The following is a 72,089-nucleotide window of genomic DNA, read 5'->3' as shown; positions in this document are numbered from 1 at the left end:
AGTGTATGGTGTGGTGTGGGCGGCGGCAAAGCCCGTGTCCTTGATAGAGGGAAAGGTGTCCCGATGTTTCGATGACATGGTGGCTATCGTTTTCTGTGGGAGTGGACCTTGACAATCGGACTATGAACGTGCGAGACATCGCGCCTTAGAAATCGCTAAACCAACTTCCGAGGGGTTATTGACCACGCCGGAGCACGATCAACCTGACCACGAGGGTCTCTTTCCTGCGAGTAAACGAAGAACAAGCAAGAAACTGATATTGCAATCTGGATATTGCGAATATAAGATGAAGGCTTTATTGATCAAGGTGGGGTTCTGTGACGTCTTGGTCTGGTCATTGAACACAAACAAAGTACGCGAAGTTGCAGCTATGGCGAACTTTTAATCTAAACAAAACCCAAAGTCTAAACGATGCCCTTAGGACTGTATATATGGAGGATGGAGGGGGGAATTTCGTGGCCCTTGGAGGAGGGGTCCAAAACCAACCCTAACTTTTGTTTCCCCACACATGCGAACTCTAAAAACTGCCTATAATCAAGTATTTCGAAATTACATGGGCCTGGCCCAAAAATAAGGTGACGCAACACCTAGAATAGCCTCTGGACGAAATTTATGAAGTGGCCAATGCTTCATGCACTCATTATGGTGGCTCAAAGTCCTGGAATCATCACTTGTAACTCCATTCTTGTTCCCCTTGCGCATGCCATCATCTCCATGCTTGAACTTGCTCCAAGGTTCATCGTTCTTGTCCAAGCTAGGTCCTTCATTTGTAAGCAAAACAAATGTATCCAATTTAGGCAGCATCATATTCTCATGAACATTAGAATCGTTACCAAGAAACGGAAGTACCTGATAATTCAATTGGCATGAAGGGGCCAATGCTTCATGCACTCATTATGGTGGCTTCAAAGTCCTGGAATCATCACTTGTAACTCCATTCTTGTTCCCCTTGCGCATGCCATCATCTCCATGCTTGAACTTGCTCCAAGGTTCATCGTTCTTGTCCAAGCTAGGCCCTTCACTTATAAGCAAAACAAATGTATCCAATTTAGTCAGTATCATATTCTCATGAACATTAGAATCGTTTCCAAGAAACGGAAGTACCTGATAATTCAATTGGCGTGCGCGAGCTCTAGTAAATTGTCCAGTATGTATAGCAGTAGGGATTGTGGGTGTAACAATGGTATTGATGTCCTCATCATCCTCCCCTTCTTGAAATGAAGTCGTCCTTGACAAAATATCATCTTCCTCACCCAAATAAGGCTTCAAATCTGCAATGTTAAAAGTTGGACCAACCCCAAAATCTGCAGGCAGCCCAAGTTTATATGCATTATCATTCATTTTCTCTAACTCCTTAAAAGGACCATCAGCACGTGGCATTCGCTTTGATTTGCGCAAATTAGGAAATCTATCCTTACGCAAATGTAACCAAACAAGATCTCCAGGTGCAAACACAACATGTTTTCTACCCTTATCTCCAGCAAGTTTATATTTAGCATCCATACGCTCAATATTTCCCTTAGTTAACTCATGCATTTTTAAAATCAATTTAGCACGTTCTTTAGCATCAAAATTAACGTTCTCCGTAGAAGGAAGAGGCAACAAATCAATAGGTGCACGTGGTAGGAAACCATACACAATTTCAAAAGGGCACATCTTAGTAGTAGAATGCAATGAACGATTATAAGCAAATTCAATATGAGGCAAGCATTTTTCCCACATTTTCTTATTATTCTTCAAAATAGCCCTAAGCATAGTAGACAATGTTCTATTGACTACTTCAGTTTGTCCATCAGTTTGGGGTGACAAGTAGTACTAAAAAGCAGTTTAGTCCCCAACTTAGCCCATAAACATCTCCAAAAGTGGCTAAGAAATTTAGTATCACGATCTAAAACAATAGTATTTGGCACACCATGCAAGCAAATAATTTCACGAAAGAACAAATCATCACTTTTATGACATCGTATAAAGTGTGTCATTTTCGAGGACCTATCCACGACAACAAATATGCTATCCCTCCCCTTCTTTGTTCGAGGTAAACCTAAAACAAAGTCCATAGATATATCCTCCCAAGGAACACTAGGTACAGGCAAAGGCATATATAAACCATGAGGATTGAGTCGTGACTTAGCTTTTTGACATGTAGTGTAGCGAGCAACAAAACGCTCAACATCCCGTCTCATCTTTGGCCAAAAGAAATGTGTAGTAAGTACGTCCTCCATCGTCTTCACGCCAAAGTGTCCCATTAGTCCCCCTCCAAGTGCCTCCCGCAACAACAAAAGATGAACGGAGCTAGCTGGAATGCATAGCTTGTTAGCATGGAATACAAATCCATCATTAACGACAAACTTGTTCCACATTCTTCCTTCTCTACAATTCTGCATTACATCTTTAAAATCAGCATCATGCACATATTGATCTTTGATGGTCTCCAAACCAAATATTTTGAAGTCAAGTTGTGAAAGCATGGTATAGCAACGAGACAATGCATCAGCAATAACATTTTATTTACCCTTCTAGTGTTTAATAACATAAGGGCAGTCTCAATGAATTCAACCCATTTAGCATGTCTACGATTCAGTTTAGCTTGACTTTTAATATGTTTCAAAGATTCATGATCAAAATGTATAACAAATTATTTGGGCAATAAATAATGTTGCCATGTCTCTAAAGTACGAACAAGAGCATATAATTCTTTATCATAAATAGAATAATTTAGACTAGGCCCACTCAATGTTTTAGAAAAGTATGCAACAGGTTTGCCGTCTTGTAATAACACACCTCCTAATCCAATTCCACTAGCATCACATTCAAGCTCAAAAGTCTTATTAAAATTAGGAAGTTGGAGTAAAGGAGCATGTGTCAACTTATCTTTCAAAACCATGAAGGCTTGTTCATGTGTGGTACCCCAAACAAAAGGCACATCCTTCTTTGTAAGCTCATTGAGAGGTGCAGCAATGGTGCTGAAATCTCTCATAAAATGCCTATCGAATCCAGCGAGGCCAAGAAAACTCCTCACTTGTGTGACCATTTTGGGCTGCGGCCAACTCTCAATAGCTTCAATCTTGGCTTTATCAACTTCAATTCCCTATGGAGTAACAACTTCAATTCCCTATGTAGTAACAACATAGCCGCAAAAGGTTCACTTCCCAAGGTTACCAAACAAACATACATCCCGTAGAGCAATAAAAACAGCATGTAAATGTTCCAAATGTTCTTCCAAAGATTTGCTATAAATCAGTATATCATCAAAATAGACTACCACAAATCGTCCAATGAAAGCACGTAAAACTACGTTCATTAGTCTCATGAAAGTACTAGGTGAATTAGTTAACCCAAAAGGCATGACTAACCACACATATAATCCAAACTTAGTTTTAAATGTTGTTTTCCATTCATCTCCCAAATTCATACGAATTTGATGGTATCCAGTACTCAAATCAACTTTGGAGAATATTGTAGAGCCACTCAATTCATCAAGCATATCATCTAGCCTAGGAATAGGATGACGATAACGAATAGTAATATTATTAATGCCTCTACAATCAACACACATACGCGACGTACCATCCTTTTTAGTTACTAGTATAATAGGAACAGAATAAGGACTAAGAGATTCGTGTATATAACCTTTGTCGAGCAGCTCCTGTACTTGACGCATAATATCCTTCGTCTCCTTTGGATTGGTATAGTATGGTGCATGGTTGGGTAGCGATGCACTGGGAATTAAGTCAATTTGATGCTCAATCCCTCGAATAGGTGGTAATCCCGGTGGCACGTCTTATCGAAAGACGTCAGCGAACTCCTGCAAAATGTGAGTGACAGCAGGGGGCAAAGAGGAAGGCAAATCCTCGAATGAAAATAATGCATCTTTGCACACAAAAGCATAGCAAACAGATTTGCTGAAATCTAGCTCATCAATATCAAATTTTGTGGCAAGTAAACATGCACTTTTCATTTTAATTTCAGAAGCAACACTAGATGGTTTCTTATTAGGTTTCGTTTGTTGCTCAAATTCTTTTGCCACAATCTGATTTTCACTCTTATTTTTCTCCTATTTTGCTTTATTAGCTCTATTAATATCATCTTTCAAAATGGAATCAGGAGTCATAGGAAGCAAAGTAATATGGCTATCCTTATGAACAAGAGTATACTGATTATTTCTACCATGGTGTACAGAATTTTTATCAAATTGCCATAGTCTACCAAGTAATAAGGAACATGCTTGCATGGGTACCACATCACAGTCAACATAATCAGCATATGTAGAGATACTAAAATGCACATGAACAGTACGTGTTACCTTAACCTTGTCGCTGTTGTTGAACCATTAAATATAGTAAGGATGTGGATGTGGTCTTGTAGTGAGGGATAGCTTCTCCACCATCTCCATGCTAGCCAAGTTGTTGCAGCTCCCTCTATCTATGATGACGCGAACAGAACGTTCCTTCACAAATCCCTTTGTATGGAACAAATTATGCCTCTAATTTTGCTCAGCTTGTGTGACATGCACACTCAAAACACGTTGAGCAACTAAACATTCATATATGTCAGCATCTTTAGGAGCCATGTATTGCGTCTCATGATCAGAATCATCTCCACCGTGTTCTTCACGTGTAATAAGAGCCAAAGTCTCCTCATCATAGTCACTAGGGGACTCATACCGACCATCCTCAGTAGCAATCATCACACACTGAGATTTGCATTCTCTCGCCAAATGTCCTCTTCCCTTACAACGACGACAAATAATATGACTTGTGTGCCCTGTTGATGCCATGGAAGAAGAAGAACTCTATGAAGGCCCAATAGGTGAGCTCTTGGCAGATAATGGTGGTTGTGACTGCTTCCTTGTATCACGGCTAGAGGTAACATCTGATGGAGGTGTCGGTGCAGTAGAATGTGTGGAAGTAGAAGATGCACGTGGTGTCCATGATGAAGGTCGACCTGCAGAAAAGTTAGTCCACGCCAATGCATGTCGATCCTGCACTTCAAGTTCAACTTTACAAGCAAGATGGAATAAATGAGTGATATTATTATACTCCTTGTACACTAGAATGGTCTGAATCTCTCTATTTAATTCACCCATAAAACGTGCAAGCATAGCCTCATTCTCCTCAACAATACCACATTTAATCAAGCCAGTTTGTAATTCCTGATAATATTCTTGTACAGAATTTTTTCCTTGTCTTAAGCGCTGCAATTTTTGAAGTAATTCACATTGATAATATGGTGGAACCCAACGAGTATGCATAGCAGTTTCCAAAGCAGCCCAAGTAGCTGGAATAGGACATAATCTACAATGTTCAGACCACCAAACACATGCAAAACTAGTGAAAGCACAAACAGCAGCAGGAACACGTCTCTCATCGGGATATTGTAAACATGTAAAACGTTGTTTAGTTTCTACCCTCAAATGCTGGAATATTCAATTTCAGTTTAGGAAAAAGGTCATGATCTCGTACCTCAGGTGGTGGTGCAGCCCTACCATTGCGATGATATACCTGAGGATGACCTGGTGGTGGTGGTGCTGGTGGTTGCACGTAGTTCTAATTTTGATCAAGCTCATCCTCGTAATGGTCCTCCACCTGTGCAGTAGCAGCAGGAGCTATAGAAGCATCAACAACGGCACCAGAATTTTGCCCAGGGTCAATGGGAACGCTCAGTGCTCGTCCCACTTGATTTGGAAGGCGACGTTGTTGTTGTTGTTGTTGTTGTTGTAGAGGTGCAACAGGTGCAGCCAGCGGTGGTGGTGGAAAACGCGAAAGCAATTCAATAAACTTGTTATAGAGCTTTGTTTCGAACGTCTTCTCCATGCCATCTATCTTATCCATGGCCTCTTCAAATCTGTTTAGCTCATCTTGCACCTGTCCACTCATCATTTGCTGAAACTTATCATGAAGCTCCTTGTTCGTCAAGTTCTCACAGTCAATCTCGTCGGCTTGTGATCCTGCCATGGTTAGCAGCAATAGAAACACACAAGAATATGATCCTACCGACTACTAACAAGTGATGGTGGTGGGTGTCACAAATCCGTCAAGCAAATCTCAAATTCTTACCAGTTGTTACCCAGCAGCATGCGGTGATCGGCAACCGATGCAGTTAGAAATCTCAAAGCTTAGATAGAGCGATTACCAGGGAGAGTCAAAAGTACGACGTAGATTTATGTGGACCTAGGAAGGCTTGTAATATGGTATCAAAAAGATTAGCAATAATCAATTCAGAGATGCAAAGTTGAATAAACGCTCAACTACGGTATTGTGCTGGTCCTAGGCTAGACCGTGCTAGAGACGCGAGCCTAGAACACTAAAAAAATCACGGCGCTGCACGTAAACAAGGGAAAAGCACACTCCGGAATTTTTTCCCTCTATTTTTTTTGCGCTCCTCTTTTTTTTGCGCACCTCTTTTGTTTTTGTGAAAAATCACTATAATGGCGAGTGTCTGAAAATTCTTCCCAGGTCAAACTGACAGGATGGGCATGAATTTTTTTACTTAGATGGCACATGGCTCAAAAGACTCAGAAAAGCCTAAAAATAAGATAGCGAAAAAATATTTTTGCCTGCGGAAATTTTGGCCTAAAAACTGCCGGGGGTCTCCAGACACTTTTTTTGAAACCTACTCAGCCAAGGAAACAGGAATAGGAAATTAGAGGATCTTGAAAACAAACGTAATATGAAAAGAACTAGGATAAGTGGTGGATATATGATGGTAAGATACGGCAGTACAGTGATATATGGATACAGATTGGTGGTGGTATATGGATACGGATTGGTGGTGGTATATGGATACGGATTGGTGATGGTATATAGAGACAGATCGGTGGCAGATAAGCGGTGGTGGTAGATGGCAGGGGCATTGATGATGGTGCGGCGGCAGCATGACAACTTATGACCAGAACTCGAAACTCTAAAAGGCTAGACTCTAAGACCAACAACACGATGCAACCGCAAATTCAACAAAGCAAAATACTAAAAAGACTATGCAAAGGCTCAGGCTGGTTCGGATATGATGAACTAACCCTAATTTTTTTAGCTTTTTCATGCACTATAGGTATGAAGAACAGACTCGGTCTAAACTATGAAAAACTGTAAAATCTTACCGAGCAACCTAGAAATCTGATACCATTTGATAGAGGCAAATTTTTGGCGATGTTTCGCTGAGATGGTGGCTATCATTTTCTGTGGGAGTCGACCTTGATGATCCGACTATGAACGTGTGAGACGTCGCGCCTTAGCAATCGCTAAACCAACTTCCGAGGGGTTATTGACCACGGCGGAGCACGATCAACCTGACCACGAGGGCCTCTTTCCTGTGAGCAAACGAAGAATAAGCAAGAAACTGAGATTGCAATCTGGATATTGCGAATATAAGATGAAAGCTTTATTGATCAAGGTGGGGTTTTGTGACATCTTGGTCTGGTCCTTGAACACAAAAGAAGTACGTGAAGTTGCAGCTATGGCAAACTTTTAATCTAAACAAAACCCGAAGTCTAAACGATGCACTAAGGACTGTATATATGGAGGAGAGAGGGGGGAATTTCGTGGCCCTTGGAGGAGGGGTCCGAAACCAACCCTAACTCTTGTTTCCCCACACGTACGGACTCTAAAAACTATCTATAATCAAGTATTTCGAAATTTCATGGGCCTGGTCCAAAAATAAGGTGACGCAACACCTAAAATAGCCTCTGGATGAAATTTATGAAGTGGCATCTTGTATATTTCGTCCAAGGCTTCATGCACTCATTATGGTGGCTTCAAAGTCCTGGAATCATCACTTGTAACTCCGTTCTTGTTCCCCTTGCGCATGCCATCATCTCCATGATTGAACTTGCTCCAAGGTTCATCGTTCTTGTCCAAGCTAGGCGCTTCATCTGTAAGCAAAACAAATGTATGCAATTTAGGCAGCATCATATTCTCATGAACATTAGAATCGTTACCAAGAAACGGAAGTACCTTATATATCAATTGGCATGCGCGAGCTCTAAGAATTGGTTCAGTATGTATAGCAGTAGGGGCTGGTATTGATGTCCTCATCAGTCCTCGTCGGTACACGTGCCGCTCAAAACATGGCTTCGTGCTTGCCACGTTCGCCCTTGCCATTGCGCCTCGTCGGTCTTGACAGCGTTGATGTAGTTGGTGTTGGAATAGCATGGGTCCTGCTAGGCTTGAACTTCTTGATGATGTAGTAGCTTCGTCGGGGTGTGCAAGGGGTTGCCTCGAGGGAGTATTCTTTCATAGAGATCGTTGTCGGTGTAAAACCAACGCACGCTTGCATCGGCATGGCCAGTGTGATTGGCGTCTCATCTCGGCTAGACGCCGAGGTTACGATAGTCTGCGAAGACAACGACTCCGCCTCACAAGGCCGTGAGAGGTAACGTTTTAGAGGGCGTGGTGGATGGCTCATCTTGGCTAGATGCCGTATTCGGTGCTCTTCCAAAACAAGGATCACACCGCGAAGCCGAAGAAAGGTAACATCATGGAGGGGCGTGGTTGATGCCTCATCTCATCTAGACGCCGTATTCGGTGGTTTGTAAAGACTAGGAGCACGCCACCCGTACGACGATGAAACCTGCGTGAAACGAAGGGTGCACCTTGTCTCAGCTGGACACCATATTCGGCGGTCCATCAAGACAAGGGCAAAACATTGTGGTGCTGAAGAAAGGTGGCGTCCTGGAGAGGCGTAGTTGATGCCTCGTCTCAGCTAGACGCCGTATTCGGTGGTCTGCTAAGACAACGAGCACGCTACCCGTACGACGATGAAACCTGTGTGAAACGAAGGGTGCACCTCGTCTCGGCTGGGTGCCATATTCGGTGGTCCATCAAGACAAGGGCAAAACATTGTGGTGCCGAAGAAAGGTGGCGTCCTGGAGGGGCGTGGTTGATACCTTGTCTCAGCTGACACCGTATTCGGTGGTCTACCAAGACTAGGATCATGCCGCCTGTACACCAAAAACCTTTATGCCATGAAGGGTGCACCTCGTCTTGGTCAGACGCTGTATTCGGTGGTCCGCCGAGACAAAGGCACTGCCTCACGGGGCCAAGGAAGGTGACTTTGTAGAAGGACATGGTTGGGCTCCATCGTTGGCGAGCTCCGTCCGCACCCAATAAAGGGCTTGGTGTGGAGAAACTCCGGTGATGTTGGTGTGGTCACCTTGTTCGATGAAGTCCTCTTTGTGTCGGCGGCGAGCGCTGTCTTCGGCGATGAGCACGTACTCTCCATGTAGTGCATGCATGTTGGATGTAAGGGGGAAACAAAAGAAAAGAATTTGACATTAGTCTCACCTTCCGGAAACATGACCTTTACGTCCATCGCCATTGAAGTTCTTTTTGTGGATGAGGGTACGCCGAGTCACCGATCTACTACAAATGTGCGCCTTGCTGAATGTGGTTTTGCGTGGTCCTACTGCTACTTGATGAATGCTGGATGTGTGCCTCCGTCTCCGTTCGTGAGATGTTGTGATATTTCTCTCATGGATTTGCTGCATGTCGCCCCCTCAATGTTGAGACTTTGTGTAACGCCCTCGATGCGGCTATAGCTCCCACGTGTCGAGGCACGACTTAGAGGCATAACCGCATTGAAAGCAATGTCGCAAGTTAGGCAATCTTCACAACATCCCATGTAATATAGATAATAAAAGGGGAGATACATAGTTGGCTTACACTCGCCACGTCAAACAAAGTGCATAAATAGCATTACAACATTCAAACACTCATTGCCCGACTACGCGCCAAAATAAAAGAACAACCCAACATGCGACACGGTCCCGATCACCCCAACTGGGCACCACTACTGATCATCAGGGAAAGACACGTAGTAACGGCGTGAGTCCTCGTCGAACTCCCACTTGAGCTCAAGCGTGTCATCTGGAACGGAATCATCAGGCCCTGCATCTGGTTGGGAAGTAATCTGTGAGCCACAGGGACTCAGCAATCTCGCACCCTCGCGATCAAGACTATTTAAGCTTAATAGGTAAGGCAAGGTAATATATGTGGAGCTGCAGCAAGCGACTAGCATATATGGTGGTTATCCTATTCACAAAAGAGAGCGAGAAGAGGAGGCAAAGCGCGAACGAGTAACTAGGGGGCATCCTGCGGCAAGCATTACTCCAACACCGTGTTCACTTCCTGGACTCCGCCGAGAAGAGACCATCACGGTAACTCACACAGTTGATTCATTTTAATAAGTTAAGGTTCAAGTTATCTACAACCATACATTAACAAATTCCCATCTGCCCATAACCGCGGGCACGGCTTTCGAAAGTTCAAATCCCTACAGGGGAGTCCCAACTTAGCCCATGACAAGCTCTCACGGTCAACAAAGGAATAGACCTCCTCCCGAGACATTCGGATCAGACTCGGTATCCCGGTTCTTCAAGACACTTCGACAAGTTAAAACCAATCCAGCAACACCGCCCGAATGTGCCGACAAATCCCGATAGGAGCTGCACATATCTCTTTCTCAGGGCACACTCAGATTGTCCTAGGTACGGGTAGGCCAGCCTAGAGTTGCCCCTGGTGGCCACCGGCAGCTGACAGGTGGACCAACACTCAGAGGAGCACTGGCCCGGGGGGGGGGGTTTAAAATAAGATGACCCTCGGGCTCCGGAAACCCAAGGGAAAAAAGGCTAGGTGGCAAATGGTAAAACCAAGGTTGGGCATTGCTGGAAAAGATTTAATCAAGGCGAACTATCAAGGGGTTCCCAATATAACCCAACCGCGTAAGGAACGCAACAATCCGGGAACATAACACCGATATGACGGAAAACTAGGGCGGCAAGAGTGGAACAAAACACTAGGCGAGAGGCCGAGCCTTCCACCCTTTACCAAGTATATAGATGCATTAAGATAACATGGCAATATAATGATGTCCCAACAAGTAAGAAATGTTCCAACAAGGAACGGTCTCCAATCTTCACCTGCAACTAACAACGCTATAAGAGGGGCTGAGCAAAGCGGTAACATAGGCAATCAACGGTTTGCTAGGACATGGTGGGTTAGAGGTTTGACATGGCAATTTGGGAGGCATGATAAGCAAGTGGTAGGCATCGTAGCATAGGCATAGCAAAAGAGCGAGCATCTAGCAAAGCAAAGATAGTAGTGATTTCGAGGGTATGATCATCTTGCCTGCAAAGTTGTCAGAGTTGACTGGATCCTCGAAAGCAAACTCAACGGGCTCCTCGTTAGAGAACTCGTCTCCCGGCTCTACCCAAACAAGACAAACAAGCAACAAGGACACAATCAACCACGTGCAAGGCTCAAACAATATGATGCAAAGATGGTATGCTATGCGGAATGCAATATGTGATGCATATGCAAGATTTGACAAGGAATGCATGAACCTGGCCTCAACTTCGAAATCCAAGTGTGCCACTGGAAATATGAGATGAAATCGCTTGAAAACGATATAAAGAACGCCGGAATCGGAGTTACGGTTTGGAAATGGCGAGCGATTCAAATATGACCACGTTCTGCGATTTACAGCAAGTAGCCATCTAAATGCAACAAGATGAACATGCTACAACACCCAAAATACATGGCAGGGACCCACTCATGATGCTTAACAAAAGACTAGCACTGAGCTACGGCCAATTCATCCATTAACAGGTTCAAACAAGCATGACAAAAATGCATTTGGCAAACAGATCTCAGACTTCGTGAAATTAACACTTGTCTGGAATTTCAGATCAGGTAGCCCACTTTGGAGCATGAAAACTATATGCTACAGGACCTGAACATGGCAAAGTAAAGCATGGCATGGAGATACTCAAAGAGCTTAACAAAAGTCCCTTAGTGACCTTGAGTCAAAAGGGATCAGAAAATACATTTGCAAGCATGTGAACATGGCAAAAACATAATCAGTTCTCATACTTAGTGAAAACTGGAGCATGCTGAAACAGATATCAAGTAGGCATGTTTACGAGCTCGATGCACTCACTACAGAGCATGTCATGACAATCTAAGCATACACCCATCAAGAATACACAAAATACAAGCTACACATGGCAAGAACAATAACATAGCATGCACGGATCAACTACAACATCCTCGGCAAAATCGCTAACAAGTAGACAATCTGCTCAGATTCACAAAATGACAAAAGTAGAGCTCTATTGACTCAAGCTAGGGTGCTCCATAATTGCAAAAAAAGACATGGATGGATAGAGAACAACAAGATTAACAAAACATCCTTACTGATCATCCTCAAAAGAGGCACGGATCACTAGGAATCAACATGAACATATGGCATAATGAGATAAACAGCTCAAGGACTTAGTGGAAATGCTAAGTCCCTGAAATCAGCATTAACAAATGCACCACTTTGCAAGCTTGTGCTAGTCACCACACACATCACAAAAATACATGGGTTGCACCTCTGGATAGATGACAAAAGATATAACAAAACTCATGAAGAGCTCAGGTGATGAGGACATGACTACCTTGGATATGACCAAAAATATTGCATATATGCATATTTGTCAGGTGATTTCTAGTGCAAACTATTCAATAATCTATTTATGTTATCCAGAACAAAAATACTTCACACACTTTTGTGTTTTGTCTAATTGCAGGTGTATGGGACATTTGTACAATCCACATATGAAGATAAGGAAGAAAGAGATGTTTATTTTCTGTCCAAAAAGTTCTCTCACGTCACTTTTGGCCCAAGAAAAGATAGAGTCCAAGTCTCTCACGTTCTGGATTCAGATTCGGACTGCACAGACATACCTGACTCAAAACGCACACAAGTTTTTCATAAGGACTCCGAATTGGGTGATTCTTTTTTTGTTGGAAACTAGATTTCGTGCACTTTCCAACCCAATTGGAATCACCTTCAAATTCGTCCGGAGCGTTGAGTTGTGGACGAAACAATCTGATGCTGCAGCAGAATCCGAGTCAAACTACAAGTCCACTTGGGCCCATTGGCCTTGTACGACCTAGATTTAGTTTTAGGCTGCGTCCTCCCACCTCCTTGGCCGCCACCCCTTGCTCCTATATAAGTAGATCCATCTAGTAGCTTTTTGTTGGGGATTTGTTTAGTTAAAAGTTAGCCATTGCAACTTCATGTGCTTCGTTTGTGTCCAACGACCAGACCAAGACCACTTTTCGGATCCCCACCATTATCAATACTTCATACATACTCGCGATATTCAAATTGCTTTTATCATATTCTTGCTTGTTCTTCGATTGCTTGCAGGAATAGACCTTCGTGGTCAGGTTGATCGTGCTCCGGCGTGGTCAATAACCTCTCGGAGTTGGTTTAGCGATTGCTAAGGCACTACGTCGTTGCACTTTTGTAGTCGGATCGTCAAAGTCGTCTCCACCAAATCGATAGTTATCATCTCATCGAAAGATCGGGACACCCCGCCTCTATCAAGTGGTATTAGTTTTCAGGTTGCTCGGTGAGAATTTCCAGTTTTCCTAGATTAGATTTATTTTCTTACCTATTGTACAAGAAAAAGCCACAAAAAAGAGTTAGATCTATTCATCCTTGGTCCAAGCCAGTTTGAGCCTTTGCAATTTTCTTTTCATTGCTTGCATAGTTGAATTATCGGTTGCATCGTCGTGTCGAGTTGCTGGTCTTAGTGTCTAGTTCCTTTAGAGTTTCGAGTTCTGTTCACATTAGTCACACAGCCGCTGCATCATTATCCCGTCCGCTGTCCACCATCCAATCCACCAATTTCCACCATGTGCTACGCACTGTTTATTGTCATAATCATAGTTGAGGTCACTCACATCTTCGCCTGATCGAATCTGCATCTTATCTAGTTTGTCTTCGAAAGAGGGAGAAAAAGAAGATAAAGAAAAAAGAGAGAAAAAAGGAAAGAAAAAAAAGAAAAAGAGGGAGAAGAAAAAGAAAAAAAAGCGTGAGAAAAAAAAGAGAGAAGAAAAAAAATTGGATCTATCTAGAATCAATCTCGTACCTGAATTCGGATTGGAATCTGTTTTGCGCACTGTTCAGTAAAACAGGTGTATGTTCCTCATACGAAGTCCGTTTTGGCTCCGTGAGTACTCAAATTGAAGATAGCGACGAGCCGCATCTAAATAGTTGCAGAAACTAGTTCAATATTTGACACCTCAAAATAGGCTTCTAAATAGGTCTTTTTGCCCTCCGAAGTTCGTGAACACAGCTTGTTCCAATTTTTCAGGCCAGTTTTAGAATTCTTTGACTCCTCATATCAACTCGGAATTGAGTGATTATTTTTGCATTGGAAAGCTTGAGTTAGTAGCATTCTTTGAAAGAATTTATCAGAAAATTGTCTCAAACTTTTCAAGAGGAAAGTTGGAGAGAGAGTTGTTGTATATCCTGCTTGGCAGTTGTTTTTCATCATTATCTTCACTGCCGTTGTGATCTTCACTTATATCTTGCTGTCAAGAGCTACTTAGTATCCTTCATTGATGCTAGTTGTGCTACGCCGTGACCTTATTAGTGTTCTAGGCTCGCGTCTCTAGTCCGGTCTAGCCTAGGACCAGCACAGTACCGTCGTTGAGCGTTTATTCAACATTGCATCTTTGAATTGATTATTGCTAATCTTTTGCTACCATATATAGCCAACCCAGCTCCACATATTTCTACACCGTGTATACGTACGCTCCCCTGACAATCGCTTTACTCAATATTCGGAGTTACTTGACACCGCTGGTTGCCGATCACCGCCTGCTGCATGGTAAGAACTTGTAAGACATTGATATTTGCTTTACTGTGAGCGTTTTACCACCACATCCTAGTAGTTATAGGAACATTATTTTTGGGTTTTGTTTCTTGTTCTACTAATCATGACAGGATCCAGAGTCAATTCATGGGCTTTGTCGATCGCGGGAGACGTGCCACCACCTTTGCAAATACCACAACCATCACGAGAGGTGCACAAACATCCAAATGCACATGATCAGGTTAATGTATCTATACCACCATTTAATGGCCGTTTTAAACCTGCTTTATATATTGAATGGGAGTTCAACATAAAAAATATATTTGCTTCCCATAATTTCGATGAACATAAAAAGGTTAAGGTTGCGGTTGGTTCTTTCACTGGTTATGCTTTGGTTTGGTGGAGTGAATATTGTCGGTTACACCCTGATTATATACCTACTACTTGGGATGATTTGATACTTGCCATGCGACATACTTTCGTCCCTGCTTATTATACTCGTGACATGATTAAGAAGTTGCAACACTTAAAACAAGGTAGTGAAACTGTAACAAAATATTATGATGATTTACAAACTACCTTGTTGCATTCCTCTTTAGAAGAAAGTGAAGATGATTTTATGGATAGATTTTGGGGAGGATTAAACTGTGATATTCAAGAGATACTAATTCATGAAGAGTGTTATCCTATGGACCATTTGTTTCATCTTGCTTGCAAAGCTGAACAGGAAATAAAACGACGTGTTGGCCACGAGGAGAACAAGCGCACGGTGCACATTCCAAGAGTTGACATGATTGTTCCTTCAACTACTAGGCATACTATGACAACCACATCCGTTGTTGTCAGGACTACATCACCTCCACCATGTGACACATCGCCCCCGAGAGTGGCTACATCATCTGAGTTGATCATAAGAGGTAATGACAAAGGTACTGATCTTCCATCTCTACATGAGAATGATGAATGCCTTGTCAATTTGAATGCACCATCTGATGAGCTACCCACTACTTTGATCACACCACCTATTTTAGAGGACTACGTTGATAATTTGACTTTCCATGTGATCAAACAACTGAAATACCAACAATTTTGAGTGCACCCATTGAATTAACTATTGATGCAAAAGAACCAATGTTTAATCATTTTGATATGACCTCTAATCTTGGTGATGATTCTGTGTTGAATGACTTATTGCATGTTTGCTTATTTAAGCATGTTGTAGCATGTAAATTTGATGCAAGTAAGGTTTATTCACCAATGTTGGGATGGTTTAATGATGAACATTGTCAATCTTTTGAAATGAATAAGAGCTTCACTTATATGTGCAAACTGAGTTGCAATATTTTCATGCCTTCTACTTCTTGTGCTAATTTTTTGGCTTTAGATTTTATGAACTATGCAAGTTACTCATCTATTCATGTGTCATATATGCAAAAATCAAGGGAAGTAAAAATGGATGACATATACATATACAACATATACACCTTGTCTCTTTTGTTAGCCACATTTCAGATTAAGCAACGCCGAGGACGGCTTTATTTTCAAGAAGGGGAGGATGATGAGGACATGACTACCTTGGATATGACCAAAAATATTGCATATATGCATATTTGTCAGGTGATTTCTAGTGCAAACTATTCAATAATCTATTTATGTTATCCAGAACAAAAATACTTCACACACTTTTGTGTTTTGTCTAATTCCAGGTGTATGGGACATTTGTACAATCCACATATGAAGATAAGGAAGAAAGAGATGTTTATTTTCCGTCCAAAAAGTTCTCTCACGTCACTTTTGGCCCAAGAGAAGATAGAGTCCAAGTCTCTCACGTTCTGGATTCAGATTCGGACTGCACAGACATACCTGACTCAAAACGCACACAAGTTTTTCATACGCACTCCGAATTGGGTGATTCTTTTTTTGTTGGAAACTAGATTTCGTGAACTTTCCAACCCAATTGGAATCACCTTCAAATTCGTCCGGAGCGTTGAGTTGTGGACGAAACAATCTGATGCTGCAGCAGAATCCGAGTCAAACTACAAGTCCAAAGGTGTTACATCACCTCCACTTGGGCCCATTGGCCTTGTACGACCTAGATTTAGTTTTAGGCTGCCTTGGGACGTCCTCCCACCTCCTTGGCCGCCACCCCTTGCTCCTATATAAGTAGATCCATCTAGTAGCTTTTTGCTGGGGATTTGTTTAGTTAAAAGTTAGCCATTGCAACTTCGTGTGCTTCGTTTGTGTCAAACGACCAGACCAAGACCACTTTTCGGATCCCCACCATTATCAATACTTCATACATACTCGCGATATTCAGATTGCTTTTATCATATTCTTGCTTGTTCTTCGATTGCTTGCAGGAATAGACCTTCGTGGTCAGGTTGATCGTGCTCCGGCGTGGTCAATAACCTCTCGGAGTTGGTTTAGCGATTGCTAAGGCACAACGTCGTTGCACGTTTGTAGTCGGATCGTCAAAGTCGTCTTCACCAAATCGATAGTTATCATCTCATCGAAAGATCGGGACACCCCGCCTCTATCATCAGGGGAATATCATGCACACATTAATCATGGCAAAAATGACAAATATCTAAATGGAGCAGCAGATCTGACAATTATCTCAATTAGCATTTTTCTAACAGCATTTCGGGCATGAAGATGAACTCAAATGAAAATTATGCAATGATATGAAATAATGTGCTCTCTGAGTCGAACATTTTGATATGCTATATGCCCAAAACGGAGTTACCGATGAGGAGTTACGACACGATGAAAAACGCAAAAATAATGCAAGGGAGAGGGAAAAAGTCAACCCTCTAGGGTTTTTTTGAATCCGGATCTGAGATCCAGCGGCACTGTAGCGATGTGCTCGGCCCGAGGTTCGACGGCGCTGGAGATGAGGTCGCCGGCGATGGGATCTTGCGGAGGAGGAGGTCGCGGCAGGGGACGGCAAAGTCCACGGCAGCGCGCGGCGGCGGAGGTGGTGGCGGCGGCCACCGGCGATGAGGTGGCGCGGGGCGGACCGGGGCGTGGCTCGCCGGACTTGAGGTCTCCGGCGGCGTGGAACTCCGGCACGGGGCGCGTCGGACGGCGGCGGCCGGGCTCGAAGAAGACGGTGGCGGGGCGCGGTCGCCTCTGGCCCAGGCGACGACGGGAGAGAGCCGGCTTCGGGCTTCGCGGGCCGGCGCGGTTTGCAGCGAAGTAGGCGCCGGCTGGGACGCGTGTCAGCGTGCGATTGGTTCGGGCGGAGCGGCGGACGTGTCCGGCGGCCGGCGGACGTGTCGGGCCGCGCGGAGAAGGTGGATCTAGGGTTTGGACGAAGGGGATCCGCGAATTTCGGGATGGTGGTGTATATATAGGCATAGAGGGAGCTAGGAGTGTCCAAATGAGGTGCGGTTTTCGGCCACGCGATCGTGATCGAACGCTCTAGATGATGGAGAGGGTTTTGGTGGGTTTTGGGCCAACTTGTTGGGGTGTTGGTCTGCAACACACACGAGGCCTTTTCGGTCCCTCGGTTAACCGTTGGAGCATCAAACGAAGTCCAAATGGTACGAAACTTGACAGGCGGTCTACCGGTAGTAAACCAAGGCCGCTTGGCAAGTCTTGGTCCAATCCAGAAATGTTTAAACCCCACACATGAAAGAAAGGTAGAAATGACCACCGGAGAAGAACGAAGCGCCGGAATGCAAAACGGAGAACGGGGAAAATGCTTGAATGCATGAGATGAACACGTATGCAAATGCAATGCACATGATGACATTATATGAGATGCATGACAACGATAACAACACACGGAGACAAAAACCCAAACCCGAGAAAATAAAATAACTTAAGGCCGGAAATGACAAGAGTTGGAGTACATATTGGGAAAATCATATCCGGGGTGTTACACTTTGCCTCTATATATAGGCATCCGGCTGGTGCAGAAGAGAGGAAACATGACAAGGGACGAATCAGATTTCTTGGACCGTACTCTTGCTTCTTTCGGTAGGTCATCTTTCCTTTTGTATTTGTTTCCAAATTTTGGTGACTCGCTGATTGTGTATTGCTCCTCCATGAGCTCAGTAAATCCTAATGCCGCTTCTACACCTTCCTTCTGCTAGCACCTTTCCGTTTGAGCCTGCAAAAAGAAAACAAACCATCTTGCGTACATGGGTGCCACGTATAATCTACCAAAAATACATGCATGTATGCTACCTTTTGTGTGCATGCAAAAAAGTTACCAAAGACCAGCTGGTATAGGAGTGTGCTAATGTACAGGTTCACGTACATGCTTGGTTTGAGTATTGCATGTATTCGGGTATATACACGCGGGCTTGCTGACCGGCAGCGATACCCGAATACATACATATAGTGTATAAGTACCAAGTGCAAGGCAAGCTTGTCACGTACGTGCAAAAACCCTATTTTTTATTTTTGAACAAGCATGCAAAAGCTACGTACATATGATAATAAGCCCAATCTTAAGTACATTACCTATGCCGGGAAAAACAATCTCAGAGATAATCGTTAAATTGTCCGTGAAGTATTCAATCTTGGGCACCTCAAACGGATCCATACAAGGCAATTTTACTTCAACATTTCATATAAGGAACCAACATCCTCCGACGTAATCCAGAGCTCCCGGTCGGTCAGATCAAGACTCTTACACAGGTCTTGCCATGTATGTGTCATGCAAGCTACTATAAAGATGAGACCCTCGGTGGCGTCCAAGAGCACACAAGTTTGACCATCGCCCACGACACATCCGGTCCGAAGAGAAAAAAGTACGCCTTCGTTACCTCTTCTCTGAAGAAAATGCCTCGCCTTGACTTTGCGTGTTCTGTGTGCATGCCTAGTAGATACACTTGCGTCTTTTGTCTCTTGCTAACTTTGTATTTGTTGTTTCTCGCGTATCATCAGGACACCATGGGACGGGGCGACAAGTTCAAGAAGTATGGATTGAGTGATGTTGAAGGCTCAACGAGCGGCAACAGGAACGACAAAGGCGGCTCAACTCCTCCACCACCTCCAAGCAAGTCGAGAAACCATTCCAAGGGCGTGGAGTAGACACGCCAGTCACAGTCGTTGCCTAGTGCCCCGTCGCTTGTACTGAAGTCGCATAGAACAGCGCCACGGACTACGCGTAGCTACCCGAACCGCAACTCAAAGAATTCTGACGAGACATCCATCTCCCTTGATGCCGACCCTCCACCGCTAGGGAACCTGGAGGTAAACAAAATAATAAAGCAATAGAGATCGCATGAATGTATTCTCTCCTTAGTTCTATGTATATCCTGTACACAGGCAGGACAAGCTTGACGACGTGTTGCCGTTCGTGCCTATGACCGCGGTATGGAGCAACTCTTAAATGAGGTGATGGAAAACATGGACCAAGATGAGCCGGCCACCAAATCCTCACCTCCGCCCAAGTCCAGTTTGGTGGTGAAAGCACACTCCCTCGGCAGCGAGTGATCCAGCTGCGAATTCTTCAACTGTGGCACGGAGTGATCTTGTCGTAAAACCCGCCTCCCTGGTGACAAGGCCCGCTTCTTTAACCACATCAACCGGCACCCCCGAAGTGGACAAAAAGCGGTCATCGGGAGCTATCATTGACAAGGATGTTGGGATAACTGCAAATAAGCCAAGGCCGTCTGCTTGCGATACGTGTATAGTACCCCCGCCACCTTTGCATGAATTTTCTTTTTATGCTTTCTTGACTCTTTCTCTTTTTGTCGCCTTTCTAGATGTCTCCAGTAAATCAACTAATATAGAAGGCGTTTATTCCCCCGAGGCAAAGGAGCTCTGTGTATTAATTGAGCAACAACAGAATATCATTGCTTGATGAGGACATCAATACCATTGTTATACCCATAGCCCCTGCTGCTATACATACTGGACCAATTACTAGAGATCGTGCACACCAATTGAATTACCAGGTACTTTCGTTTCGTGGTAACGATTCTAATGTTCATGAGAATATGATGCTGCCTAAATTGGATACGTTTGTTTTGCTTACACATGAAGGGCCTAGCTTGGACATGACAGATGAACCTTGGAGAAAGTTCAAGCATGCAGATGATGGCATGTGCAAGGGGAACAAGAACGGAGTTACAAGTGATGATTCCAGGACTTTGAAGCAACCATAATGAGTGCATGAAGCCTTCGACGAAATATACGAGATGCCACTTCATAAATTTCGTCCAAAGTCTATTCCAGGTGCTGCGTCACCTTATTTTTGGGCCAGGACAATGTAATTTCGAAATACTTGATTATAGGTTGTTTCTAGAGTCCGTATGTGTGGGGAAACAAGAGTTAGGGTTGGTTTCAGACCCCTCCTCCAAGGGATACTAAATTCCCCCCTCTCTCCTCCATATATACAGCCCTTAGGGCATCGTTTAGACTTTGGGTTTAGCCCATAGCTGCAACTTCGCGTACTTCGTTTGTGTTCAATGACCAGACAAAGGCGTCATAGAACCCCACCTTGATCAATAAAGCTTTCCTCTTATATTCGCAATATCTAGATCGCAATCTTAGTTTCTTGTTTGTTATTCGTTTGCCTGCAGGAATCATCCCTTCGTGGTCAGGTTTATCGTGCTCTGGCATGGTCAATAACCTCTTGGAGTTGGTTTAGCAATTTCTAAGCCGCGACATCCTCGCACGTCCGTAGTCGGATCATCAAAGCCGACTTCCTCCAAAATGATAGCCACCATCTCATCGAAAGACGGGGCACTTTGCCTCTATCAAGTGGTATCAGATTTCCAGGTTGCTCGGTGAGATTTTACAGTTTTTTGTAGTTTAGATCGAGTCTGTTCTTCATACCTACAGTCCACGAAAAAGCCTAAAAATTAGGGTTAGTTCATCATATCCGAACCAGTCTAAGCCTTTGCATAGTCTTTTCAGTATTTTGCTTTGTTGAATTTGCGGTTGCATCGTCGTGCCTAGTTGCTGGTCTTAGAGTCTAGTCTTTTAGAGTTTCGAGTTGTGGTCATAAGTTGTCACGCCATCGCCGCACCATCTACATCGCCCCTGCCATCTACCACCACCGCTTATCCGCCACCGATCCGTCTCCATATACCATCACCAATCCGTATCCATATACCACCACCAATCCATATCCATATACCACCACCAATATGTATCCGTATACCACCATGCTGCCATATCTTACCATCATATATCCACCACCAATCCAAGTTCTTTTCATATTAGGTTTCTTTTCGAGATCGATCTAATTTCCGATTCATGTTTCCTTGGCTGAGTAGGTTTCGGAAAACAAGTCTGGAGACCCCCGGGCTATTTTTAGGCCAAAATTTCAGCGACCAAAAATATTTTTCCCTATCCTATTTTTAGGCTTTTCTGAGTCTTTTGAGCCACATGCCATCATAGTGATTTTTTGTCGCACTTTTTTGTCGTCGCTGCCCTGATTTCCGAAAAGAAAATAGTCAATTTTTTTTATGCCCATCCTGTCAGTTTGACCTCGGAAGAGTTTTGAGACACTCGCCATTATAGTGATTTTTCGCAAAAAAAAGAGGCGCAAAAAAAAGAGGGGCGCCAAAAAAGAACGCAAAAAAAACGAGAGCGATTTTTTTCTAGAGTGTGTTATTCCCTTGTTTACGTGCCGCGCCGTGATTTTGTTCGTGTTCTAGGCTCGCGTCTCTAGTATGGTCTAGCATAGCACGAGCACAGTACAGTCGTTGAGCGTTTATTCAACTTTGCATCTCTGAATTGATTATCGCTGAACCTTTTTGATACCATATTATAAGCCTTCCTAGGTCCACATACATCTACGTCGTGCGTTTGACTCTCCCTGGTAATCGCTCTATCCAAGCTCTGAGGTTTTTGACTACAACGGTTGTCGATCACCGCCTGCTACTGGGTAAGAACTGGTAAGAATTTGAGATTTGCTTTACAGATTTTTGACACCCACCACCACCATTTTATAGTAGTATGTAGGAACATATTCCTGTGTGTTTCTATTGCTGCTAACCATGGCAGGATCACAAGTCTATGAGACTAACTGGGAGAACATGACAAATAAGGAGTTGCATGATAAATTTCAGAAAATGATGACTGAACAGGTGCAAGATGTGCTGAATAATTTTGAAGAGGCCATGGATAAGATAACATGCTTTGAGAATACGTTCGAAACAAAGCTCGATAACAAATTTAATGAACTTCTTGCGCGTCTTCCACAACCACCACCAGCTGCACCTGCCACACCTCTGCAACAACAACAACAACAACAACAACAACAACAACGACTACCTCCATGTCGTGAAACATCCCTCCCCCGAGCGAGCCGTGCGCTGTTATTGATTGCAACAAAGGCAATGTCACTTTTCATGTTAATGGTAATGAGCATACGGTACACTTTCCGAGGAAACAATCTCAAGTCCACAGTATCAATTCTATTGGAAAAATTTCAACGATTACTATGGGAGGTTTTGAATTCCCTCTTCCTATTGTCAAGAAGAAATATGATATTCTTATTGTTGGGGACATGCATATCCCTGTTGAGGTAACCTAGTGTTATTCGAAAATTCTCTGGTTTCATGCAATTCGAAAAGAGTTTGTTACCAAGACTTGATCAACCTTGTCAGTGGATTCCTTTTGATGAACATGAGATGGATGAAGTTAGAAAGCACAACTCTCTGTACCCTCCTTTTACTTTCTATTATTTAGATTAAATAAAGCAAAGATAGTATTTTCTGTCTTTTTTTGAATTATCCTTGCAATAAAAATACCCCAAAAATAAAAGTTCTCCAAATGTCCTAAAAATGAAATATTATTTTTTGTAGAATATTTAAGAATTTCCGGCACTGAGAACACACCAAGGCCCCCCCTTGGGCGCGCCCCTTCCTCGTGGACTCCCTCCACTTATTCCAACACCCACTCACTTCGTCTTCCTCCAGAAAAAATCCTCCCATAGCTCAAACCCGTGTTCTAGCTCATCTTGCTGCCATTTTTGATCTCCTTGCTCAAAGATCCATTCACAAAACTATTTGGGGGAGATTGTTCATCGGTATGTGACTCCTCCAATGGTCCAATTAGTTTTTGTTATAGTGCTTTATTTATTGCAAATTTTTGCTGCTAAGGTGACCCTTTCCTTGAGCTTTCATGTCAAATTTATATGGTCAAAAGTAGTTTTAATGCATGATATAGCCTCTAGGCACTTGTGGGAGTAGTTGCTATCAATCTTGTTGAGTTTTTTCAAAGAACGAAAATGTTTAGGAAAATGTACGAAGGTGGTTCATCAAGGAAGCAAGGACCAAGGCTCGCGATACGTGAGTCGGACGATGAACCACCGAGGGAAGATCAAGTGCGGCCTTGTGAATGGTCGTCAGAGGAGTTTATGGTCCAGGCCGGCATCAAGGATGAATTTGACGCGTATATGCGTAATACTAATCTTGAGGACTTCGTGTCGGATAAGTGCCTGTAGTACCACTACCTAACTGATTCCTTTGTGAGGAGGTTTAAATTTACATCCTCGCGCAATTCTCACACTGTCTTATTTGATCTTTATGATAAATCATATACCATGGACCTAGAAGATTTTCATACTGCTTGTAAACTCCCGCTGTGCGGCAATGTTAGTAAACCTCACAAATCTGAATATAAAGACTTTCTTGCTAGTATCACTGTGGGGGAATCTAGGGAAAACACACAAGCCACCATAGGGAGCATTCATTTCCCTTCCATACATTATTTTGCTCTCTTTATAGGTAGATGCATTAACGGTAAAGATGAGGCTTGTCACATGTGCGTTAGAGATCTTTGTGTCCTCAAAAGTGCAGTATTAGGAGATAAACAATATAACTTCGGGGCCATTGTGGCACGAAGGTTGCATCTTAACTGTATAAGTGGATATTTGTTTGGTGGAATTTATGCAACTCGTGTAGCTAATTATCTTAATGTACCCATACATGGAAATGATATAAAGCTACCTCCTGCTTACCTAGATTATAATGCTATGGTTCGCCATCAGTTTCTTGAGAGGAACGAATAGTTCCTCCAGTATTGACTAATCTTTGACAGACACCGCATTGTCCATGTTTCCCTCCTTGCTCCTACTTTCTTTAACTTTCAGGCAAAAAGGAGATATGTTATAACTAGGGAGGATGCGAGGAGGACAGAGGCATCTCGCCTCCAAGCTGCAGCTTTTCAAGCAATAGCTGCTACATCTCAGTACGACCCCAGCTGCAACTTTTGATATCCACCAGGCCAGCAGTGGCCATCGACCAACTTAGGCCAAAAACCTAAGCTTGGGGGAGTACGTATTTCTCACCGACATTACATTCATGTTCACACACTCATGCCAGTTGTCGGTGCGCACAGTTTTTCATTGTACTATCCATGCTAGTTTATTTCCTTTTCTAAGCCTTCTTCTTGTGTGTTTGAAAAACCTTAAGAAAAACCAAAAATATTAGTTGTAGCTTTTAGCTAGTTTTACTTTCCATGCCCGTAGTAGTAGTAATTAAAAGAAAACCCAAAAAGATTTCTCATTCTTCTTTTGCTTGTTGGGAGCTTTCCCATGTAAATAGTTTTATTTCTTTTTTTATTCTTTGGGGGTCGAGAGGAGAAGACCATGATGAAAATGTTGATTGGCTCTCATATGCATTATTGTTGATTTAACCAAGAGCCCATATTACCTTGTCTTCTCCCTTGTATTAAATGCTTGCAGATTCCAGCTTAGTCCAATGCATGTGCACTATTATTATTATCTACACCGTTCGGTCATGCTAGTGAAAGGCAATAATGATGATATATGATGAACTTGACCTATCTTGTTTTTGTAAATATGATTAGTTCAACGTTCCTGATTCAGCATATTATGAATGAAAGATGTTTGCAATGAAAATTAGAGATTATAGTTGCCCATGCCATGCTTAATTAGCTAGGAGTTTATAATAGTTTACCTTGCGTGCCAACATGCTATTAAAATGGTTGTGATGTGGTATGGTAGGGTGGTATCATCCTTTGAACGATTCGAGTGGCTTGACTTGGCACATGTTCAAGCATGTAGTTGAAACAAAATCAACATAGCCTCCACAATATTTATGTTCATGGTGATTTAGATCCTACTCATGCTTGTACTCATTGTTGATTAATCTTAATGCATGTTCATGACTGTTGTTGCTCTCTCATTGGTCACTTCCCAGTCTCTTTCTAGCCTTCACTTGTACTAAGAGGGAATACTGCTTGTGCATCCATTTCCATAAAACCCCAAAGTTATTCCACATGAGTCCACCATACCTTCCTATAAGCAGTATCTACCTATCGTTCCAAGTAAATATGTATGTGCCAAACTCTAAACCTTCAAATGAAATTCTGTTTTGTATGCTCGAATAGCTCATGTATCAACTAGGGTTGTCTATATATTCCATGCTAGGTGGGTTATTCTCACGATGAGTGGACTCCGCTCATCACTCACGAGAAAATGGCTGGTAATCAGGATGCCCAGTCCCATGCTCAAATCAAAATAATTGCAAACAAAACTCCCCCAGGATTGTTGTTAGTTGGAGGCACCCGTTGTTTCGGACAAGCCATGGATTGATGTTTGTTGGTGGTCGGGGAGTATAAGCATTACCATTCTATTTGGGAACTGCCTATAATGTGTGTAGCACGGAAGATATCGAGATCTCTTGGTTGTTATGTTGACAATGAAAGTATACCACTCAAAATATTAGCTATCTTTGTTTCAAAACCCGAGCTCTGGCACCTCTGCAAATCCCTGCTTCCCTCTGCGAAGGCCCTATCTATTTACTTTTATGTTGAGTCATCATCCTCTTATTAAAAAGCACAAGTTGGAGAGCACTGCTATCATTTGCATGCATTGCTATTAATTTACATTGAGTATGACTATGACTGGATCTCTTTTACCATGAACTAAAATTTCTAGTCAGTCCTTGATCATCAGGGGTGCTCTGCATTTATGTTTTGTGGTCTCAGAAAGGGCCGGCGAGATACCATCTTGTTATATCATGTTATGATTGTTTTGAGAAAGTGTTGTCATTCGATATTTATTATTATTGCTCGTTAGTTGATTATGCCATTGATATGAGTAAACATGAGACCTAAATGTTATTGTGAATATGGTTAGTTCATAATCTTGCTGAAAACTTGAATGTTGGCTTTACATATTTGCAACAACAAGATCAAACAGAGTTTGTAAAAGTTTTTCTTTATCACTTTCAGTTTGTCAACTGAATTGCTTGAGGAGTTCATACATCTCCAACGTATCTACTTTTCAAAACACTTTTGCCCTTGTTTTGGAATCTAACTTGTATGATTTGAATGGAACTAACCCGGACTGAGGCTGCTTTCAGCAGAGTTGCCATGGTGTTATTTTTGTGCAGAAATAAAATTTCTCGGAATGACCTGAAAATCCACGGAGATGCGTTCTGGAATTAATAAAAAATAATGGCAAAAGAATGAGCATAAGGGCACCCACACCCTGTCCACGAGGGTGCAGGGCGCCCCCTTGGGGCGCGCCCCTCTGCCTCGTGGGCCCCTTGAGACTCCACCGACCTCAACTCCAACACTATATATTCACGTTCGGGGAAAAAATCAGAGAGAAGGATTCATCGCGTTTTATGATATGAAGCCACTGCCAAGCCCTAATCTTCATCAGGAGGGGTGATCTGGAGTCCGTTCGGGGCTCTGGAGAGGGGAATCTGTCGCCATCGTCATCATCAACCTTCCTCCATCACCAATTTCATGATGCTCACCGCCGTGCGTGAGTAATCCCATCGTAGGCTTGCTGGACGGTGATGGGTTGGATGAGATTTTCCATGTAATCGAGTTAGTTTTGTTAGGGTTTGATCCCTACTATCCATTATGTTCTAAGATTGATGTTGCTATGACTTTGCTATGCTTAATGCTTGTCACTAGGGCCCAAGTGCCATGATTTCAGATCTGAACCTATTAGTGTATAGTTTGAGGACTTCATGTATTCACTAAGTGTTAATGCTTTGGTCCGGTACTCTATTAAAAGGAGGCTTTATATCCCTTAGTTTCCAATAAGACCCCGCTGCCACAGGAGGGTAGGACAAAAGATGGCATGCAAGTTCTTTTCCAAAACACGTATGACTATATTCGGAATACATGCCTACATTACATTGATGAACTGGAGCTAGTTCTGTGTCACCCTATGTTATAACTGTTGCATGAGGAATCACATCCGACATAATTATCCATCATTGATCCATTTCCTACGAGCTTTTCACATATTGATCTTTGCTTATTTACTTTTTTGTTGCCACTGTTACGATTGCTACAAAAGTACTACTGTTACTTTTGCCACCATTACCATTACTTCTGTACTACTTTGCTACTAAATACTTTGCTGTAGATATTAAGTCTTTCGATGCAGTCAAAACAGCCAAAACCACACCTGTGACCCAAGTTAATTCACGGGTTTTTTTAAATACCCTTGTGAGATACACACAGGTGTGGTTGAATTGACAACTCAACTGCTAATACTTGAGAATATTCTTTGGCACCCCTTGTGTCGAATCAATAAATTTGGGTTGAATACTCTATCCTCGAAAACTGTTGCGATCCCCTATACTTGTGGGTTATCAGTACACAGGTCTATAAGTCTATGAGGAGTTTGATATTTACAGAGAAAGTTGACCCCTAAAAATGAATGTCTTCAACAGAAGACTTTGGCTTTCTGTAAACTTTGAAAGTGAAGAAATTGGTGTGATCCTGAAGACTTGATTTCATGCAAGGAATATGAAGCATGAAGACTTCTATTTTTGTAGTTCCGTTTTCTCCATCTTGAGTCATAGGAAACACCGTACTGTTAAAGGGGGTTGAGGTAAAACTAAGGAAAAGTTTCCAAGTGATGCTCATCTCAAAATCCTAGACCTACCAATCCTATCGAGTGAAGCCATTGGAAATCTAATACAGTTCAGTCAATTTCTTCAGTGACAGAGACGAAGATCTTCTGGTCTCTGAGTAATTTGTTCTGACTGAGGAGTTAGGAATTCGCCAGTGCGGATAGCCTACAAGTGAAGAACATGATAGCCCTGAGGAATTTGAGAGCTCAAATTTCTAACCATTGATGTGTTATGCGCCAGCTGTCCCAAAATATCTACCCACCTAACGGTCATATGATTGAAGGGCATTTATGTCTTATCATGTCAGGCTGCTTCCTAGGCTATAAATAGCCGCCCCCCTACAACCACTAGCTTGTTGGCTACTCCATGAGAAACTGACACTTGTCATTCAGAGCATCCCATCCTCCGAGGACTTTGAGCGAAAATCGTCAAGTGAGGAAAACCCAAACCCAACACCTACAAACCCAAAGTGATTGAGCATCATTGAAGAAACTGTTCATGTGTGGAACCGACGCTTGTTACCTTTGAGGATTGTGCATCCTCCAGACGGTTAGGCGTCATGGTCTAGAGCATCCAAGAGGAAATTGTGGATCACCGAGTGACCGAGTCTGTGAAGGTTTGGAAGTCACCTGAAGACTTACCACAAGTGATTGGGTGAGGTCTATGTGACCTTAGCTCAAGGAGAATACAGTGAGGACTATGTGTCCGGGACTATATGTCCTCAGGTTTAAATACCTTGCTGCTCCAACCAGACGTATGATTATCACAACAGTTGGAACTGGTCCACCAAATTATTGTCTTCACCAAGCTACCAGTTCTATTTTCTCAACTCTTTCAGTTCCTCATTTCTGTGTAGAAGTACTCGATCGTTACTGTTTAAAGACTTTGACTGAAGACTTACTCAATTTCCTCAATCCTATTTCTTCAATCAGTTTGTCTTCAGCCTGCTTATCCTATGTTTATGCTACTTGTACTCTATGCTTGTTTTCATTTCATCATGATGATTGTGATACTACTCTGTTATACTTGCATCTAAGTATTTATTCCGCTACTAAGTAGTTCATTGCTTAGGAATTTCCTCACCCTGAAATTCCTCCGTGATGAATTTGTAAAAATCGCCTATTCACCCCCCTCTAGTACATATAACGCACTTTCTATTGGTATCAAAGCAAGGTACTCCTTTGTTCTATGTGATTTTGGTTTAACCGCCTGGAGTTTTAGTTATGTCGAATGCAGGTATGATCAAGGTCTCTGCTGGGTGTCCTACCTTCGATGGGATGGACTACCCCTACTGGAAGAACAAGATGTAAATGCATCTTGAGGCAATTGACAATGATATCTGGTACGTTCTGGAAAATGACGCTCCCTCTGTCACTCTTACAATCAACGCTGCTGATGTGAAGAGATTCAAGCAACTCGACTCTCAAGCGAAGAACATCATATGTGGCCATCTGAGCAAAGGGCAGTATGGCAGAGTGAGTGCTTTGGAGACAGTGAAGCTTATCTGGGACAGGCTGTCCAAGGTCAACAAAGGAGTCCCAACTCAGCGTGACTCTCGAGTTGACATTCTTCACAATCTCTTCAACCGCTTCAAAAGACTCGAGAATGAAAATGTTCAACAAACCATTGATCGCTTAACTGACATTTCAAATGAGCTTCAAGCACTTGTTGCCACTGACATCACCGACCATGAGGTGGTGAAGAAATTGCTGAGATCGCTTGATTCCTCATTTGACACTCTGGCACTCATGATACAAGAACGTGGAGACTACAAGTCACTTGATCCCCCTGATATCCTCGAGAGGCTAAACACTCATGAGTTCCAACTTACTGAGAAGAGAGATCTCTATGGACCGAGCTATGGCAGATCACGTGCACTAAACGCCAAGGCAGTCTCTGAATATGAAGGTGAGGATTCTGGTAGCAGCCTTGGTGATCCTGAAGAACTAAGCCAGGAGCTAGCAATGCTCGTGAGGAAATTCCATAAATTCTCAAGACGTGGTCTCTTTGGTAAATCCTCGAGAGCTGATGACATGAGATCAGATTCCTCATCCCGTGACTACAAGAAAAGAACTTGCCACAAATGCAAGAAGCCCGGTCACTACATCACTGATTGTCCTCAATGGGAGAAGGAATCAAAGAAGAAGAAATACAAGGATTACAGTTCTGATGACTCAAAGAAAAAGATGAAATCTTCAAAGTCCTCATCATTAAAATCTTCAAAGTCTTCATCTCACAAGAAGAGCAGCTCCAAAAAGGCTCGGGCATTCATTGGCAAGGAAATGGACTCTAAAGCTAAATCTGAGGAAAATGAGGAAGAGGAGGCATCTGAGGAGTCAGACTCTGGTGTGGCGAGCCTAGCACTCGTTACTGCTTTTGTCAGCAAGTCCATCTTCAACTCTGAGGAAAATGACTTCCCCAACACTGCTGACGACGGTGCTGATGACTATGCTCCCACCTATTGCTTCATGGCAAAGGGTGCCAAGGTACTCAAATACCCCTCCTCTGAATCAAGTGAGATGAATCTGATGAAAATCTCAAGCCAAGCTACTCTAAACTTGCTAAGATTGCTGTGAAACAACAAAAGGCTTTTGAAAAGGTTCAAAATATGCTAGATAAAAGCGATGACCTATTGGGTTAAGAAATGGATCGAACTCAAACTCTGACTGATATTCTTCAAAGACTTCAGACTAAGTTTGACAACCTTTAAAGTCATCAGAACACTCTCTTATCTGATCATGACAATCTTTCTTATGAATTTCTTCAAAGAAAGCAAGATCTTGAGCAGCTAAGGGTGAGTTATGAAGATTTTCAGAAGGAACGCAATTCATTACTTGCTCAACAGGTCAGTTCAGCTTAGGTTGAATTCATTCCACCATGTTTGAAATGCATTGAACGTGAATCTGCTAATTCTTCACCTGAATGTTCAAATGTTTCAATTGCTGCAAATTCTTCAACTACCTATGCTATCACAAATTCCTCATCTGAGGATGCTGCTAGTATCACTGACCATGCAGGACTGAAGGAATTGTATGTGACAAGCATGTACAAAAGACTCAAAGGGAATCAGGCTCTTTGTGATGTGCTTAAAAAGCAGATCCTCAACAGGAATCCTAGGAAAGAGGGTATTTCTTTTGAGAGGAAACTCAATGCTGATGGGACCTACTGGAAACCTGAGCAGTATCCCAAAACCTCATGGGTTGCTGCAAAGGGACCTCCCATAGATCCATCCACTTTATTTGGCTTTACATGTGAATCTTCATATTCTTATGATGAGTCATTTGACTCCAACTATAAACTATTCAAAAATTAGAATGGTGAATTATTTGCTAGATATGTTGGCACTAACTGCAGGAACGGCCCCCCTATGAAGAAAATCTGGGTTCCCAAAAGGTGCCTTGAAAGTCTTCAGGTAAATGTCATCATGACACCACCTGTGAAGAATGGGAACCCTAGATCAAAGTCTTGATGTGGATCCAAGTCATCATATGGACTAAATTCCTCACGTGGATCGAATTCTTCATATGGATCCAGATCTTCATATGAACATCATTGTGCTAAAACTTCTGTTTCATAGGGAAGATCTAAGGGTTATGAATATGTGCATTATTCTTCAAATCATTATGTTCATAAGTCCTCAAAGAATTTCTCTGCTTATTCATATGCTTACTCTAACCCATCTTCCGTGAAACGAAGTCGACTGGCTTCTATGCCACCTTTCTCTTATGGAGCTCGCAGAATGATGAACTCTTTGCCACCCCTCCAGATGTGGGTGGTGAAGAAAAAGAACTAATCTCTTATGCAGGGTCAGGTCTCTAGACAGACTTAAACGTCTGAAGAATTTGCTGGAGACTTGAATGCGCTTGAAAGGACGCAAGCTAATCATGAAGAAATGAATTTTCATTTCTCACGTCCTCATGTCCTCATACTGTTATATCTGTTCTATTGCTTGATGACATTGATCTGATGAATTTGTGTCATATTCTTCACTACCGAAGTATATGAGTTCGTAACATGCACTATTTCATCTGCAGGATGATCAACCCAAAGCCACTGAGTGGGTCCTCGACAGTGGATGTACAAATCACATGACTGGTGACAAGAACTTATTGATGGACACTGCTCTATCTCCATCGCATCTGAAGCATATCACCTATGCGGGAAAAGGAAAAATCAAGGTATTGGGTCTAGGTAAGGTTGCAATCTCAAAGTATCTACACATGGACAATGTCATGCTTGTCTAGTCCTTAGGGTTCAACCTCATGTCTGTCTCAATGCTTTGTGATCTTGATATGGTTGTTGTCTTTGGGAAGTATCATTGTGTTGTGATCATGGAAGCTGACAATTCCAAAGTCTTCGAAGGCTTTAGGATGGGAGACTTGTATATTGTTCGTTTCTCTATGGGACCACAACCTGCTACATGTCTACTTGCAAAAGCTTCAGAAGGCTAGCTATGGCATCGATGATTTCGTCATGCTAGCATGAGGAACTTGCACACGCTCGCGAAGAAGAAGCATGTCATTGGCATCGAGGGTGTCAAATTCCTCAAGGATCATCTATGTGGAGCTTCTGAAGCTGGAAATATGACCAAGGCCAAGCATCCCTCAAAGACCATCATGACTACCACTCATCCATTTGAATTGCTTCACATGGATCTCTTTGGCCCTACTCATTATGCCAAATTCACTAATGATGCATCTTTATATGGCTTTTTCATTGTTGATGACTGTTCTCGTTACACATGGGTCCATATCGTCACTTACAAAACTGAAGTGCAGGAAGTCTTCAAATGATTTTCCTCGAGGTCTTCAACCAACTTTGGTGTGAAGATCAAGCACATCAGAAGTGACAATGGGACCGAGTTTAAGAATATTGGTCTTGATGACTATCTTGATGAACTTTTATCACTCAAGAGTTATTTGCTCCTTATACTCCTCAGCAGAATGGCATCGTGGAGCGCAAGAACAGGACTCTTGTTGATATGGATCGCACTATGATTGATGAATACAAGACACCACCTCGCTTCTGGCCTGAGGCAATTGATACTGTGTGCCACATCATCAACAGGGTATATCTTCACAAATTCTTCAAGAAAGACCTCATATGAACTCCTCACTGACAAGAAACCCAATGTGAGTTATTTCAAAGTCTTTGGTGCTAAATGTTGGATTAGAGAACCTCATCACAATTCTAAATTTGCACCGAAAGCACATGAAGGTCTTATGCTTGGTTGTGGAAAAGACTCGCACACCTATAGAGTCTTCAACACCTATCACCACAGGGTTGTTGAAACTGTAGATGTGTGATTCAATGAAACGGCTCGCAAAGAGACCACCTACCTCCTGTGCTAGATGAAATACCACCTGAGGAATCCACTAAGTTCAAGGCCACTGAGGATGTCATTCCTACCTAAGAATCTGTTGAAGAAGTCAATCCAGAACGTGAAGAACATCATGCTAGTGCACCTGAGCAAAATGGCTCTGAAGAAAATGCCGAGCCCACTCAATGTCGTCAACTCGCTCATCCTCGTGTTGCTAATGAAGTGCAGATTGAGAGAATCATCAACGACATCAAAGCACCAGGTCCTCTCACATGCTCAAAAGCTTCACATTTGTCTAAATTTTGTGGGAACTTTGCTTTTGTCTCTATCACAGAGCCACCAAAGTAGATGAGGCATTTCTAGAGCCTGAGTGGATTCAAGTGATGCAAGAGGAATTACATCAATTCGAGCTCAACAATGTCTCGGAACTTGTGAAGCAACCAGACCCACGCAAGCACAATATCATCGGCACAAAATGGATCTATCGCAACAAGAAAGATGAAAAATGGCCTTGTGGTGAGGAATAAGGCACGTCTTGTAGCTCAAGGCTACACACAAGTTGAAGGAATTGATTTCGATGAAACTTTTGCAGTTGTTGCTAGACTTGAGGCTATTCGCATATTGCTTGCTTATGCTAACCATCATAATATCATCTTATATCAAATGGATGTGAAAAGTGCATTCCTTAATGGTAAGCTTGAGGAAGAAGTATATGTTGCTCAACCCCCAGGTTTTTAAGATCCAAAGCATCCTAACAAAGTCTTCAGACTCAATAAGGCCTTCTATGGCCTCAAGCAGGCCCCTTGGGCGTGGTATGATACTTTGAAGGAATTCCTCATGAAGAAAGGTTTCAAACCCAGTTCTCTTGTCCCAACTCTTTTCACCAAAACCTATGATGATGAATTATTCGTGTGCCAAATCTATGTTGAGGATATTATCTTTGGCAGTACTAACCAACGTTACACTGACAAATTTGCCTATACGATGAGTGCGGAATATGAAATGTCTATAATGGGAGAACTGAAATTCTTCTTAGGTCTTCAAATCTGTCAACAATGCAACAACATCTTCATATCTCAGGAGAAATACCTCAAGGATGTGTTGAGGAAATTCGGCATGCAAGATTGCAAAGGCGTTAAAATCCCTATGCCCACAAATGGCCATCTATGCACTGATGAAAATGGTATGGACTTCGGTCAAAAGGTATACCGCTCCATGATTGGCTCTTTATTGTATCTATGTGCATCTAGGCCAGATATTATGCTTAGTGTTTGCATGTGTGCCCGATTTCAAGCTACACCGAAGGAATCACACCATAAGGTTGTGAAGCATATTCTTCCATATCTAGCTCACGCACCAACACTTGGATTATGGTATCCCAAGGGCTCGGCTTTTGATCTCATTGGATATTCTTACTCTGACTATGCTGGTGATCGCGTGGACCGCAAGTCAACATCAGGCACATGTCATCTCCTCGGTTGTTCCTTAGTATGTTGGTCCTCGAAGAAGTAGAACTACGTATTACTCTCTACTGCTGAAGCTAAGTACATTGTTGTTGGTTCGTGATGTGCTCAGTTACTATGGATGATGCAAACCCTCAAGGACTATGACATCAATGTGAAGAATGTGCCACTCTATTGTGACAACGAGAGTGCCATCAAGATTGCTCATAACCTAGTTCAGCACTTGAAGACGAAGCACATCCATATTCGTCATCATTTTCTTCGAGATCATGTGTTGAAGGGCGACATCTCTATCGAGCACGTGAAGACTGAAGAACAGCTAGCCGATATCTTCACTAAGACCTTGGATGGGAAGAGATTTAGCAAGTTGCATTGTGAGCTAAATATCTTAGAATCTTCGAATGTTCTTTGATAAGGACACACATCCTAACACTTATGCAAAATTGATGACTTAGATGTGCAACACATGAAGTAACGTTTTTCTTCAATCAATGAAGACTAACCCTCTAAGTGTGAAGAAATTAACGAAGAATTTGATTCTTAGAGCCCTACGACAATTGTACGCGGCATCTGAAATCATCATTCTTATACGGTGGATCATGCCACCAACAAAGTTAAAAATCTTCAATTTGAGTATTTCTTCTGTTGTGAAATTCCTTAGTTGTTAAAATTCTTCAACTTTGCATAGTCTTCACTCTTTCCGATTGTATTCTTCATTGGCTATATATATGAGTTTTAGTCCTCTACAGCATTCACTTATTGCTATTTCTTCAAGTTGACTTTTTCTGCTAAGTGAATGTGATCGGACCCTTCCCCCTCTATGCTATACTCAACCAAGTCTATTCACAAATTCTTCATGTGCATTCTATTTGAAACCCGGTCAAAATCTTCATTGTGTCCTTGTCAGCTGAAGAATTTGCGAACGAAACATTAAAATTTTCATATCTCAATTTTCGGCTTTTGCCGCTCAAACCATTTCACGTCCCATGATATGATTATTCTATTCACCCACCATCTCATACGATCTCCACCTAACTGTACGTTGGTGACACATGTCGCTAGGATGAGAAGGGTCGGGGGCACGTTCGTCCAATTTCTTCGGGCGAGTGGTTTTTCACCTCGGCTATAAATACCCCTCACCCTACTCAGACTTCATTTACCCCGCTCGACCTCACTCCCCTCGCTCGAGCTCTCAGACCTAGAGCCGCCACTACTTCCATCATCACCAGTGAGGAAGGTCTTCACTGCCTCGACCTTGTCATCGTCGTACTCGCGCCAGCCGCGGAAATCTTCACTCCGACGCTGTCGTAGCTGTCTTCCGCCGCCGAGTTAGGGTGTGGAAGATCTGAATGAACGAACTTCCCATCTACACTTCCCAGTTCGTCGTGTTCTTCGTCAAGGGTAATTAAAATCTATTTTACTGCCCATGTTGATTCTGATGATTTTCACAAAATCTTCAAAAAGTGTTTATTCCTCAACTTCCCCACTAGTTAAACACCTCAGATGCATCTGTTCTTGATCTATTTCTATAAGCTATGGTTTTCTTCAAGATTCCTCAATTGTGTGGCTTTTCAATCTATACAACTCTGGAACATAAGTCAAAGAACACTTAGTGAAATTCCTCAAGACACTCCTGGTCAAATTCCTCAAACTTGTTCTTTTTTAAAAACTTCTGAGAATGCATGTGACCTCTTCAAATTCTTCTCACCAATACTCTGTTCACAGGTACTCATGACCGCTGCTGAATCACTAGGTTCTCATCAACTTAACTCATTTGCAGCGTTCCTCGAAGACAAATTGCATACCTCTTCAGAGAATTATGTTGTTCAAATTCCTCAGCTAAAAAAATGGAAGATGGCAAGAAACCTCAGAAGGAAGGGAAGAGATTGGAAGTCAAGATAGCGTTTGAGATCCCTGATGACATCTATGCAGGGTACTACACACCAGCTGAAGAAACGAAGAATGAGCACAAGGTGCGCATACAGAGGATAGAGAGGAGATGTGCATGGGAATGGAGGGAGTACAGATATGTCACTTCTAAGTACATGAAGAACTTCGCTCTACACCCTCCTTGCCCAAGACCTCCGTTGGTGCCTGGCCAAATTGTTGATCCCACTAGCCTCAAGCATGGTGACGACTACCCTAATGAATGGGCCAAGTGGCAAGCCAAGTTGGCCAAAGTGGCCAAGGAAGCAGCAAGGAAATTCAATGAAGACTCTATTGCTGTTGCTGAGGCCTCTGCTAGCAAGCCTAAGAAGGCTATGCCCAAGAAGCCTACGCACAAGCCTAGTTCCTCAGCTACAATGCCCTCACGGGCAAGCTCGTCAAAGCCCTCATGGCAAATTTCTCAAGCAGCCCCAGTTCCCACTGTTGCAAAAGCTTCAACTGCTGCTGGAAAGTCCACAGCACCTATGCACCTCGCCTCGTGCCAAAGGACTACTAGCATTTGAATTGCTTCAGGAGCATCTATAAGTTCCTTAGGTCCTCCTCAATCCTCAATAGGCCATACTTTGCTGAAGACAAAGGCCACTGCTGGATGAGGCACAAGGCCAAGTCCTCACAAGAAGCAGGTTGCCTTCCATGTACCATCAAGTGAAGACGAAGCTAATGATGAGGAATTAGAAGGAATCATCAGAGACAGACAACAACGGGCTGCTAGAGCCAATGTACGATCGGAAGTATGTCTAGAGGGGGTGATTAGACTACTTGACCAAATAAAAATCTAGACTTTTCCCAATTTGAATTCTTGGCAGATTTTAGCTATCTTAGCACAAGTCAAGCAATCTCCACACAATTCAAGCAAGCATGCAAAAGAGTATATGAGCAGCGAAAAGTAAAGCATGCAACTTGCAAGAATGTAAAGGGAAGGGTTTGGAGGATTCAAACGCAATTGGAGACATGGATGTTTTTGTCGTGGTTCCGATAGGTGGTGCTATCGTACATCCACGTTGATGGAGACTTCAACCCACGGAGGGTAACGGTTGCGTGAGTCCACGGAGGGCTCCACCCACGAAGGGTCCATGAAGAAGCAACCTTGTCTATTCCATCATGGCCATCGCCCACGAAGGACTTGCCTCACTAGCGGTAGATCTTCACGAAGTAGGCGATCTCCTTGCCCTTACAAACTCCTTGGTTCAACTCCACAATCTTGTCGGAGGCTCCCAAGTGACACCTAGCCAATCTAGGAGACACCACTCTCCAAGAAGTAACAAATGGTGTGTTGATGATGAACTCCTTGCTCTTGTGCTTCAAATGATAGTCTCCCCAACACTCAACTCTCTCTCACGGGATTTGGATTTGGTGGAAAGAAGATTTGAGTGGAAAGCAACTTGGGGAAGGCTAGAGGTCAAGATTCATATGGTTGGAATGGAATATCTTGGCCTCAACACAAGTGTAGGTGGTTCTCTCTCAGAAAATGTGTATTGGAAGTGTAGGTATGTTCTGATGGCTCTCTCTTCGAATGAAGAGTGGGTGGAGCGGTATATATAGCCTCCACACAGAATCTAACCGTTACACACAATTTGCCAAACTCGGTGGGACCGAATGGTTAAACTCGGTCGGGCCGATTCAGCAAACATAGTGACCGTTAGGATTTTCGGTGGGACTGAGATGCAACTCGGTAGGACCGATATGGTTAGGGTTAGGGCATAACGTAATCTCGGTGTGACCGATTACACAAACTGGGTGGGACCGGTTTTGGTAATAAGCTAACAAGAGAGTTGGTCAGGTAAACTCAATGGGACCGATTCGCTCATCTCGGTGAGACCGAAATGTTACAAAAGGGAAACAGAGAGTTTACATTGCAATCTCGGTTGGACCGATCGCTCATCTCGATAAGACCGAAACATTATGAAGGGAAACAGAGAGATTACAATCCCATCTCAATGAGATCGAGATCCCTATCGGTGAGACTGATTTGCCTAGGGTTTGTGGCAGTGGCTATGACATTTGAAACTCGGTGGCGCCGGATAGAAAGAATCGGTGGGGCCGAGTTTGACTTTTGGTTTAGCTCATATGTGGATGTGGGAAGGTAGTTGAGGGTTTTGGAGCATATCACTAAGCACTTTGAGCAAGCAAGCCATTAAGCAACACATCATCCCTCCTTGATAGTATTGGCTTTTCCCATAGACTCAATGTGATCTTGGATCACTAAAATACAAAATGTAGAGTCTTGATCTTGAAGCTTGAGCCAAACTTTTTGTCCTTAGAATTTTGAGGGATCCACTTTCCTCATCCATGTCATGCCATTCATTGAGCTTTTCCTGAAATATTAATCTTGGAATAATGTTAGCTCAATGAGCTATATGTTGTTCGGAATTACCAAAACCACCCAGGGATAGTTGCACTTTCAATCTCCCCCTTTTTGGTAATTGATGACAACATATAGATCAAAGCTTCGACAAATGATAATAAGAGTGAAAGATATCGTCGCTTTGAGAAGTATGTGAAAAGCAAGAGCTCCCCCTAAATTTGTGCATATCATAAGATTTGCTTTGGACTGCAAATGCACAATGAGTTAGGATCATGGGTTACTCTTCCATGTCACATACATCTTGGTGGAGCGCTCAAAATGATAAGAATTAAATGCATGCACTCATCACCAAGCAAAGTGAATGATCATATAAGGATAAGTAAGATAATATCATCTAACAAGCATAAGTGTAGCTTATGATCAACCACATGATCATCAATGTCTCACAAATAATAGCATAGTATCTCAAGCAATCAAAAGACAAACAAAGTTCAACCAAGAAGACAAGAGAGAACAAAAGCAAACTCTCTCTCTCTCTCTGGAAGCCTATGATCTATACATTTTTCTTCCCCTTTGGAAACAAGTTACGAAAAAGTTCATAGAAAATGCATAGCACTAGAACGTCTCTCAGGCTTGGTATTCAGGTGGTGGTGTCCGGAGAACGCCAAGGACAAAGGCTTCAGTTGAAGTAGATGGAGCTGCTGGAGTAGGTGCTGGAGCTGGTTGCGCTGGAGCTATAGCTAGTGCAGATGAAGTGACTTTGGTGTCTGGAACAGGCACTACAGCAGATCTCTGAGCTCGAGGCACTCTGGAAAATGCATCAGTGGTTGTCTTGCCCTTCCTCTCCTGCATGTCATCTTGTAGCTGCTCCACAACAGACTGAATCTCAGTTACTTTGACATCTAAATCATAGAATTTTTGTTCCACGATTCTTTCCAGGCTCTCCTAGTTTTGAGTTAGGGTGGCCAACCCCTTCTCAATCCTCAGAGATGATGCTATCAAGTAACCAAGCTGGTCCTGCTTGCTTTTCAAAAAGTACTCAGATGCCTCCTCTTGAGTTGGCATCTTGGCAGCCTTCTCCATCTTTGCCTTCTCCTTCTATGCTTGTGCTTGTACTGAGGAGGGTTCATCTTCATTCATCACAACTTGGTTGTCCTCGAAGTCTGGGTAGATAGGCAAGTGTTCCTTATCCAACAAGTATGTGCCTGTGCCCATCTTTGAGTTTATCAACTCCTGGATCTGTGGGGCATATCCACAACTTCTTTTCTGGTCAGCTGCAGTCCTCTTGATAGTCTCAACTATAAGGCTCATGACCTTGAACTTCTGTGGCACATCAAATATATGTAGCAAGTTAATTGCATGGCCTCTGATCATTCTGTGATCACCAGACTTGGGCAAGAGATTGTGCCTAAGGATCCAATTGATTGTAGGCAGCCCTGACAGCAAGTGTTTTACTGACCCAAACTGGTGAGTCTCAAGATCTTCTTCAGGAATCTCCTTGTACATGTTTGCCATAGAGTTGTGATCATCTTCTTCTTGGCATAGACATCCAAGTCATCTTCTTCTTCCTTAGGAGGATTGATCAGATTTGCCCATTCCTCAATAGTTGAGTGGTACCTTGTACCTTCAGACATCCATACTATCCTGCCATCTGGATAGAAGTGTGCTGTGGAGTAGAATTGCATTATGAGCTCCTCATTCCACTTTGTGAGCTTCTGCCCAACAAAGTCTGCAACTCCACAAGCACTGAAGCTGTCAAACACACCAGGATAGTGTTCCTCGTTTTCCTTCATGTAGGTCCAATTGACCCACCTCATATCACACACTATAGGCTTCTTGTCAAACAGAATTGTCTCATAGAAATCCTGTTGTTCCTTTGTGTGGAACCTGTAATCAACAGTAGTCCTTCTCCTAGTAGCATATGGATCTGTCTCTGTCCATTTCCTCAGTCCAGAGTCTCTCCTGATCTTCATGTTCTTAGCCACAGGATGAGCATCATTGTGGTCTGGAATTTTTGGCTTCAATTTTCTCAGAACATGCTCTTCATCTTCTTATTCAGCAACAGTCTCAGGCACTAGGGCCTTATTCTTCTCAGCAGCTGGTATGTTTCTGGTATTTCTCTTTGGTGCAGTCTTAGGCTTGGAGGCAGCTTTGGGTGCTTCTTTGGGCTTTGATGTTGCAGCCCCTGACCTTATAGCATCACCCATCAGCTTCTGCGCCTTGGGTGCTGATGCAGCAACCTCTTCCTCCTCTTCTTCTTCCATCATGGAAGCCTTTCCAATCACTCTGGCCATGGTCTTCTTGACCCTTTCCTTCCTTTTCTTTCCTTCTGCAGCAGGTTCTTTGGGTTGAGATTCCAATGATGCTTGAGAGAATGCTCTGGCCTTAGACATTGGTTGTCTTCCTGCTGGCCTTTTGATCTTCATCCCTGGCTTAACTACAGCTGAGTTGTACTCCTTCTTAACCACTTTCTTCTTTGATGTGGCATCATCCTCAGTGGCCACATAGTCTTCATCCTCAGACTATGAAGTTTTCTTCTTGCTTGCTCTAGTGGCAGCCTTTGGCAAATTGCTTGGGGTGCTCCTGCTACCATCATCTGAACTGCTAGAGGGACTAGTGCCCTCACTCAGGTGAACCTGCTCCTCTGACCTGTTCTGGCTGTCACTCTGGTCAGACATGTTGCAAGCACTAACTGCAGACCCTGTAAATAGATTATAGATGAGATAGAGTGGATGAGCATCACAAAATACAGAGATTTTTGCAAAAGAATGAGTCAAAAACTTAGTTTTAGTTTTCCAGAGAAAGCATTTCGGATCAACCGATTTGCAAACTCAGTGATACCGAAGTGGCTATTGGAACCTAAAATAGTGAACTCGGTAAGACCGAGTCACGGTTCGGTGGCACCGAGACTGCTAGGGTTTCACAAAGTCCTGAACTCGGTCACACCGATTTGCAATTCTCGGTCAGACCTAAAATTACATGTGCAATGGCCTTGGCCGAATCGGTGGAACCGAGTTCTGCAACCCGGTGGGTCCGAGATGGTTTCGGCGGAAACCTAACCCTAAATTTTCGATTCAACTCTAATCTATGGAGTGTTTTGACTGGATAGAAGTGTTTCAATCGTGGCAAGAATCATAATGAACACAATGTGCTAGGAATCGGACGGGGATAGCACTGTGATTGAGTACATACCCTAGTTTGGCGATGAACTCGCTATGGCGGCAACGGCGGGGAAGAATTCCGTTGACGGCGGCGGAGACCAACGACAGGAGGTGGCTGGCAACAAGGAGGACGATCCGAAGACCCAGGAGGCAGAGCGAGCTATGCGCGGGCGAAGGGGTTTCGGAGAAATTTCCAAAATTTTGCCCATGAGTATATATAGCCCGACCCTGTCGGTGTGACCGAGTGGAACAACTCGGTGGCACCGAGATGCATAACTGTTGACAGTCACGGCAACTCGGTGTGACCGAAAAGTTCAAATCGGTTGCACCGAGATTGAAAACCTAGATCGACTTAGTGATCTCGGTATGACCGAAATGGAGGAATCGGTCAGACCGAAACACACAAAGAAGTTTTGGAAGTTTAAGTCTATGATGAATCGGGGACTCTGAGTGCTCCTCACACAGAGTGGTTCGAATCTGACTTGATCAAATTTTGTGATGTAGCATGAATAGAGTTTGATACGAGAAAAGCATAGATAGCTAGACAGGGTTCTTAGGCATTCTTGTCCATCCACTTGGCAAAAGAAAAGAAAACCAATCAATCAAAACAACAGGTGGATGTCCTCGAATGAGTAAAATATGCAATCAACATGCTCACACAATAAAATGGCAATTGAAATATGTGGCAAAGCATGCACAACCAATTCTAGCATCTATCAAACAATTGGCGATGACTAGGCCATCTATATATGAGTATATTGACTTAGGAGTCAAATGCGAACATTTGATCATAGGTCATACTCATCGTTTAAGCACAAGTGGGGTTAACACTTTTACATAAAGCATTGTTGTGTTCACACCATTAGAGTTGCTTTAGCTCAATTCTTAGAGTAAAGCTCCCCCTATATGTGAGATCCCCCTAAGAGGGATGAACTAACCTTGGGTTTTGTCGATGATTACTTCATATAGATGTTGAATATGTGGATGCTCAATGTTGATGTAGATCATTTGGAGCTATCCATTGGAGTGAGTTGCACTTTCAATACCTACACGGGTAAGTCCCACAAGGAACAAACAAGGATATCCATAGACATAGAGTGATGCACACACAAGATGATGTCTATGAAAGCTTTTAGGTTACCTTGTCCCTTGTCTTACCAACAAGAGGGTTTGTGACTCCTTGAACTAGTGCAAGATGTGGAAGTTGATTGCACTTGTTCTTGCCAAGATGATAAGAGTGAAGTATGTTGGCGGAGTCACCCTCAAGAACTCTCTAGTTCTTCTTCGGGATCCACACCATCATGATGGGAATCCTCGATGTTGTAGTTGTACTTGATGAAGTGGAACTTGAAGTAGTCTTGGGAACCCACTTGACCAAGGCCTTAGGAGCTTCTTCAAATGCATCAATTTCCTCTTGAAGCTTGTCCTTGCCTTTTTGCTTGTGGTCTTGTGGTGGAAGATCATCTTGAGCTTGTGTCCCTTTGAGAGAAGTAGGATCATATATCTATTGTTGAGGAACAAACTTCGTCTTGGGGTATTGATCTTCTTCCCACTCAACTCCATTGGCATTGAACTTTCGTTCAAAACCAGCACCTTGATTCTTCCGGTGCCTTCCTTGCTTGCGTACAATTTCCTCGAATTGCTTACTTCCGGCAAGTCTCTTGTAAACACCTTTCTCTATAATTCCCTTCAATAAGCTATTTTCTTGCTCAAGTGTAACTTGGCTAAGAGAATCATTAGTGGAATCAGGAGAACTACTAGAAGCAACAATATTGGATTTAGCATGATTATTGTTACTACTAGAGGACGAATATTTCTTGTTCTTGTTACTAGACTTGACTTGAGGCATGTAAGTGGATAAGAGTAAATGCTTGGCAATGTAAGAAGAACTTTTCTTACGAAGATCATCATTGATTGCTTTTCAGAACTCATGCTCTTGCTCAAGGTTGAGCTTTTCAAAGCGTAATTTCTCATGAGTCCTTAAAAGTCATCGATGATCTCCTAAGATAGTTTCATGAGCTAACTTAAGAGTGTTTAGTTCTTTAGTTAGAGACTCAATCTTCTCCTTATCATTGTCATTCATTTTATCTTGATTAGCATGATTAATTGACGTTTCATCATAGTATTCATCACTAGAGTTGTCAACAAGTAAATCATCATCACCTAACAAGTCATCTTCATCACTATTGAAATCGACATACTCGGGGTGTGATACCTTTGGGCCTTTAGTAATGAAGCATGTTCCAACTCCTTCATTTGGTGAGTCAAATATGTCGTAGGAGTTGGTTTTCAAAAGTGCTAGACCGGCAACACCTTCATCTTGAGTATATTCGGAGTCGGAGTGATAGCTTCTCTCGGAGTGGTTGTCGGAGTCGGATACCCATTCACCAACATGAGCTTGATGTCTTCGTTTTGTGTAGCTCCTTGATGACTTGTCCTTTCTTTATGAATCCTTGCTTCTCCATGAGGGTCTTCGTTCATAACGATCATCTCTACTCCTTCTTTCTCTAGATGGTGATTCTTCTCTTCTACTTCTTCTCTTGGGAGAATCTTCTCTTCTCTTGTAGGGGGGCGTGCACTCATTGGAATAGTGTCCGGGCGTTCCACAATTGTAGCATTTTCTCTCTCGACTAGAAGATCTTTTATCATTGTAGGACCTTGACTTGGAGCTTCTCTCTTTGCTCCTACTCCTGTAGAACTTGTTGAAGTTCTTCACCATTAAGCTCAATTCTTCATTGAAGGTTTGTTTCTCACTCGATGATGTGGGGGCTTCACATGAGGCTTTGTAAGTACCACTTGATTTGTTGTGAAGTTCCTCTTTATCCTTGAGTGACATCTCATGAGCAACAATTCTTCTGATGACTTTCGTTGGCTTGAGATCTTTGTAATTTGGCATCATTTGGATCAATGTGCACAAGGTATCATATTTTCCATCCAAGGCTCTTTGGATCTTCTTGATGATGAATCTATCGGTCATCTCTTCACTCCCTAGGCCGGCAATCTCATTTGTGATAAGAGCAAGCCTAGAGTACATTTCAGCGACACCTTCACCATCCTTCATTTTGAACTTGTCAAGTTGACTTTGAAGCACATCCAATTTGGATTCCTTGACGGAGTCGGTACCTTCGTGCATATCAATCAAAGTATCTCAAATTTCCTTTGCATTCTCAAGACAACTGATTTTGTTGAATTCTTCGGGGCACAATCCGTTGAAGAGGATATCACAAGCTTGAGCGTTGTATTGTAGCATCTTCAACTCATCCGCGGTAGCTTCACGATTCGGTTCTCTCCCATCAAAGAATTCACCTTGCAAGCCAACACACACAATAGCCCAAATGGCGTGGTTATGTCCAAGAATATGCATTTTCATCTTATGCTTCCAACTAGCAAAATTAGTACCATCAAAGTAAGTACCTCTACGGTGATAATTTCCCTCACTAGATGCCATACTCTCCTAGGTTGTGAAACCAAGGCTATGACCACTAAAAGCTATGGAAATCAAAGCAAATGGAGACCAAAGCTCTGATACCACTTGTAGGATCGAAAGTATGTCTAGAGGGGGGGTGATTAGACTACTTGACCAAATAAAAATCTAGCCTTTTCCCGATTTTAGTTCTTGGCAGATTTTAGCTATCTTAGCACAAGTCAAGCAATCTCCACACAATTCAAGCAAGCATGCAAAAGAGTATATGAGCAGTGGAAATTAAAGCATGCAACTTGCAAGAATGTAAACGGAAGGGTTTGGAGGATTCAAACGCAACTGGAGACACGGATGTTTTTGTCGTGGTTCCGATAGGTGGTGCTATCGTACATCCACGTTGATGGAGACTTCAACCCACGAAGGGTAACGGTTGCGCGAGTCCATGGAGGGCTCCACCCACGAAGGGTCCACGAAGAAGCAACCTTGTCTATTCCATCATGGCCGTCACCCATGAAGGACTTTCCTCACTAGCGGTAGATCTTCACGAAGTAGGTGATCTCCTTGCCCTTACAAACTCCTTGGTTCAACTCCACAATCTTGTCGGAGGCTCCCAAGTGACACCTAGCCAATCTAGGAGACACCACTCTCCAAGAAGTAACAAATGGTGTGTTGATGATGAACTCCTTGCTCTTGTGCTTCAAATGATAGTCTCCCCAACACTCAACTCTCTCACACAGGATTTGGATTTGGTGGAAAGAAGATTTGAGTGGAAAGCAACTTGGGGAAGGCTAGAGATCAAGATTCATATGGTTGGCATGGAATATCTTGACCTCAACACAAGTGTAGGTGGTTCTCTCTTAGAAAATGTGTATTGTAAGTGTAGGTATGTTCTGATGGCTCTCTCTTCGAATGAAGAGTGGGTGGAGGGGTATATATAGCCTCCACACAGAATCTAACCGTTACACACAATTTGCCAAACTCGGTGGGACCGAATGGTCAAACTCGGTCGGACCGATTCAGCAAACCTAGTGACTGTTAGGATTTTCGATGGGACTGAGATGCAACTCAGTAGGACCGATATGGTTAGGGTTAGGGCATAACGTAATCTCGGTGTGACCAATTACACAAACTTGGTGGGACCGATTTTGGTAATAAGCTAACCAGAGAGTTGGTCAGGTAAACTCGGTGGGACCGATCGCTCATCTCGGTAAGATCGAAATGTTACGAAGGGAAACAGAGTGATTACAATCCCATCTCGGTGAGACCGATTTGCTTAGGGTTTGTGGCAGTGGCTATGACATTTGAAACTCGATGGCGCCGGATAGAAAGAATCGGTGGGGCCGAGTTTGACTTTTGGTTTAGGTCATATGTGGATGTGGGAAGGTAGTTGAGGGTTTTGGAGCATATCACTAAGCACTTTGAGCAAGCAAGCCATTAAGCAACACCTCATCCCTCCTTGATAGTATTGGCTTTTCCTATAGACTAAATGTGATCTTGGATCACTAAAATATAAAATGTAGAGTCTTGATCTTGAAGCTTGAGCCAAACTTTTTGTCCTTAGAATTTTGAGGGATCCACTTTCCTCATCCATGCCATGCCATTCATTGAGCTTTTCCTGAAATATTAATCTTGGAATAATGTTAGCTCAATGAGCTATATGTTGTTAGGAATTACCAAAACCACCCAGGGATAGTTGCACTTTCAGCCAAAGGCACCAATGTGCCTCTTCTTCTGGATCCCAAGATGATCCTAGACTTCATTGATCTCTGGCACAAGGACCCAAACACTCCTATGCCTGATTTCAATCTCACACCTGGCCAGAACCACATGCTGACAGCCTTCATAGGCGAAGAAAAATGGAAGTTTGAGAAGGCCAGGAAGCTAAAGAAAGCTCACTACAAGAAAGAGCATCTTCTGAAGAAGAACATTGTAAAAACGGCAACTAATGAACTTGTGAGCATACAAGCTGAGATCAAAGCACTCGGTGATGAATTTGACATATACCGTGCAGATTGGCTGGGAGCCAAGGTCAGATTCGTCAACATGGCGAAGGGGTTCACCTCAAATGTTGCAGTCCCAACGCAACATGAAATTCCTCAGGATGAAGCATCTGCTCAGCCCACTAAAGAATATGCCAGCACCGCTGATGAAAATCAGGCTACTGAAGAAGCTGAAAGCACCAGGGCTGATGAAGACATTCCAACCACTGACGAAACTGCCAGGGCAACCTCTGGTGTTGCGCCTGAAGAACAAGCCAGGCCTGTTGAAGCATCTACTATAGGGCCTAAAGAGATTGACCAAGCCGGACAACTGCATTAGTTGTGCCTGAAGAAACCGAACCCATTTCCTCTGCTCCTGCACAAATAACAAGCATCAACCTTCCTTCTGCATCAGAAGCGAAGAAAACCAAGGCTGTAGAGAGAGCAACTATGAAGAAAAGGAAAGCATATGCTTCCTTAGAGTCTTACGCTCCAAAGAAGGCGAAGACTTTGAAAAGATCCTATGAAAATCCTATAGATGTTGTTCCTCTATCAAGCATGCCACCAAAGGAGATTGTTCCCTTTGGTGAGGATTCTGTTATTCCAACTGAATCCGATGAAGAAGATCTTCTGCTGCTTCGACGGAGAAATTGGATGAAGAAATTGAAGTGGATAACATCCCTTCAACTCCATTGGTTTCATCGCCCATGCCTCAGTTTACTGCTGAAGAGGCCGGCATTGAAGAAATACATGAGGAAGGGGAAGACGTGGACATTGGGTGCACCACTCCTATTCTGAATGATGACTACTGGGAAAGTCATCACCCCAATTCACCATTGTACACACCTCTGCAACAGATTCCTCAGTCCCCTGTCCAGACCGAAGAAATTCACACGGGCTCTAAAGAACACCAGACATCTCTCCTCACTATACCTGAAGAAGTTCCAGCCACTAGCGCTGATGAAAATGTTGCTATTGAGATGGAGGGCAAGGCTGCTGAAGAGAATTCCACTGACCTTCCTTAGCATGTGGCTCATGAGACTGTGATTCAAGAGGCTATGATGGCAACAACTGCAAATCTTCAGCCCAAGCCTCGGAATCCTCACTCCAAGAAGCAGAAGTTCAATGATGATGACTTCTTTGCTGAGCACATATTCTTCACGGATTACAATCCATATGACTCCGCAAGACTTAGACGCAAGTGCTTTTGGACAACAAGTCAAATGAACTTCTATTCTTTACTGCTATTCGATAAGGACAAGATCTTTGACCATGAGCAAATTCCTCATGTGGATATGGAGTCGATGCCCTACTTCACCCCAGTCCTCAGTGTTCTTCATGATGCTGGGCTGCTCAACCTCTGCACCGACATCTACAACTGGAATGAAGAACTCATTCTTCAGTTATATGCCACGTTGCACATCACTGGCAACGTTGAAGACGTCAATTCATGGGTACTGGACTGTATGACTGAAAATACTCACCACAAAGCACTAACATCTGACTTACTTCACACTGTCCCAGTCAGTCCTCCCACTTAAGGTGCAAGGTGCATCTACGATGAACCTGAGCTATCAAATCATTTGATGCAAGTGTTGATGAAGCCTTTAAAGCCTGGACAAGCTCCAAGGACCCAATTCCTCATCAAGGAACTGCCTTATGTGCCCAGGACCATATACAGGATATTGACCAAAACCCTTAGTCCAATTAAGGGCCACAACTTTGATGATGAAGAAGTTGTTGGCATCATGAAGAATCTGCTTTTCAACATCATACATGGTATTCCTATCAACTACCACGATTTCTTCATGAGGACTTTAGCTAATGCCGCTTTGTCACCATTTGAATTGAAGCCTTATGCTCCCTGGATCATGAGATTCATCAGAACAAGGTCTTCCATTCATTACAAGGCTGATTTGCAAAATCACGTCAACTACTTGCCCCCAATTGAAGTCCTCAAACAGAGTATTTCCTCGGCTGATGAGAAGGGCAAGGCTGTTGTTATTGATGAAGGCATTCATCCATTGGGTGGCCAGTTTCGCAAAGCTGCATCCTACTCCACCAATGATGACTCTGTCGCAAATGCTTCAAGGAAATTTCCTCAAGCCACTGCTCTAAGGGTGATGACTGATCGTGAGCTTCTCCCCAGTCTTCATCACAAGGTTGATCGCAACCACAAGTGGGTTGAACGTCAGTTAGTGCTATTCTTCAGAACATGACAATCACTCAAAATACTGTGAAGAATCACTACTTTCTGCATTAAGTCTTTGACCGCACCTGGGCTATTCTGTCTAACCTCTAAAGTGTTGAAGATCTCAAGAAGATGGAATTTCAACAGGACTTTGACTGGGCACAGCCACCTTTGAAGAAATTCAAGAAGGTCAAAGTTCCTCGCTTTTGGCCAGTTCATATTCTTCATCACGCGAGACTGATGAACATGAAGACTTGAACGACACTGTGGCAGGCCCTACATCAACGGGCGACCCCAACAACGTGGCGCTCCTCCATCGACATCATGATGATATTCTTCAGGGGCGTTAGTCCTCATTTTTCATCCCTTTTGGTCATTCGATGACAAAGGGGGAGAAATTTGAGTTAGTCTTCAAGCGGGTCTATATATATGGGCATTTTTTTGCGAAGTTACAACTCTCGTTCTTTTGAAGCATTTGTTGGATCGAGTTGTAAACTTAAGTCCGATGGTGGTCTGATACTTTTACTATGTTTTCTGCATGCTATTTCCTCATATATGTTAATACACGCCTGTTGAATTTCATCAGTCACCACATTTCATCATGCATTTCAAATTCTTCATATCATATGTTAAACGCGTGTATGAACTACAAGATATAGGGGGAGACCTCCATGATTCTATTCTACAATGTGCATTTGCTCTTCAAGGAAAATTCCTCACATATGCACATCTTCTGGGGGAGTTCTTCTATATCATGCAATCAAATTCCTCAATATCAGTATTTACACTTCATATGTTTATCCCCATTGAAAACTTAACCTATATTGTCATCAATCACCAAAAAGGGGGAGATTATAAGTGCATCTAGTGCCCCTTAGTGATTTTGGTGTATTGAAGACTTATAGGTTAAGAGACTAATGCGTTTGTGAGTGTACAATGGTCTATAAGTCTATGAGGAGTTTGATATTTACAGAGAAAGTCGACCCCTAAAAATGAATGTCTTCAACTAAAGACTTTGGCTTTCTGAAGACTTTGAAAGAGTAGAAATTTGTGTGATCCTTAGGACTTGATATTCATGCAAGGAATATGAAGCATGCAGACTTTTGATTTCGTAGTTTCATTTTATCATTCTTGAGTCATAGGAAACACCGTACTGTTAAAGGGGGTCGAGGTAAAACTAAGGAAAATTTTCAGAGTGATCCTCATCTCAAAATCCTACACCTACCAATCCTTTCGAGTGAAGCCATTGGAAATCTCATACAGTTCAGTCAATTTCTTCTTTGACAGAGACAAAGATCTTCTAGTCTCTAAGGAATTTGTTCTGACTGAGGAGTTAGGAATTCACCAGTGCGGATTGCCTACAAGTGAGGAATATGATAGCCCTGAGGAATTTGAGAGCTCAAATTTCCGACCATTGCTATGCTATGCGCCAGCTATACCAAAATATCTACCCAGCTAACGGACATATCATTGAAGGGCATCTATGTCTTATCATGTTGGGCTGCTCCCTAGGCTATAAATAGCCGCCCCCTACAACCACTAGCTTGTTGGCTGCTCCGCGAGAAACTGACATTTGTCATTCAGAGCATCCCATCCTCCGAGGACTTTGAGCAAAAATCATCAAGTGAGGAAAACCCAAACCCAACACCTACAAACCCAAAGTGATTGAGCATCACTGAAGAAATTGTTCCTGTGTGTAACCGACGCTTGTTATCTTTGAGGATTGTGCATCCTCCAGATGGTTAGGCGTCATGGTCTAGAGCATCCAAGAGGAAATTGTGGATCGCCGAGTGACCTAGTCTGTGAAGGTTTGGAAGTCACGTAAAGACTTACCACGAGTGATTGGGCAAGGTATGTGTGACCTTAGATCAAGGAGAATATGGTGAGGACTGTGTGTCCAGGACTGTGTGTCCTCATGTTTAAATACCTAGCCGCTTCAACCAGACATACGACTGTCATAACAGTTGGAACTGGTCTACCAAATCATCGTCTTCGCCAAGCTACTGGTTCTATTTCCTCAACTCTTTCATTTCCTCATTTCTGTGTAGAAGTACTTGATCATTACTGTTTGTAAACTTTGACTGAAGACTTTCTCAATTTCCTCAATCCTATTTCTTCACTCAGTTTGTCTTCAGCCTGCTTATCTTGTGTTTACGCTAATTGTACTATGTGCTTGTTTTCATTTCATCATGATGACTGTGCTACCACTCTGTTATACTTGCATCTCAGTTTTATTCTGCTGCTAAGTAGTTCGTTGCTGAGGAATTTCCTCAAGCTGAAATTCCTCAGTGACGAATTTATAAAAATCGCCTATTCACCCCCCTCTCGTCGATATAACACACTTTCAATTGGTATCAGAGCAAGGTACTCCCTTGTTCTGTGTGATTTTGGTTTAGCCGCCTAGAGTTTTAGTTATGTCAACTGCAGGTATGATCAAGGTCTCTGTTGGGTGTCCTACCTTCAACGGGACCGACTACCCCTACTAGAAGAACAAGATGTGAATGCATCTTGAGGCAATTGACAACAATCTCTGGTACGTTCTGTAAAATGGCGTTCCCTCTGTCACTCCTACCATCAACATTGCTGATGTGTAGAGATTCAAGCAACTCAACTCTCAAGCGAAGAACATCATGTGTGGCCTTCTGAGCAAAGGGCAGTATGGCACAGTGAGTGCTTTGGAGACAGTGAAGCTTATCTGGGACAAGCTGTCCAAGGTCAACGAAGGAGTCTCAACTCAGCGTGACTCTCGAGTTGACGTGCTTCGCAATCTCTTCAACCGCTTCAAAATTCTCGACAATGAAAATGTTCAGCAAACTTTCGATCACCTCACTGACATTTCAAATGAGCTTCTAGCACTTGGTGCCACTGACATCACCGACCATGAGGTGGTGTAGAAATTGCTGAGATCGCTTGATTCCTCATTTGACACTCTGGCACTGATGATACAAGAACGTGGAGACTACAAGTCACTTGATCCCGATGATATCCTCGAGAGGCTAAACACTCATGAGTTCCAACTTGCTGAGAAGAGAGATCTCTATGTACCGAGCTATGGCAGATCATGTGCACTAAAGGCCAAGGCAGTCTCTGAATCCGAAGGTGAGGATTCTGGTAGCAGCCTTGGTGGTCCTGAAGAACTAAGCGAGGAGCTAGCAATGCTCGTGAGGAAATTCAAAAATTCTCAAGACGTGGGCGCTTTGGTAAATCCTCAAGAGGTGATGACATGAGATCAGATTCCTCATCCCGTGACTACAAGATCAGATTCCTGATACCATGGAGATGCTCGAAGCATAGGACAAGTCCACACGGAAGCGGATCAAGAAGTGCCTCAAGTGGAGTCGCCACGGAGCTACAGCGGCCGGACATCCGGCTGGAGCCCGGACCTCCGGCGCCACCAACCAGAAGAATACCAGAGAGAGACGGGCGCCAGGCGACTCTACAACGGCCGGACATCTAACCGACCCCCGACATCCGGCGCCCCGCGACGGGCCAAACATCCGGCACCTGCCTGGAAAGCCAACGCAGGCTATCAATAGAGCACCGAGACCAGCCCCGCTAGCCCGGACATCCGACCCGCAAGCCCGGACATATGGCTCCTCACAAAGGCCCGGACATCCGGCCCAACGCCTAGACATCCGGCTCTGCCTGTGTGCGCACAGTGAAGGGCCGAGTCCCATGTACCCCTTCGACCACCTAGACTATATGTACTCCTCCTCCTCCCTCTTTCTGGGGTTAGCAATGTGATAGCTCATATTAGAGATAGAGTTGTGCTCATCCACTTGGTTACTTCTCCTTTGTACTCCACAACCTCTTCGGAGAAGATCCCCCAAGCGGATTCAAGACCCCTTTACAGGAAGAACCACCCTCAAGACCTCCTCATGGAGAAGAACCGGCTACCTTTGTATCGTCTCTTATTGATCGTGGATCTTGTATCTCCTTTTGTGTTTCGAGGATCTAGCATATGTATGACTGTATCTTGTTGGTTTGAGTGATTCTCTCATGTTTCCCTTCGTGTTTTATCCTCGTGTTCTTCGTGTTCATCGTGGGATCCGCTCCTTTCGTGAAAGATCGGCCATCTAGGGTTCCACCCTACATCATGTTTTCTGTATGAGTGAGGAAGAAGGTGAGCGGGAGTTTTCTATACGAGGGAGGACGACGGGGAGTGGGGGGATTGGGGGACGACGGAAGCAGGAGAGTCTAGTGAGCTGCAGTATAAGTGGAAGCAAGGAGGAGGGAGGGTTTTTTGGGATCGCTCCATCTTCAAGAAATATGGTCCTTTCTTCGCAAAAAAAACAAATGGGCTTTAAGATGGATAGGATTTTGTATCGGCCCAGTCAGCTTCCTGTGTTTCGTAATGGAGGGCCTTAACACTAGAGGCAGCCCATTAGAGACACTCTCCAGCTCTCCAGCTTATTGCCCGTTTGAAAGAAAAAAAAGACGCCTCAATGGTATGCGTTGGTGCTATACAAACAATTTTTAACCCCTTTCCGCGACGGCATTTGGAACCATCGCCTAGTAAGTGACGGTGATAGGGGGTCCTTCCCACACGACCCAGAAACCATCGGGGATATGCCCTCCTAGCACACACACTCGGCAAAATGAGGTCATGTGTGACCATCGAGTGCTCAAATATGGAAATACGTATAGTAGAGCTAAAAATACTATTATACACGCGAAATTGTTTCTGGTCACAAGTATGTCCCACACAGTCAGTCCCCGCTAAACGTTTCCGTTCATATGTACATCCCACATAGTCACTCCAAGGAAAATGTTTCCGTTCACAGGTACATCACACACAATTTTCCCCCTTAAATCATTCGTGTTAGTGTTGCCATTGCACACGATATTAACAATTTTATCGTTTGCGTTATTGAATGCATCATACACGGTGCATAGAAGAAACTGTGTGGCAAAGGTTGTCCATCACACATAGTTTTTATGTCGTAAACGTTTGCGCAAGGTGGCCTAACACAAATAGTTTCAAGAGAAGGTCGTGTGTTATTGTTCATTGAGCCAACATGGTTTATTCCTAGAAACTGTGCGTGTTGCCTGAGGTCATCGCCCATGGTATTTTCTCAATAACGTTTGCAATAACAAAACCCATTTAGTAGGCTAATTCGCCATTAGCAGGCTAATTGTCCTATTATTAATAATCCATTTATTAATCTAATTGACATTCATATTAAGCACATAATATATTTAATTTCCATATTAAGGAAGCAGGATTTCATAATTGAAATATATCAGAGTACAACATGATATATCTTCAGCACTCAGCTACCCCGTTACACAACTGCACCAGCACCAAGTTTCGCATGCAACATGTAGAACCTTTCGAAATTAGCATCATAGACGTTATATAGGCAGATGCATCTCATCTGGAAAACTGTTGAAGCGGAAGGCGAATATTGATCCTCCATTCATGTTTAAGGTCTTTGCAACTTTAGGCCAGTGCTTGTGGATGATTGACTGTTCGTCCTTCGTCCTCTTTAGAAACACTTCAATATTGAACTATGGGTGTTGTATGCAAACCTTCCTCGCCTCCTGGCCTTGGTTTGAGAGGTAATCATCAGTGAACTGCTTTGGAAAGGCCTGAAAACAAGGATGTGCATAAATATCTTCTCTATATTGGAAATGGGGTGAAGGAATAAAAAAAGGCAAGGTATAATAGTTAGTACCATCTTGTAGTGAACTGATGTCTTCTTCATTGTGCAGACAAAGATCTTGTTGTTTTGTGTCGCTAATTTCTTTATCCTAATAATCTTTCTGAGTTTCTTGACTTGATTGATATTCATGGACAATTCATTTCCCCATAAGCGAAAAGGGTTGAACAGTGGGTCAAAACCTCGGACAGCAGGACCTACATGTGCAAGACCAAATTGTTAAAAACCTAAATATTAGAATGGTTCCTGCAATTGCACAATAATGTGGTATTAGAAAACGGACCATGCACATGCTAACCTTGATTGTAAACCTCAGTGCTTCCCGTTGTTTCCCTGCAACACATATAAGGTAGTTAGTGATCAGGTTAAGTAAGGGTTCGCATGCTATTAGTAAAATATGTTTATGAAAAATAAGCACATTGCAGATTCATCAGATTAATTCAAGCCACATGGAAAACCCATTTATCCAAACCAAGCATGATTAAGAACTAGGAAATATAGCACTTGTATATGTTTCTCATGTATTAAGTGAAGCCAAATTCGATTTATTCCTCACATGCACAATAATACAAAATTCTACCAACGACAATTGGACATCGCATTGGAGAATTGAACCAAGCAGTTAAGTAAACACCACAACAAATGAACCAAACATTAACTGAGCACCACATTGTACAATATAACATACTCCTAATAGAAGATCAGACAGTTAACCAAACCAAGCATGCTTAACAACCTGGAAATATAGCAATTATATTTGTTTCTCATGTATTTACTACAAGCAAATTCAATTTATTCCTCACATGGTATACAATAACAGAATGCGCCCACAACTATTGAACATCGCATTGCAGAATTGAACCAAACAATTAACTGAACACCACAACACAAATGAACCAAACGTTAACTGAGCACCACATTGCACAATGTATAACCAAACCAAGCATGCCTAACAACCTGGAAATATAGCTATTGTATTCGTTTCTCATGTATTTTGTAAAGATAAATTCGATTTATTTCTCACATGGAAGACAATACAAAATTGCAGCTTGAAGAATTGAACATCACATTTGCAGAATTGAACCAAACAGTTAACTGAATATGACAACTAATTAACAAAATAGTTAATAAGTGAGGACCACACTGCATGACATATAGAACATATACACTAGAGCAACAGATTGCATGGTAAAATTAGATAGCACAATTCACTAGAATTTGTGAAGGAAAGGCAGGAACAACACACACAAGGGGTAAACCAAGCATGCTTAACCGGTGTAGCTATTAAATGGCAAGGTGCTCCTCCAAAACCTAGGGGTCGGCACGAATGGCAGCCATCGCGACCTCATCCGCGCGTGCGACCGTGATTTGTTTCTCCGCTGCCAAATGCTCCTTGAGATCCTGGCTATACTATGTGCACCATGGCTTAGGGCGGTGCTTATTTGGTGGACGGGTCGATGATTTGGGTGGAAGGTGTCATGCCGGCGGTCGGGGCATGTGGGATGTGGAAGGATGGGGGTCGGGTGTGGATTACCTGCCTGGATAGAAGAGGCCAAGCAGCGTGAAGGAGGGCCGCCGGCGAGGAGACGGTGCTGCAAGAAAGGAGTGAAGGTTTCAACTTGGAAAGGAAGGTGGAAACAGGGGAAATGTGGCTTTTGGTAAGGGGGAGGGGTGAGGAGGTAGATATTTCCCGCGGAAGCCGGAAATTTGGAATCGCTTCACTGAAAAAACTGGCGTGCAAACTGTCATCAGACACAGTCCCTTATTTGGAGTTGTGTAGGATATGTGAACATCACAAACGATTCAGATAGCTTAACCCGTGTGTGATGAGTTTGAACGTCAAAAATTTTGGTTCGAATTTCCCTGGTTACAATTGTCATGCACGTCATTGCATAATTTGGGTACACAAAGGAGACTACAGCACACCCACACTTCTTAATCGAGCAAGTTTAGCAATTAAACAAAGCTAGCTGACCTAAACATTACTCTAACAAATTAAAGATATATGCTTTTAATTAAACAAAATAAAGACTACTACTATGGCTGGTGCTCGTCGATCTCTGCCGCCGCCTTCATGTCCCGCTTGCGCCCGACGGTCTCCTGGGGAGGAGCTCCATGGCATCCATCGCACCATACTCGGCAAGTATCTCGCCATCCGCGTCCGCCATCTCTTTGGAAAAGGCCGCCACGAGCTGGGCGTGGGCAGCCATGATCTGGGCTTGGGCGGGCTCCGTCGTCATAAGGTATGTGGCGGAGGACCGGACGGCTTCCCGAACGCTCTCCGTAATTGCCAACTCTTCGGCCGCGGGTTGCCGACCATTATCGGAGAAGCTTCATTAGATTTGTGCGATGACCGCCATGAGTTGGGCGTGGGCGGCCTCGACATGGTCATGGGTAGCCTCCATCAGGGCTAAGGCCGCCGCTTCAGAACGGACAACTGTTGTGCCGCTCTCGCCAATTGTTATCCCCGAGGCAGATGTTGCTGCCACTACCTAAGAAGCAACAATGACTGTTTGGGCTTCCTTGGCCGCCCGATCATAGATTGCGCCACGCTCATGCACCTAGTTAGCACGCGCATGGCGGCCGCGGCCGTGCTCTCGCCGGAGTGGGCCACCGAAGTTGCCCTCACGACGCGGGTCCACATGCCCATCTTTCACCGGCGATGATTGAACAGTGAAATGATATTTGGGGAGCGAGCTAATGTGCTTGAGACGCCGGCTGTGGACTGTAGCCATAGGCGTACTATACACCGATGGTGCTCTAGGATATTTTGTGTTGCATCTCACATGGTAGGTAATAATAAACTATGTGGGATCTACTTGATTTTTCATCTTGATTTGAATTACATAATGGGGTCACAGCAGCAATGGACGGTGTTTGAATTGCTAGACCTTTTATCTGCAGTGAACATGCAACTATATGTGTGTCGTAAAGGAACTGGAATTATTCATGGTTCGTTTCAACATTTTACACATTAAATTCTAGTAAATCCAAAGCTCGTCTGAAATTCATGAAACTTGGTAGGCTGTCATGGAGCGGCATCAACATGTAGTGGTAAATTTTTTGTCCAATTTGGGGCAGGTTTGGGGATATGCTTCTCACAAACCAGAGCTTCTCACAACAAGCATTTTGGTAGGGAACGTTGTCGGAGTACGGGTTCCAGCAAACCCATGAGGTTCGAACACTGGGTGCGCACAAAGATCTCTCTCCCCTGCGAGCCCACTCTCGCAAAGTTCTCTAAGCCTAGCTCGCCGAACCCGAACAAACAAGGGACACAAGGGTTTATACTGGTTCGGGCCACCGTCGTGGTGTAATACCCTACTCCAGTGTGGTGTGGTGGACTGCCTTGTAGGCCGAGGCTGAACAAGTACAAGGGATGAACAACCTCCTGAGGAGAGGTGTTCTTGAGCTCGATGAGCTCGTGTGTGTGTGGATGGTCTGGATCCTCTCATTCTATGGTGAGGGCTAGTCCTATTTATAGAGGCCCTGGTCCTCTTGCCAAATATTAGGCGGGAAGGGATCCCACAACGGCCTATTTGAAGGAGGACAACTAGTACAAGTTATCCTAACAAAAGGTGGTCTTCGCCTGCCAAAGGCTCTGGTGGTGACGCCATCGTGGACTCCGCGGTGACCTTCGTCCTGCCGTCATGCTGGTCTTTGTCTCGTTGCACCGATATGCAAACCTTTGCGTAGTGCCTCGGGACTCCTCGCCTGCGCTTGCCCCTTTAGCACCAAAGAGACAACGAGTACGTTGCGCCCGCTGGCTTCCGCCTGGCCTTGGTCATCATGGCTCACTTCATGCACTCCTCGCGAGGTGCCCGTTGCACAGATATCTCTGCCCCTCGGGAGCCAGCCTAGGGAGGCTGCCCCTGAGGAGGTCTTGCGTCATCCACCTCGCGAGGGTCTTGAATGGTTGCTGATGAAGATGGGTCGTACCAGGCGGGCCGCAGGCAGGAAAGTCTGGGTACCCCCATTCCCAGGACACGGATAGTAGCCCCCGGGCCCAAGGTGCGCTCGAACTTGGCTTCGAGGAGCGTCGCGGGCCCCAATAGCCTGTGGCCTCGATTGACGCATGGCGATTGACTGGACGTGGGCGTCTCCGCTTCCCCACGCTGCCTTGGCAACTGCTCCTGACTTGATGAGACCCTGTTGCATGCAGAAGAAAGTCACCATTAACATAGATCATGGATGCCGGCGGTTGGCCTCCCTCTAGCTATAAATGAGGAGAGGGGCAGAGCCCCCGTCGCTCATCTCTTCCTCCATTCCACCCGCTTCTTCTTCTTCCTTCTTGCTCCGTCGCCCGGCAGCAATACTCATGGCCCCGGTGAAGAGGTTATCGGCCGTCGAGAAGAGGAAAGCTCGCCAGGAGGGTCCTGGCTCGCCACCGCCTAAGAGGGGGCATGGTCGCCCCCGCAAGCATGCCACAACCCCTACTGTGGTCCCTCGTGGGTGTGGGCAAACTTCCCCGGGGTCCGGCACAGTTGCTGGCGGCCACGGCCGCGCCTCTTCGCGCGGCGGGAGCCGCCTAGGGCGCGACAGCCCCGTCAATGAAGGGAGGCGTGCCATGGTCGCTCGGCCTCCCCGGCCGCGCTTCCACTCGGCGGAGGTGCTGCCCGAATTTGTCATGTGGTTGGAGAACCCGGCCGGCACTTGTCTTCAACTTCGCGCTCCATCGCCGGCGAACTGCCGGCCCCAGGTCCTGGCGGCCTCTGGTTGTAGGCCGACGGCTGCTGCAGCAACATAGCCCTGGCCTGCGACTGGTAGACGTTCGCCTGCGTGCGCGGCCTGGGCAGGCGGTGCACCCTCCACTTCAAGTTTGATGGGGTAGTGACCCTTTTCGTGAGGGTGTTCGGGGAAAACGGTCGCCGCGTCGGATGTGGCCCTGAAGACGACGACGTTGGTGGCGAGGTGCTTGGCCTTGGCGATGGCCGTGGCGAGCCTGAGGGTGAACTCGCCCTCGGTGGCCACCGTGGCTCGCCCAGCTGCGGCTCCTCCTCCTCCGGCGAGAGATCCAACAGCGGCGGCTACGACCAGGCGCCACACCGTCGGGCTCGCTTCGAGGATGGTGGTGTGTCATCCCATTGTCGCGCCCCGGTGAAGCACGAGGAGGGCTCTGTTTGAGTCCGAGGGGCCGATCCTCATGAGGAGCCGCTTCGTAGGAGCCGATTTTGCTTGTCCTCTCCTTCCCTTTCCCCCTGCATCATCAGAAACGAATATGGGGCCCTGAGAGGGCGCGTAATGAACCATGGTGTTTATGTGGATTTTGTGGTGTGTTTATTGTTTCTAGGTAGTGTTGTGAAATATGTGCCTTATGCGGGTGTAGAGGGGTAACTTAGCTTGATGTATCTGGGGTAGACTTGACCTCGTGAGGGCGGGCACCTCTGGGCACCTCGTGGTGCTTCCCCGCTGCCGGCTTGAGCGATATCGTGAAGCTGCAAAAATTCGTTAAGAAATCCTTATCCCTTCTTGCGCGAGGCCTGAGGCATGGGTTGGTCATGGCCAAACGCACCGTGTCGCGATACCCGTGGGGCACGGACTAAAAAGGGGATGCACCAATCCTGAGCTCAAACGAGGACACCTCGCGGAGACAAGGGGAGTGCGCACGCGTGCATACATATCCATCCCCCTCGTGAGGCACGCGAGGGAGAGCACCGGGCAACTTCCACCCTCCCTGGCGCAAAATAAAGAATCGGGGGAAGAATCGGAAAGAAGAGGGGGTTCAACCAAGCCATCGAGAAACAACCGAACTCCAAATTTCATTAAAGAAAAAGGGGCAAGCCAACTACAGAAAGAAAATGAACAGCCGCGTCCGGCACCTAGTCTAGTCTTCTCACCAGCGCGGAGCAAAGTGTTGCCATTAGGATGTGGGAGGGAGCCCCCGAGGCCCGAGGGTGGCACTCCGGAGACTCTGGGGCGTGTACAGCCCCACTCATTATTACGTGAGAGTGTCATGAGCGGAGACCTTCACAGGCACTATGCCTTGCTTCATGGGTAGAACTTCCGGAGGTGCTGGATGTTCCAGGCGTTCTGGATGGGGATCCCGTCCTACTTCTCCAGGCGCGCGGCACTAGGCCTGGAGACGTGGGTGATCCTAAACGGGCCCTCCCACATGGGTGAGAGCTTATGCATCCCTCCCCTGGAGAACACCCGCCTCAGGACGAGATCGCCCACCTCGAGCGTCCTGGAGCGGACGTTGCGACAGTGGTACCATCGCAGCGCCTGCTGGTACCTTGCCGCTTGGAGCAAGGCTTCACGGTGGCGTTCCTCCCCTAGCAGAAGGTCCATCCCCCGCATGGCGTCTTGCTGTGTCTCATCAAATGCCAGGACCCATGCGGTGCGATGCCTGACCTAGTGATGGAGAACCGCTTCTGCTTCGTAGACAAGGAAGAACGGGGTCTCGCCTGTTGGCTTGGTGGCGGTGGTGCGGATGGACCACAGCACGGACTGGAGCTCGTCGTGCTAGCCCCTGCCGCAGGCTTAGAGCTTCTTCTTGAAGGTCTGGGTCTTGAGGCCTTTCAAGACCTCGGCGTTGGCGCGCTCGGCTTGGCCATTGCTCCTGGGGTGTGCCACCGAAGCATAGAAAATCTGCGTTCCAAGGTTAGCACAATAGGTCCTAAAGAGATTGCTAGTGAACTGTGAGCCGTTGTCGGTGATGATGCAGTTAGGGGCCCCAAACCGGCTCACGAGGCCCTTGATGAACTTAACTGCCGACCTGGCTGGGATGGTGCGGATGGCCCCCACCTCTGCCCATTTGGTGAACTTGTCGATGGAGACGTGGAGGTAGCGGTAGCCCCAAGGCGCTCGCGAGAATGGACCCAGGATATGTAGCCCCCAGACCGTGAATGGACACGAGAGCGGGATAGTCTGGAGGGCCTGTGCCGGCTGGTGGATTTGCTTAGCATGGAATTGGCGGGCCTCGCAGGACCTCGCCAGCTCGGTCGTGTCTTTGAGTGTCGTGGGCCAGTAGAACCCGCTGCGGAACACCTTGCCGACCAGGGTACGTGATGACGAGTGGTGCCCGCAGTCTCTACCGTGTATGTCAGCTAGTAGCTCGTTCCTCTGCTCCCTGGAGATGCATCGCAAGGAAACATCATTTGGTTGCTTTTTGTATAGCTCACCATCCTGTATGCAGTATGTCGTAGCCCGCCAGGCCACACGCTCCATGATGAGGACATAAATACCATTGTTACACCCACAGCCCCTGCTGCTATACATACTAGACCAATTACTAGAGCTCGCGCACACCAATTGAATTATCAGGTACTTTCGTCTCTTGGTAACGGTTCTAATGTTCATGAGAATATGATGCTGCCTAAATTGGATACATTTGTTTTGCTTACAAATGAAGGGCCTAGCCTGGACAAGAAAGATGAACCTTGGAGCAAGTTCAAGCATGTAGATGATGGCATGCGCAAGGGGATTAAGAACGGAGTTACAAGTGATGATTTCAGGACTTTGAAGCCACCATAAGGAGTGCATGAAGCCTTGGACGAAATATACAAGATGCCACTTCATAAATTTCGTCCAAAGGCTATTCTAGGTGCTGCGTCACCTTACTTTTGGGCCAGGCCCATGTAATTTCGAAATACTTGATTATAGGCAGTGTTTAGAGTCCGTATGTGTGGTGAAACAAGAGTTAGGGTTGGTTTCGGACCCCTCCTCCAAGGGACACAGAATCCCCACCCCCCTCTCTTGTCCATATATACAGCCCTTAGGGCATCGTTTGGACTTTGGGTTTTGTTTAGATTAAAAGTTCGCCATAGCTGCAACTTCGCGTACTTCGTTTGTGTCCAACGACCAGACCAAGACATCACAGAACCCCAGCTTCATTAATAAAGATTTCCTCTTTTATTTGCAATATCCTAATTGCAATCTCAGTTTCTTGCTTGTTCTTCATTTGCTCGCAGGAAATAGACCCTCGTGGTCAGGTTGATCGTGCTCTGGCATGGTCAATAACCCTCGGAAGTTGGTTTAGCGATTGCTAAGGCACGACGTCTTCGCACGTTCATAGTCGGATCGTCAAAGTCGACTCCCAAAAAAACGATATCTATTTCATCGAAACATCGGGACTCCTTTGCCTCTATCAAGTGGTATCAGATTTCCAGGTTGCTCGATGAGATGTTATAGTTTTTCGTAGTTTAGATCGAGTCTGTTCTTCATACCTACAGTCCACGAAAAAAGCCAAAAAAATTAGGGTTAGTTCATCATATCCAAACCAATCTGAGCCTTTGCATAGTCTTTTCAGTATTTTGCTTTGTTGAATTTCTGGTTGCATCGTCGTGTCTAGTTGCTGGTCTTAGAGTCTATTTTTTTAGAGTTTCAAGTTCTGGTCATAAGTTGTCACGCCGCCGCCGCACCATCATCATCGCCCCTGCCATCTACCACCACCGCTTATCCGCCATTGATCCGTCTCCATATACCATCACCAATCCATATCCATATACCACCACCAATCCGTATCCATATACCACCATCAATCCGTATCCATATACCACCACCGCTGCCATATCCTACCACCATATATACACCACCAATCTGATTTCCTTTCATATTAGGTTTGTTTTGGAGGTCCGAATAATTTCCGATTCGTGTTTCCTTGCCTGAGTAGGTTTCGAAAAAAAAAAGTCTGGAGACCCCCGACAGTTTTTAGGCCAAAATTTTCCCAGGCAAAAACATTTTTCCCTACCCTATTTTTTGTTGCACTTTTTCGTTGTCGTTGCCCTGATTTTCGAAAAAAGTCAAAAAAAATCCGTGCACATCCTGTCAGTTTGACGAGGGAAGAGTTTTGAGACACTCGCCATTATAGTGATTTTTCACAAAAAAAAGAGGAGCGCCAAAAAATAGAGCGAAAAAAAGTTCCAGAGTGTGCTTTTACCTTGTTTACGTGCAGCGCCGTGATTTTGTTAGTGTTCTAGGCTCGCGTCTCTAGCATGGTCTAGCCTAGGACTAGCACAGTACCATCGTTGAGCGTTTATTCAACTTTGCATCTCTGAATTGATTATTGCTAACCCTTTTTGCTACCCTATTATAAGCCTTCCCAGCTCCACATACATCTACGTTGTGCATTTGATTTTCCCTGGTAATCGATCTATCCAAGCTTTGAGAGTTTTGACTACGACGGTTGCCGATCACCCCCTGCTACTGGGTAAGAACTAGTAAGAATTTGAGATCTGCTTGATGGATTTGTGACGGCCACCACCACCTATTGTTAGTAGTCTATAGGATCATATTCTTGTGTGTTTCTATTGCTGCTAACCATGGCAGGATCACAAGCCGACGAGACTGACTGGGAGAACATGACGAATAAGGGGTTGCATGATAAATTTCAGCAAATGATGAGTGGACAGGTGCAAGATGTGCTAAACAGATTTGAGGAGGCCATGGATAAGATAGATGGAATGGAGAAGAAGTTCGAAACAAAGCTCGATAACAAGTTTAATGAATTGCTCGCGCGTCTTCCACCACCACCACCGGCTGCCCCTAACGCACCTCTACAACAATAACAATAACAACAACAACGTTGCTTTCCAAATCAAGTGGGACGAGCACAGCGCGTTCCATTGACCCTGGGAAAAATTCTGGTGCCGTTGTTGATGCTTCTGTCGCTCTTGCTGCTACTGCAGAGGTGGAGGACCATTACGAGGATGAGGTTCATCAAAATCAGAACTACGTGCATCCACTAGCACCACCACCACCAGGTCGTCCTCAGGTATATCATCGCAATGGTAGGGCTGCACCACCATAGGAGGTACGAGATCATGACCATCTTCCTAAACTAAAATTGAATATTCCATCATTTGAGTGTAGATACGTTCCTGATATATATCTTACTTGGGAGTTAGAAACTGAACAACGTTTTACATGTTTACAATATCCTGAGGAGAGATGTGTTCCTGCTGCTGTTTGTGCTTTCACTAGCTTCACATGTGTTTGGTGGTCTGAACATTATAGATTATATCCTATTCCAACTACCTGGGCTGCTTTGAAAACTGCTATGCATACTCGATGGGTTCCACCATATTATCAACGTGAATTACTTCAAAAATTGCAGCGTTTAAGACAAGGAAAAAATTCTGTAGAAGAATATTATCAAGAATTACAAACTGGCATGATTAGATGTGGTGTTCTTGAGGAAAATGAAGCTATGCTTGCACGTTTTATGGGTGGATTAATTAGAGAGATTCAGACCATTCTAGAGTATAAGGAGTATACTAATATCACTCGTTTATTCCATCTTGCTTGTAAAGCTGAACGTGAAGTGCAGGATCGACAGGCATTGGCGCGAACTAACTTTTCTGCAGGTCGATCTTCATCATGGACACCACGTGCATCCTCTACTTCCACTACACCAGCACCTCCATCAGGTGCCACCTCTAGCCGTGATACAAGAAAGCAGGCACAACCACTACTATCTGCCAAGAGCACACCTGTCGGGCCTGCGCAGAGCTCTTCTCCTTCCATGGCATCAACACGGCACACAAGTGATATTATTTGTCGTCGTTGTAAGGAAAGAGGAGATTTTGTGAGAGAATGGAAATCTCAACGTGTGATGATTGCTACTGAGGATGGTGGGTATGAGTCCTCTAGTGACTATGATGAGGAGACTTTGGCTCTTATTACACATGAAGAACACGGTGGAGATGATTCTGATCATGAGACGCAATGCATGGCGCCTGAAGATGTTGACAGGTATGATTGTTTAGTTGCGCAACGTGTTTTGAGTGTGCAGGTTACACAAGCTGAGCAAAATCAGAGGCATAATTTGTTCCATACAAAGGGAGTTGTGAAGGAACGTTCTGTTCGCATCATCATAGATGGAGGGAGCTGCAACAACTTGGCTAGCATGGAGATGGTGGAGAAGCTATCTCTCACCACAAGACCACATCCACATCCTTACTACATCCAATGGTTCAACAACAGCGGCAAGGTTAAGGTAACACGTACTCTTCGTGTGCACTTTAGTATCTCTACATATGCTGATTATGTTGATTGTGATGTGGTACTTATGCAAGCATGTTCCTTATTACTTGGTAGACCATGGCAATTTGATAAAAAAATTGTACACCATGGTAGAAACAATCAATATACTCTTGTTCATAAGGACAAAAATATTACTTTGCTTCCAATGACTCCAGATTCAATTTTGAAAGATGATATTAATAGAGCTAATAAAGAAAAATAGGAGGAAAATAAGAGAGAAAATCAGATTGTGGCAAAAGAATTTGAGCAACACATGAAGCCTAATAATAAACCATCTAATGTTGTTTCTGAAATTAAATTGAAAAGTGCATGTTTACTTGCCACCAAATCTGATATTGATGATCTAGATTTTAACAAATCTGTTTGCTATGCTTTTTGTGCAAAGAGGCATTGTTTTCATTCGAGGACGTGCCTTCCTCTTTGCCTCCTACTGTCACTAACATTTTGCAGGAGTTCATTGACGTCTTTCCACAAGACGTGCCACTGGGATTTCCACCTATTCGAGGGATTGAGCATCAAATTGAGTTAATTCTCAGTGCATCATTACCCAACCGTGCACCATACCGTACCAATCCAGAGGAGACGAAGGAGATTATGCGTCAAGTACAAGAGCTGCTCGACAAAGGTTATATACGTGAATCTCTTAGTCCTTGTGTTGTTCCTATTATACTAGTGCCTAAAAAGGATGGTACATCGCGTATGGGTGTTGATTGTAGAGGCATTAATAATATTACTTTTCGATATCGTCATCCTATTCCTAGGCTAGATGATATGCTTGATGAAATGAGTGGCTCTATAATATTCTCCAAAGTTGATTTGCGTAGTGGATACGATCAAATTCGTATGAAATTGGGAGATGAATGGAAAACATCATTTAAAACTAAGTTTGGATTATATGAGTGGTTAGTCATGCCTTTTGGGTTAACTAATGCACCTAGTACTTTCATGAGATTAATGAACGAAGTTTTATGTGCTTTCATTGGACGATTTGTAGTAGTTTACTTTGATGACATATTGAGCAAATCTTTGGAGGAACATTTGGAACATTTACATGCGGTTTTTATTGCTCTACGTGACGCACGTTTGTTTGGTAACCTTGGAAAGTGCACCTTTTGCACCGACCGAGTATCTTTTCTTGGCTATGTTGTTACTCCACAGGGAATTGAAGTTGATAAAGCCAAGATTGAAGCTATTGAGAGTTGGCCGCAGCCCAAAACGGTCACACAAGTGAGGAGTTTTCTTGGCCTCGCAGGTTTCTATAAGCGTTTTGTGAGAGATTTCAGCACCATTGATGCACCTCTCAACGAGCTTACAAAGAAGGATGTGCCTTTTGTTTGGGGTACCACATAGGAAGAAGCCTTCATGGTATTGAGAGATAAGTTGACACATGCTCCTTTACTCCAACTTCCTGATTTTAATAAGACTTTTGAGCTTGAATGTGATGCTAGTGGAATTGTATTAGGAGGTGTGTTATTACAAGACGGCAAACATGTTGCATACTTTTCTGAAAAATTGAGTGGGCCTAGTCTGAACTATTCTACTTATGATAAAGAATTATATGCTCCTGTTCGGACCTTAGAAACATGGCAACATTATTTATGGCCCAAGGAATTTGTTATACATTCTGATCATGAATCTTTGAAACACATTAAAAGTCAAGCAAAACTGAACCATCAACATGCTAAATGGGTTGAATTCATTGAGACTTTCCCTTATGTCATTAAACACAAGAAGGGTAAAGTTGATGCATTGTCTCGTCGTTATACTATGCTTTAACAACTTGACTTTAAAATATTTGGTTTGGAGACCATCAAAGATCAATATGTGCATGATGCTGAATTTAAAGATGTATTGCAGAATTGTAAGGAAGGGAGAACTTGGAACAAGTTCGTTCTTAACGATGGATTTGTGTTTCGTGCTAACAAGCTATGCATTCCAGCTAGCTCCGTTCGCCTTTTGTTGTTGCAGGAGGCACATGGAGGAGTATTAATGAGACACTTTGGCGTCAAGAGGACGGAGGATATACCTGCTACACATTTCTTTTGGCCAAATATGAGATGGGATGTTGAGCATTTTATTGCATGCTGCACTACATGTCAAAAAGCTAAGTCACGACTCAATCCTCATGGTTTATATATGCCTTTGCCTGTACCTAGTGTTCCTTGGGAGGATATATCTATGGACTTTGTTTTAGGTTTACTTCGAACAAATAAGGGGAGGGATAGCATATTTGTTGTCGTGGATAGGTTCTCGAAAATGGCACACTTTATACCATGCCATAAAAGCGATGATGATGTTAATGTTGCTGATTTATTCTTTCGTAAAATTATTCGCTTGCATGGTGTGCCAAATACTATTGTTTCAGATCGTGATACTAAATTTCTTAGCCACTTTTGGAGATGTTTATGGGCTAAGTTGGGGACTAAACTACTTTTTAGTACTACTTGTCACCCCCAAACTGATGGACAAAATGAAGTAGTCAATAGAACATTGTCTACTATGCTTAGGGTTGTTTTGAAGAATAATAAGAAAATGTGGGAAGAATGCTTGCCTCATATTGAATTTACTTATAATCGTTCATTGCATTCTACTACTAAGATGTGCCCTTTTTAAATTGTGTATGGTTTCCTACCTCGTGCACCTATTGATTTGTTGCCTCTTCCATCTTCGGAGAAGGTTAATTTTGATGCGAAACACGTGCTGAATTGATTTTAAGGAAAACATTGACAGTATGAATGCTAAATATAAACTTGCTAAAGATAAGGGTAGAAAACATGTTGTGTTTGCACCTAGAGATCTTGTTTGGTTACATTTGCGTAAGGATAGATTTCCTAATTTGCGCAAATCAAAGCTAATGCCACGTGCTGATGGTCCTTTTAAGGTGTTAGAGAAAATAAATGATAATGCATATAAACTTGAGCTGCCTGCAGATTTTGGGGTTAGTCCCACTTTTAACATTGCAGATTTGAAGCCTTATTTGGGTGAGGATGATGAACTTTCGTCGAGGACGACTTCATTTCAAGAAGGGGAGGATGATGAGGACATCAATAACATTGTTACACCCACAGCCCCTGCTACTATACATACTGGACCAATTACTAGAGCTTGTGCATGCCAATTGAAGTATCAGGTACTTTCATTTCTTGGTAACGATTCTAATGTTCATGAGAATATGATGCTGCCTAAATTGAATACATTTGTTTTGCTTACAAATGAAGGGCCTAGCTTGGAAAAGAAAGATGAACCTTGGAGCAAGTTCAAGCATGGAGATGATGGCATGCGCAAGGCGATCAAGAACGGAGTTACAAGTGATGATTTCAGGACTTTGAAGCCACCATAAGAAGTGCATGAAGCCTTAGACGAAATATACAAGATGCCACTTCATAAATTTCGTCCAAAGGCCATTCTAGGTGCTGCGTCACCTTATTTTTGGGCCAGGCCCATGTAATTTGGAAATACTTGATTATAGGCAGTTTTTAGAGTCTGTATATGTGGGGAAACAAGAGTTAGGGTTGGTTTCGGACCCCTCCTCCAAGGGCCACGAAATCTCCCCCCCCCCTCTCTTCTCCATATATACAGCACTTAGGACATCGTTTAGACTTTGGGTTTTGTTTAGATTAAAAGTTTGCCATAGCTGCAACTTCGCGTACTTCGTTTGTGTCCAATGACCAGACCAAGATGTCACAAAACCCCACCTTCATTAATAAAGCTTTCCTATTTTATTCGCAATATCCTGATTGCAATCTCAGTTTCTTGCTTATTCTTCATTTGCTCGCAGGAAATAGACCCTCGTGGTCAGGTTGATCGTGCTCCGGCGTGGTCAATAACCCTCGGAAGTTGGTTTAGCGATTGCTAAGGCGCGATGTCTTCGCACATTCATAGTCAGATCGTCAAAGTCGACTCCCACAAAAAACGATATCTATCTCATCGAAACATCGGGACACCTTCGCCTCTATCACTCTGCGTCCTCCTCCTTCTCCGGCAGCATCCCTTGCACCAAGTATGCCTTGAACTCCTCGGTCCAGCACCCCTCCTGAGGCTCGAGCGCCAGGAGAAGACGTGCTCCCGAGGTCGGATTGCAAGCGGGGGCCCCTGATGCTAGTGGCTGGGGTAGTTCCTCTCAAGATGATGTAGTCTCCATGGACACGGGGGTCGCCGAAGGCTTGAAGAGTCGCTCTTTGAAGACACCATGTTATTAGGGTAGACGCCTTGACACCCTCTTGGTGATCTTGTCAGCCTCCTCGTTGGTGTCGCGTGGCACATGTTGTAGCTCTAGGCCCTAGAATTGCTTCTCCATCTTGCGCACCTTCGCGAGGTATGCCTCCATATGCTTGTCCCTTGGTTCGTACACCTTGTTGGAGAAGTTGACAAGGAGCTACGAGTCACCCTTGATGGTGAGAAACCTCACCCCCAAGGCTGCGGTGGCCTTGAGGCCGGTGATCAACCCCTCGTATTCCGCGATGTTGTTGGAGACCTTCTCACCCCGCTGGAAGCAAACCTGCACGGCATAGTATAACTTGTCTTGGGTGGGCGAGATGAGCACAGCACCAGCCCCCGTTCCTTGCCATGCGAAAGTGCCATCAAAGTACATGACCCAGCAATTCGGTGCTTCATCTCCCAGCGAGAGGGATTGGCTCTCACCTGCTTTGGGCTCCGCAGTGCCGGTCCATTCCGCAACGAAGTCAGCGAGTGCGACTCCCTTGATGACCCTGGTCGTGCTGAACTCCAACTGAAACGCTTGTAGTTAAATGTTCCATTCGGCAACTCTCCCGACGGCATTGGGATTCCAGAGCACCCTCTCAAGGGGTAGGCTGAGACGACCTTGATTGGGTGGCCATGGAAATAACGGTGTAACTTGCGCGAGGCCACCAAGAGCGTGAGTAAGAGCTTTTGCGGCATGGGATACCGTGCTGTCGCGTCCCGTAGCACAGTGCTGACGAAGTATACTGGGTGTTGGATGAGGGCGGGAGCGTCGATGGAGCCTGTGTCCTCCTGACGTTGTGGTGCCTCCTGAGGTGGGGGACCTCAGGAGCCCAGTCGCCCATTAGGGCCTCCTCAGGCCCGGGAGCGTCGTCTTGCAAGGCCCGATCATTAGCTGATGCCATCGTGGCTTCAGTGGCACCGCCTTGGTACCATATCATACCCACCGAGGGTGCAGCGTTGCTCACCGGGCTCTTGGCCTGGCGCTC

Source organism: Triticum dicoccoides, chromosome 4A (assembly GCF_002162155.2).
Source record: "Triticum dicoccoides isolate Atlit2015 ecotype Zavitan chromosome 4A, WEW_v2.0, whole genome shotgun sequence".
Classification (NCBI taxonomy): Eukaryota; Viridiplantae; Streptophyta; class Magnoliopsida; order Poales; family Poaceae; genus Triticum; species Triticum dicoccoides.
This window is presented reverse-complemented; position numbering follows the sequence as displayed.